The following is a 72,089-nucleotide window of genomic DNA, read 5'->3' as shown; positions in this document are numbered from 1 at the left end:
CTAAGAATGATATTGACTTAGTTTTCAAAGTATCTTTTCTTTCATATAGACTCTGATCAATACTTTGTTACAAGGAAATGTACTTAATCTAACTAAAGGATAGAACATCGTAATATAACAGACACAAGTTTTATAAAACATAATTGTGTTAAAATTCCATTTGTGCCATAATAATAGATGAGAGGAATTTCTTGTCTTATAAGTAGACTATAATATCTGACTAAATGATAGCTTTGGGTTATCACTACCATTAATACTAACAATTGCCGTGCGTTAAGGGGTTGCGTTTGGGTACATGCACCATTATAATGGTTCGCAACCCTGTCATACAATTGTTAGTATTGAATAATAGAATCGATAGTCTCTATGAACACGAGACAACAACCCTGTGATGTACAACGATATAACGCTCTGGAATATAAAACAAGCTTTTGATTCTCTAGGTTGTATAAACTAAGAACTGAGTGCGATATGAATATAAGTCAGCGATCAACATGATCATTATTATATTGCATGTCTTGAATAAATGATCCAGACCCACATAGGTTAAACAATACCATGTACACATATTATTGTAAAAAACGTAAACATCATGAACATTTGTCATTGAATGCCGATATAAAATCATCAAATTGTTGATAATATGCACAGAGTGTCTCACTCATAGAACAATAGTATTTTGTGGTCGTCAGTTGACATAATTTCTATAAGAATGATGATAATTTATATTTCTGTTTATGTTGACTCTTTTTCTTTTAACATCAGTAAACGTAAGAAACAGTTTTAAACTATATATATACGACTCTTGTGCTCACTTGTAGCAGGTTATAAGACCGATTTATAATATAACTTTTTTAACAAATCGAAATCAAAAACAATAATCCGTATCACTCACATGCTAATCAGATCACAAATTGGCTGCAACAAACGTCAGTAAGTCTTGGTCAAACAACAATATGAGAATAGGACTGGTTGATGTTTTTTCATCATTTCTGTCACGCAGAAAATAAACTAATCAACTTAACATAACAACATCCCACACAATCATACATCAGAAACTGCATTATTTGAAATACATTTCAATCAAATTTAAAAGGGGGCAAATATTTGAATGATGTCATTATGAAAACTCTTTGTGTTCCTTAAATGTAACCTAAAAAAATCAAGCAATCATATATAAAGAGACAGAGATACTAATCACCTATCTGCTCACAACTGAAGTACGCTTGCCATGTCTTGTCAACACAGCATCAATACCAAAGACTTGGATGATCCAAAGATGGGCTGTTCGGTCTGTCTGTTATATGGATCTTAATAAAAGTAGTTTATCTGACAAACTAAGAACACAGCGCATTGGACATGACAATCGATTGATTTAGCTCTGATAAGTACAAATATAGGTCTTTCCGCTTCTCTGTAAAAAATTGTTTTGGTTTTGTTCTGATTATTTTTTGTCTATCAACTTTTCTGTGTCGCAAGACCTATTGTCTTTAATCTGATTATCATTATAAGGTCTTTCCATTTTTCTGTGTTAAGACATTTTGTATTTCTTCTCATTATTATGTCTTTCCACCTCCACAGTTCATGTTATATAAACTTGAAATATATCGACCGGAAGTGACCGTGAGTTGACCTGAAACAGCCATTTTTTGCTCTTGTTTCATGTAAAAATATCTAGAAACTATATTTGTTTAAGGATACATACATAAACCTATCATTTGAAGTTACTTTCACTTAACCGGAAATACCGGAAATACCTAATATTTTCCTTATGACAGTCAAAAGTAACCATAAGCATTTGGAATAGGTGAGAATAAAGCTTTCATATGAGACTTGAAATGACATTATTAAACCGGAAGTATCAAATTATCTCCCTAATTTCAGTCAAAAACTAAAGATCCCACATATTTACTGAATGTGATGTACAACGATATAACGCTCTGGAATATAAAACAAGCTTTTGATTCTCTAGGTTGTATAAACTAAGAACTGAGTGCGATATGAATATAAGTCAGCGATCAACATGATCATTATTATATTGCATGTCTTGAATAAATGATCCAGACCCAAATAGGTTAAACAATACCATGTACACATATTATTGTAAAAAACGTAAACATCATGAACATTTGTCATTGAATGCCGATATAAAATCATCAAATTGTTGATAATATGCACAGAGTGTCTCACTCATAGAACAATAGTATTTTGTGGTCGTCAGTTGACATAATTTCTATAAGAATGATGATAATTTATATTTCTGTTTATGTTGACTCTTTTTCTTTTAACATCAGTAAACGTAAGAAACAGTTTTAAACTATATATATACGACTCTTGTGCTCACTTGTAGCAGGTTATAAGACCGATTTATAATATAACTTTTTTAACAAATCGAAATCAAAAACAATAATCCGTATCACTCACATGTTAATCAGATCACAAATTGGCTGCAACAAACGTCAGTAAGTCTTGGTCAAACAACAATATGAGAATAGGACTGGTTGATGTTTTTTCATCATTTCTGTCACGCAGAAAATAAACTAATCAACTTAACATAACAACATCCCACACAATCATACATCAGAAACTGCATTATTTGAAATACATTTCAATCAAATTTAAAAGGGGGCAAATATTTGAATGATGTCATTATGAAAACTCTTTGTGTTCCTTAAATGTAACCTAAAAAAATCAAGCAATCATATATAAAGAGACAGAGATACTAATCACCTATCTGCTCACAACTGAAGTACGCTTGCCATGTCTTGTCAACACAGCATCAATACCAAAGACTTGGATGATCCAAAGATGGGCTGTTCGGTCTGTCTGTTATATGGATCTTAATAAAAGTAGTTTATCTGACAAACTAAGAACACAGCGCATTGGACATGACAATCGATTGATTTAGCTCTGATAAGTACAAATATAGGTCTTTCCGCTTCTCTGTAAAAAATTGTTTTGGTTTTGTTCTGATTATTTTTTGTCTATCAACTTTTCTGTGTCGCAAGACCTATTGTCTTTAATCTGATTATCATTATAAGGTCTTTCCATTTTTCTGTGTTAAGACATTTTGTATTTCTTCTCATTATTATGTCTTTCCACCTCCACAGTTCATGTTATATAAACTTGAAATATATCGACCGGAAGTGACCGTGAGTTGACCTGAAACAGCCATTTTTTGCTCTTGTTTCATGTAAAAATATCTAGAAACTATATTTGTTTAAGGATACATACATAAACCTATCATTTGAAGTTACTTTCACTTAACCGGAAATACCGGAAATACCTAATATTTTCCTTATGACAGTCAAAAGTAACCATAAGCATTTGGAATAGGTGAGAATAAAGCTTTCATATGAGACTTGAAATGACATTATTAAACCGGAAGTATCAAATTATCTCCCTAATTTCAGTCAAAAACTAAAGATCCCACATATTTACTGAATGTGATGTACAACGATATAACGCTCTGGAATATAAAACAAGCTTTTGATTCTCTAGGTTGTATAAACTAAGAACTGAGTGCGATATGAATATAAGTCAGCGATCAACATGATCATTATTATATTGCATGTCTTGAATAAATGATCCAGACCCAAATAGGTTAAACAATACCATGTACACATATTATTGTAAAAAACGTAAACATCATGAACATTTGTCATTGAATGCCGATATAAAATCATCAAATTGTTGATAATATGCACAGAGTGTCTCACTCATAGAACAATAGTATTTTGTGGTCGTCAGTTGACATAATTTCTATAAGAATGATGATAATTTATATTTCTGTTTATGTTGACTCTTTTTCTTTTAACATCAGTAAACGTAAGAAACAGTTTTAAACTATATATATACGACTCTTGTGCTCACTTGTAGCAGGTTATAAGACCGATTTATAATATAACTTTTTTAACAAATCGAAATCAAAAACAATAATCCGTATCACTCACATGTTAATCAGATCACAAATTGGCTGCAACAAACGTCAGTAAGTCTTGGTCAAACAACAATATGAGAATAGGACTGGTTGATGTTTTTTCATCATTTCTGTCACGCAGAAAATAAACTAATCAACTTAACATAACAACATCCCACACAATCATACATCAGAAACTGCATTATTTGAAATACATTTCAATCAAATTTAAAAGGGGGCAAATATTTGAATGATGTCATTATGAAAACTCTTTGTGTTCCTTAAATGTAACCTAAAAAAATCAAGCAATCATATATAAAGAGACAGAGATACTAATCACCTATCTGCTCACAACTGAAGTACGCTTGCCATGTCTTGTCAACACAGCATCAATACCAAAGACTTGGATGATCCAAAGATGGGCTGTTCGGTCTGTCTGTTATATGGATCTTAATAAAAGTAGTTTATCTGACAAACTAAGAACACAGCGCATTGGACATGACAATCGATTGATTTAGCTCTGATAAGTACAAATATAGGTCTTTCCGCTTCTCTGTAAAAAATTGTTTTGGTTTTGTTCTGATTATTTTTTGTCTATCAACTTTTCTGTGTCGCAAGACCTATTGTCTTTAATCTGATTATCATTATAAGGTCTTTCCATTTTTCTGTGTTAAGACATTTTGTATTTCTTCTCATTATTATGTCTTTCCACCTCCACAGTTCATGTTATATAAACTTGAAATATATCGACCGGAAGTGACCGTGAGTTGACCTGAAACAGCCATTTTTTGCTCTTGTTTCATGTAAAAATATCTAGAAACTATATTTGTTTAAGGATACATACATAAACCTATCATTTGAAGTTACTTTCACTTAACCGGAAATACCGGAAATACCTAATATTTTCCTTATGACAGTCAAAAGTAACCATAAGCATTTGGAATAGGTGAGAATAAAGCTTTCATATGAGACTTGAAATGACATTATTAAACCGGAAGTATCAAATTATCTCCCTAATTTCAGTCAAAAACTAAAGATCCCACATATTTACTGAATGTGATGTACAACGATATAACGCTCTGGAATATAAAACAAGCTTTTGATTCTCTAGGTTGTATAAACTAAGAACTGAGTGCGATATGAATATAAGTCAGCGATCAACATGATCATTATTATATTGCATGTCTTGAATAAATGATCCAGACCCAAATAGGTTAAACAATACCATGTACACATATTATTGTAAAAAACGTAAACATCATGAACATTTGTCATTGAATGCCGATATAAAATCATCAAATTGTTGATAATATGCACAGAGTGTCTCACTCATAGAACAATAGTATTTTGTGGTCGTCAGTTGACATAATTTCTATAAGAATGATGATAATTTATATTTCTGTTTATGTTGACTCTTTTTCTTTTAACATCAGTAAACGTAAGAAACAGTTTTAAACTATATATATACGACTCTTGTGCTCACTTGTAGCAGGTTATAAGACCGATTTATAATATAACTTTTTTAACAAATCGAAATCAAAAACAATAATCCGTATCACTCACATGCTAATCAGATCACAAATTGGCTGCAACAAACGTCAGTAAGTCTTGGTCAAACAACAATATGAGAATAGGACTGGTTGATGTTTTTTCATCATTTCTGTCACGCAGAAAATAAACTAATCAACTTAACATAACAACATCCCACACAATCATACATCAGAAACTGCATTATTTGAAATACATTTCAATCAAATTTAAAAGGGGGCAAATATTTGAATGATGTCATTATGAAAACTCTTTGTGTTCCTTAAATGTAACCTAAAAAAATCAAGCAATCATATATAAAGAGACAGAGATACTAATCACCTATCTGCTCACAACTGAAGTACGCTTGCCATGTCTTGTCAACACAGCATCAATACCAAAGACTTGGATGATCCAAAGATGGGCTGTTCGGTCTGTCTGTTATATGGATCTTAATAAAAGTAGTTTATCTGACAAACTAAGAACACAGCGCATTGGACATGACAATCGATTGATTTAGCTCTGATAAGTACAAATATAGGTCTTTCCGCTTCTCTGTAAAAAATTGTTTTGGTTTTGTTCTGATTATTTTTTGTCTATCAACTTTTCTGTGTCGCAAGACCTATTGTCTTTAATCTGATTATCATTATAAGGTCTTTCCATTTTTCTGTGTTAAGACATTTTGTATTTCTTCTCATTATTATGTCTTTCCACTTCCGCTTTTCTGTGGAAGTACCTATTGAATTTCTTCTGATTATATTTTTTTTTCTTCCTTCACTTTTATTTTGTGCGCATAAAATTTGTTTCGCAACATGTCGATTAAAGATTTGGTTTATTCTATCGAACTACTATCCCCTTCCCTCTCATGAATGTGACCTACCGAATTAGACAATTTACCGGATTTGTAAGCAACAAGACGGGTGCCATATATAGAGCAGGATCTGCTGACCCTTCCGTATCACCTGTAATCCCCCCTAGTTTTTGATGGGGTTCGTGTTGTTTATTCTTCAGTTTTCTATGTTGTGTCATGTGTACTATTGTTTGTCTGTTTGTCTTTTTCATTTTTGCCATGGCGTTGTCAGTTTATTTTCGATTTATTAGTTTGACTGTCCCTTTGGTTTCTTAAATGCGCATTTGAAATTCTCCCTGCGTAACTGAATATTTTTATTTGTCAGAGTTATCTCCACGAACAATGTTTCCTTTTGAGTGCATCTCCTCCATAGCCGTAATAGAAGTCGACAAATTTGTGTTATCAAATTTATCGTTTCATCCACAGTATGTTTTTTTCAGATTTTCACCTAAGCGATATGAGTGTTGGGGTTACCGTTAACTCGATATGAGTGTTGGGGGTTAGGGTTAGGGATACCCTAAACTCGATGTGAAAGTTATTTCCCCTTCTGTAATTGAAATTAGGCATATATAATGTAAAGCACGAATGATATGTGATAGAGATCTTATGTATATTGATTTAAGGTGCTTGGTTCTATGAAATGCAATTGAAACTAATGTCAAAGGTCTAGCACATATTCTAAATTTTGACCTGTTCTTGTTTTAATATTTTCTTCGTCACCTTAAAAAATATATATATAAAAGAACAAGTGCAAAATGTTTGGTTGACTGTGATATGATCTATTGGTCTTAAACAACCCAATGACATCTTAAAGGAGTTATTGCCCCTGAAATAGTTAGATTAAGATTATTTATCATTACTTCTATTTGGTGCATTATAAAGCCATAGAGTATCTGGAAAAATGGTGGGTGTTATATGAACTTGAAATATATCGACCGGAAGTGACCGTGAGTTGACCTGAAACAGCCATTTTTTGCTCTTGTTTCATGTAAAAATATCTAGAAACTATATTTGTTTAAGGATACATACATAAACCTATCATTTAAAGTTACTTTCACTTAACCTGAAATACCGGAAATACCTAATATTTTCCTTATGACAGTCAAAAGTAACCATAAGCATTTGGAATAGGTGAGAATAAAGCTTTCATATGAGACTTGAAATGACATTATTAAACCGGAAGTATCAAATTATCTCCCTAATTTCAGTCAAAAACTAAAGATCCCACATATTTACTGAATAACTATGAAGAGACCTATGCTAGGGTGCGAATACTAATTTTGAGTAAACTGGAAGAAGTTTCTTATCATTCATTTAAAACAAGTTGATGTTGAAAACTTTAATTGTTCTCTGAACAATTGGTTTTAAATAATTATGTTTTTCTCCTTCTGCCACTTTTTTTCTAACGCTGCTTTGTCATTTCGCAAGATGTCGTTTCGATTTATTGCATATGATATCGAACAGTTATTACGATTTTGAAACTGACCCTTTTTAGTCAAAAACACTTTATGTTGCAAGAGTTATTTCCCCATGCACTGTTCTTGTGTGCGCATCTACTTCGCAATTGTTTGAGATTACGACAAAATTCTTTCACCAATTCGCTCGTTATATGCAGAGGATCTTAAAAATAGTTTTGACCGAAGCAGTCTGGAAACTCCATATGAGAGTAATTTGCCCTTCCGTATTGAAATAAGAAAATGTAATTATATCAGTCTGTTAAATCATAAGAGATAGAGACCTAGGGTCCTTTAATTTAAGGTTTTTGGTAAAAAAGAAAAAAAACATGTCAGTTGTTTCGCAAGATATCGCGTTGATATTTTGGATAGTATATCGAACAATTATTGAGCTTTTTAGACTTATCTTTTAGAGCCAAAGACTTTTTGCATTGTAAGACTATTCTCCCCAAATACTGTTTTTCTTGTAAGGATATCTCTTCCGTAACCATTTACATTATTTCATAATTATCTATCATATTTTACATCTTCTTTTTGATTTATACAGAGCGATTCTGTTTAACCTTATGTTTGTTTTCTACCTTAATCAAATACATTTGACGTTATATTTTTTTTGTAACTTATTAACCGTAAGCCTAAGTGCTTATCAACCAGGACTTATTTTATTTGAGGTTCCTTGGCCCTAAAGAGGAAAATGAAGTTAATTAAAGGTCAAGGTCATGTTTTCAATTTTGACATTTGCTTGTTTTTGCCTTTTCTCTGAAATTTTTTAAGACGTACAATGTATATGTAAGAAAACAGACGAAGATAATTATGATACATAGGTATGAATAAAATTATCAAAGGTACCAGGCTTATAATTTAAAACGCCAAACGCGCGTTTCGTCTACATAAGACATATCCTTGACGCTCAAATCAAAAATATTAAGAAAGCTAAACATGTACAAATTTGAAGAGCGTTTAAGACCCAAAATTTCCAAAAAGGTTGTAACAAATATAGCTAAGGTAATCCATGCCTTGGTTAAGAAAATCCTTAGATTTTTGAAAAATCATACTTTTGCAAAAAGTAAATTTATACAAATGAACATATAATTGATATTCATGTCACCTCCGAAGTGGACCTGAAGTAGAAATGTTTGCACTTATATTATTAAAAAGTTCATAAAAAACGTATATTTTTTAAATGGGCTTACAAACACAAATGGTTTGAGATCGGAGTTACAATTCTATAAACCCTGAGTAGTACATTTTTTCCTCATTATAACTAAGTTTAAACACAATTTATTTTGTTTGAATCAGTGTGAATACAGATATTATTTGAGACCAAAAGGGATGTTTTTAAACTGATAACTATTATCTCCCTTTTTAATAGACACAAGTATAAATGCAAATTGTATAGATAGATCATTAAAAAGAGACCTATGATTTTCCCGATAAAAGTAAATTCAAGTGTACTGGAAGAAGTATTTTAACGAACTATAAAGAAAATTTATGTGGAATTGATGCTTTTTAATTTTCTTTATTTTATCTCTTTGATGATTTTTTATACGTAAGCCACGCATGCATCAGTAAGTTATCAACAGACAGTTCATGATGCATGTTTATATTTTTTACATGAAAAAGAAGAATCTGCAAACACCAAAAAATTATGCAAAAAATCTGCTTGAAATCGAAACAAAATAAAAAGACTGGTACTTTTGAAGAGGTTAGTCAATGATTGAACACAAAATTTGGAGTAAATGATCAATATCTCATACAAATGTACAACGGATGGAAAAAATAGTTTGTATATTAAATTAAAAGCAGACATTTAGCTTTCGATTCTGAGAGAGGTATAAAACAGAATATAATGTTCTGTTAGCACCACAGAACAGATAATAAGAATCTCAATCATGCACTTAATGTATCCTAGTTGATTATGCAGTTTAATTTTGACATCAAAGTAACACGTGAATGTATGAAAATCATTTCTCAGCATAGATATATATATATATATATAAGTACGTCTGAGTCAGTGACAACTCTACAACAGATGTATTCATCGGATCGCCATCAATGATGGTGATACATGGCTGTATACATAATGTATATAAAACTCGTCTAAACATCAACCCAACAATGTTAGACGGCTGCAGTGCAGGCGATTTGGTGTCACGATATCACAGTAGCATGGGTTCGAATCCCGGCGAGGGAAGAACCAAAAATTAACAAAAGCAAATTTACAGATCTAACATTGTTGGTTGATGTTTAGACGAGTTGTATATATATATAAGATTCTGGATAAGAAAATTAACAACTTTGGCACCAAATGGGATAAATGAAAAGATGTAGTTCGACACCATGCAGTGCTTCACATCTGGGTTATATTACTTATTATTTCAGTCTCTGTTTCTATTTCTTTACCTTACTCATCTTTAAAATAAATCTGTTGAATATAACAATTTAGATTGCTTAATTTTTTGAGGGATGTATAAGTACCAAGCCACGTTCAACTAGTTTACTCTAGTCAAAATTTATTATTATATTTTAACGGCCGTTGGTTTTAAACATAGCAAACTCTAATGTAACTATACTACCGTTGTCAAATCTGAAATATATACATATTTAGACCGTTCAGTGCTGTTTATTTGGAATTCTTATTGACACAATCTGTCTTGTAACATCATAATTATCGATACCGTTAAAGCTTTGGAGTTGTGCTAGTTTATATCGCACATTATTATTTTTAATTTAAAGCATATATTTGAACTCTCTGATCTAATTAGTCATATAACCTATGTCGTGTTAACAAATTTTAAGTAGTTATCAAAAGTACCAGGATTATAATTTTATAAGAACTGTGCAAGCGTCTTACCTGATGTTCGGTTTGACCTTTTTTTATTGTATAAACTTCAAGATTGTAACAGCTTAATCTAAGTAGACTGATAATTGATTCATTCAACATCGCAATCATATATACTGATTAAGGATATCTGTTATCCGAAATATTTTTTATAAATAATTACATTTATAGTTCCTTTTTATGTTATTGGTGTTGTTATGTATACTTTTTAGGCGTTTATATATATATATGAACGAGTCTAAATTGAAAACTACGTTCAAACCTATGATTGCGTTGGATAAAAACCGCAATTTTTATACGTGTGCATGTCAAACAAATTTCGTTGTAGAAGGGTCTAAAAACAGCACAAACAACATTTTCCAAAAGACCAACAAAGTGAAAAAGTATATTTAAACAAAACGCATTTGACTAACAGGTCGAACAACTGATGTTCTTTAACCCTGCTGACTGCCATTGGCGACTGCCATATATATATATATAGTATATTATTATTTTATATGATAGTAGTTAGAAGATAATCCTAGTCCCTAGTTATTAAACAGTTCGCAGAGACGTCTTGACAATTATTGTATCGGAATGCCATTTAGTAGAGTTATATGTACTTTACTGATCATTATAACCTTTTCACCATTATCATTAGCTAATATTTTCGTCATTCCACTTTGATCACCTTCAACCAATTTCATCAATTAAAAGCATCTTCACAAATAACATTTGCACTAGGCATATTTTGTTTATATTTAACCGTAATTACGATGGGAATCAACTGTTATGCACGGATTTTCGCAGCAATTCCAAGTATAATTTAGTAGACTGCTGTGATATTTGGATTTGTTCTGGGCCGTTTAGCTGCTGTCTCATAAGCGAATCCTTTATTCATTATGTATGTAAAGTTACGGATAACCAAACGCTATAGTGCATGTTGTACACTAGACATATAAATGTTTTCACTAAAAAAGGAAGTTTTACGTCATCTTTTCTATAAACATGTAATTGATCTGGTTTATTTCACTCTTATTTTAAAACTAGTTAATATTAGAGTACTTGCTTACATTCAAATGACAGATTTATGGACTAGCGTTAACCATCTAGACTGTTTAATTTAAAAAAAATCTGTTATGTTTTTTTGTGTCCTGCTTTTCATCTTAGTTTATATATTGATTGTGGTTTTTTACATAATTGATTTTCAGTAACACAAGTAAACATTGCACAACAGTATTTTGTTGCTATGCTTCAAAAAGGCATAAGCTGTCAAAATCAAGTTTTCTAATTTGACTAAAACTCTCATATTTGCAAATTACAAAAAGTCGTAAATTAACAAAATATCAATGCATGTACACGATGAAACGTGTCACCATTTCGCGTGTCCTGTTATCTTAATGTCATCTAATAACTAACGAGATAACCTCGAAGGATTGCCGACGATCATATACTCAGGAATAAAATTAAACGTAAAAATAAATAGATAGCAAACACGTGAAATAGGATTTTAATAGGTCTGGTTGATTTCATTTTGGACGTTAAATTTGTGTTTATCTGCTATTTTCTACTAGAAAGAATGCTTGTTTTGTGGATCGAATGATTCTGCTGAATTTTTAATCCTTGTTTCACCTTCAATGTTGGTAGCTTGTTCCGTTAAATAGCTAAATATATGTGTAACCTAACTCCAGCAAAGGATTTAGATTGAAGCGCCCGTGAATACGGACTAAATGAGATCAAGTTATAAAAGAGAGAATGCTTATTCAAAATGTGTCAAAATAGAAAAGAACCAAACAAAAGAGAACAAACAAACAATGGGTCTCCATTACAGCGTAGAGATCCCGCCCTTGATCTAAGCCATAACCCATTATCATTACCTTATTTTGATATTTTTTTAAATTGTCTCAAAAATTTATAATCATTTACCTTTTCAATTTCGTTATGAATCATTTAAAAACACAAAAACTATTCGTAGATAATGCGCCTAAAATATGTTTATTCAAAGAGTTAATATGGGTCAAATTTATGTTTACGGGCTTTAGAATCAACAGAAACTGATAGAATAAGGATGTAATATCCCGTTGCTTATACAAGACTTATACAGATATAACGTACATTTTATATCAAATTGTCTCAATACAGTCCTTGGATGGTGTAAACTTCCCACTAACACCATACACCATAACACCATACACCATACACCATTACACCATACACCTTGTACCATTACACCATACACGTTACACCTTTGCACCATACACCTTACACATTACACCATACACCATTACCCATTCTATCTACACGATCCAAAATTACCCATAATGCAATTAAATTTCAAAGATTAAGATTATTATTATTGTATATGTTTACTATTTGAAAAAAACAAAATAAAAAGAACTTCGTTTTCAACTAATGAAATGTCGTAAACCATCATTCACACCATTCCCGATCACACGTTACACAATCACACCATACCTCATACACCATTACACCATTCCCCTTACACCATACACCATAGCACCATACACCTTACACCATTGCACCATACACCTTACACCATTACACCATACACGTTTTTTTGGGAAGTTTACACCATCCAAGGGCTGTATGTGTGACAGAATTTGATATTAGAAGGGAACAAACTAATTGACCTATAAAAGAATAGATGTGGTATGATTGTCATTTTGACAACTTTTCATCAGAGGTCAGATGACGTGAAATAAGTCTATTATAAGTCGCCATGCAGCTAACAATTATGAGAAAATTCCATAAGGTTTAATCATAGTATCATGAAGTTTATTTTCAACAACTGGGTCGATGCCACTGCTGTTGGTAGTCAGCACCTCTGTGTTGACATGCATTATCATTGATATGGTCATAACTATAAGTTACACTTTTTAAATACAACTGTTTCTCAAAAAACGCTTCTTTTGGGGAGATCTTGAATATTCATAGAAATTAATTTTGTTTATATTCTGGTTCCCAGTTATGCTCTCTGTGTTCCATCTCACAGAGACATAACTTTGGAATGTTACCGGTACATTTAAATGTGCATATTGTTTACATTGAGATCTGTGGTAACCTTTCATTCGAGGTAGGGGAAGTTAGGAAAATTAGTGTAAGTTAAAACTCTGAGAAGTTCCGGGCATATAAACGTTGAAAATATGCCGCACAGCCCTTTACTTTGACCATTTACAAAAATTGTGGTGCAAATGAACTTTTAATTCTAGGATTTTCTTCAAAACTTCATAGTAAAAGTGTTACAGTTTAACCGTAAAAGGAGTTCTTATTGGAAATTGCATTTTAAAAGTTTACAGAAATGCAACCTATAAATAGATTTGTTTTAAAAACTTTTTTGGAAATACGTGAACTTTTCTTATTCAGGAATATGTTACATTAGCTGTATTAGGCAAAATGTTTTAGAATTGTCCTCAATGTTCTTCAAATCTATACTTTATTTTGCATGTTTAATGTCATTTGTTTCTAGCGTCACTGATGAGTATTTAGAAGCCGAAAAGCGCGACTGGTGCAAATACAAAATTTTAATCCTGGTATCTATATGAAATGAGTTTATTTATAACATTTATGTGTTAAAATAGGATACGGATACAAAACAATTGAAATTTGTTGAAAATGGAAGTATCAAACTTGTAATTTCACAATATCATTCAAACTCATTTTAACTTTTCTTTAAACCAAAGCTTCACTATACTTAAAATATTTTTTAAACATGTTTTACTGTTGAACACGCTTGGTGTCTCGGTATCAACAGTTGTTACAGAAACACACATACAACATACACAGTAAGAGAGACACTTCTTACATAGCTATTGAAGACATAAACCTTTATAAAAACAAAATTAACTCTTATCATAGCAGTACCAATAAAATTAGTAAAATAAAATACATTCAAATATAACTTGCATTGTTTTTCAAATAGAAAAAGCAACAATGGAAATTACAAAAATACACAGACACCAATGTTATCTGGAAAATACACAGACTCCGTGTCAACAGTAGTTAGCAAGATGAAAAATGATCCTGCTTATTCCCAATACAGATATATACTGATGTAGTGAGACAAGTTCTCCCTCTAAATTTATACTAATGGGTTTTTAATATCATTTTGTTTCTTAATCACGAGAAATGATTGTAGGTGCTTCTTAGGCCTTTGTCCGTCTCTGGCTAACATTAATCTGGATGAAGACATTAGTTATCTATACTAAAACCGTTAGACTATGAATTGATTTCTTCTTCTTGTACGTAAATTATTCATGTATTTTAAGAGCAATTGCTTTTTAAAAATGTATCGCTACATTGAAGGTCACATTATGGCCTTTAACAATAAGAAAACATATTCAACAACTTTGTATAGGTCAAATGTCATTTTTGACAGTTACATTAACTGATCAAATTTTCTGCACAAGACTATAAGAATTTTGACAGTGATGTTCAAGTCCTAAATAATTGAAAAATCAAAAAAAAGAAAAGATTATAAAACAAAAGGGACAACTAGTTGAAACAAAGCGGGCAAGGAGTCAGAGATATGTTCTTTAATTTTAAATCATTTCTAAGATTTGTCACAATAACACTTAAAAAATATAAAACCAGGTCTAATCCACCATTGTCCACCTTAGAAATTGTCTGTTTAGGAATTTTCCATGGAGTTCGGTATTTTAAATAAGCTTTGCACATATTTAATATGCTTACTTGATTTCAGTAACTTTGTAAAAAAAACCGAGTCTGCTTCATTTTTATATATATATCAAATTGTTTGCTTGCTTACACTTTACATATTCTTTTTTTTGTTCGACTATTAGAATATCTGTCATTGTTAGACGCATTTTTAACTATTTAAAAAGATTGCCTTTTTTAATGATTTATTATAAAACGTATGGTACTAGCTAAATAGATGTAGTAGTAAAACGATATCTATTCGGCCCTGTCTTATTCCAGTAAGGGTCACAAATGCTGAAGTTATTCAACCAAACGACAAGTATTTCGGGAAGTTATCAAACCATGAATTCTAGATGATGAAGTTAATCATCCCATCGACGAGTTTTACAATGCCATTCCGAGTTGATTGACTGGTTTGGATAAACATGTTCAATTGTCCTCGTAGCCACAATCCCGTCATCTTTTACTCGAAGTTAATCTACTTCACAAGGTTTTAATTACACGAGCAGCAAAAAGGGTGCAAAACTGAAGCCGGATCTGCTCACCCTTCCGAAGTATCTTTGATAATTCACATTTTTTGTTGTTGTGAATCTCGTGCTACTCGGTTGTTAGTTTTTATGTGGCATTTCCTGTACTGAAGTTTGTCATTTTGTTGTTTAATCGTTTCTTGTCATTGCATTGTTAGTTATACATTTACTATTGTTTGTCTCACTTATGCAAGACTTACAGTACAATAACGTACTAGACTAACATTTTCTGCTAGATAACATTTATGTACGTTTCGGCGATAAAGTGTATCGTCAGGTAATTGGTGTTTGCCCCTTTAAAAACAGATTTATTCCTATATTAGTTGCTATGAATCTCAGACCAAACTCAGTAAAGACCAGTCATTATTTTATTTGGTTGATTTGGTTGATACATTCAACAATACCTACCGTTATCTAAATGATATGTTTTCGTTAAATAATCCAGAGTTCTCTAAGTATTCTTTTACCTTAAAAAACCTTACTATAATTCGAACATAAAGAGCAGCAGTTGCCCTTTTTCTAGATTTAGACATTTCATGTTCTGAAGGGAAACTCCATACTAAAATTTACGACAAAAGCGACGATGTTTCATTTCCTATTGTTAATTTTTCCTTTTTTAGACGGCGATGTGCCTTTGGCTCCATCATACGGGTTTATTTATCACAATTCGTTTGGCCCGTGTGTGTTCTGATGTCATAGATTTTAACGAAAATAATCAATGCAACTTTGGTAAAATATTTTGTGAGGGATTTCGATTCCATAGATTAATGAAAACTTTGACTAAATTCTTTCATAGATACAAAGATTTGATAAGTAAACTTGGCTGTACCTGTAGACAACTTATTAAAAATGGGTATGTCACATCCTTAATTTTACGGTTATATTGTACTTAAAGCGCGTAAATCACTATTAGATCCATGTTAACTCATCAAACCTTTAAACAAATTTATAAGTAAGGGTTATCGTACCAATAATGTAATAAGATCTCTGAATATAGTTTACATTTGGAAAAATAATATCGATTATGTCATTCGTAAATTAAAACATCACTAAATTATATTTTCTTTTGAGGCGGGGTGTTAAGAGACACCAACACGTTAATTCTATCTCTAAAGAAGTCGCTCTTCACTATCCTGTCAATACATTTATTGTTGGCAGTGCACAAATCATGTCTTCTTTGACTGTCATGATGTTAAAATTCTAAAACCCAGGGGGGTGTTTTAGTTGGTTTTAGTCTGTGATGTATGATTTTTTATTATTTATTATTTTGGCTTTTAACTAGCGGTCAGTAACTGCGAGTACTCTCAAATCGTACTTTCTTGATGATTTAACCTGATGATACTATTTTTAATGCTTTTTTTTTTTTGCAATTTTATATTAATATGGATCTTGTTTTATACCACTTTTGATTATTTTGAATATCTACTAAGTTTCACTTCTTCGTACTATGGACATCATAATTATTCTCCTTAAATCTGTACAGGAAGTTTATCTAGCTCTTGTATAGTTGTATTGTTGATATTCAACCCATATGTATCAAGTGTTAATAAAGGTTTATTTACATTACAGAACTTTATTGGTATTCCTCATTGGAAGATTTTCTATACACACAAGTAGTAAACCTAAAACAACAAAGTATTTTTTCAGTTACCTGTAGGTATTATAAAACTTTTTTTTTTTAAAGTGATGATTTTCTAAGGGTTGTTAGATATTTCGCGGTGGTGTCTTGCGATGGCTTTGTTCTGACTTGTTTTTTTTTTGCTTGTGGCCGTTGATGTGTGTCCCTAATAATTTTTATTAAGTATGTATTTGCATTCAGGTATCGCAGATCAATTGTATTCGTTCATAGTGTCTTAATTTACGTTTTGTGATTGAGTTAAGTCTTCCAATTGATATTTTATCGTGTGTTTTTCTATGTTGTTATGTTAAACTATTGTTTCAGAAAAAAAGGAAGAAGGTTTGGTACCAATTTCAACGTTAAATCCCACTATCAATGTGTGCATCTGTCCCAAGTCAGGAATCTCATGTACAGGATTTGTCGTTTGTTTATGTTATTTATACGTGTTTCTCGTTTCTCGTTTTTTTCTATAGATAAGACCGTTGGTTTTCCTGTTGTAATGTTTTACACTAGTACATTTGGGGCCCTTTATAGCTTGTTGTTCGGCGTGAGCCAAGACTCCGTGTTAAAGGCCGTACATTGACCTATAATGGTTTACTTTTATAAATAGTTATTTGGATAGAGAATTGTTTCATTGACACTCATATCACATATTCCTATATATAATTATTACGAAAACAGACGACAGAAACCTAATTTCAGGAACCTGATGTTCAGGGGTTGTTGTTTGTTAGTGTGTTTCTCGTCTCCATGTTTTTTTCGTTATAGACTAGACCATAAGTTTCTCGTTTGAAAAGTTCATACGTCATTTTGGGGCCCTGTTTTACATAACTCTTCGGTGTGTGCCAATACTTTGTGTTAAAGACTTACATTGACCTAATTTGACTTCGGTGAAGAGTTGTATCATTTGCACTCATACCACATCTTATTACATCTATTGACTACTTTTATATTATTCTTACCGTTTAATGTTATAAGCACATAGATACAAAAATTCGAAGAATACCACCAGGGCATTCGATTACATTTGACGAAATCAAATTAACAATACCATGCCAAACAATGGGCATTTGTCATGAAAGGCAGTAAATATGCATATGTATATGTAGTCGAGACACTAGACACTTCTTCCAAAAACTTCCAAAGACCAAACCTATTGCAAATAATTTTTGCAATTAAAAACACGTTTTGCAGGATCCCGCACGTGTTTTTTCATTGAAAAATTTAGTTGCAATAGGTTTGGTATAGGTAAAAGAAATGATTGGTACAGACTGGTCTTTGAAATAAGGAGGTATTTCGATTGAACTAATTTATGATGTAGGATATCGCCTAAGTTGACGCCATCGAGACCTTGTTGGCAAAGGAAAGATTAAGGAAAGATTAAGGAAAGATCTCATATTACACGGATTCTTGAGGTTTTAATCTTCTTGCAATTAATAAACCAACGCATGCACATATACATGTACATGTACTTAACTTAGTTTTAAATGCACCTATAATTGTAACACATCTAGAACGTGTTATCGTCAAATTAAATTTCATTCTTACAACTTACAACTCCCGTTAGCACCATGTGTCGCATAGGGCGCGAATGTCGTTCTTCCATTTCGCGTTTCTGTAACTTTAAAGTTTTTTACAAGGATAGGTTGTTGGCCTATCACTCAATCCCCAACCTGGAGAAACAGAGAATCTTTACTCAAGAAACCCTATAGATCCATTGCCGACGAAGGCTGACGAGTCAAATCTACCCGGTATTTTATATCAGAGTTTTCTTCTCCTATATGAATTCCCTTTGAAGGCTGACGACTATTATCTAACCCGCTTTTAAATCCATAGCTAGGGCAATGCTGATGAGTGCTTGGACGTATCCACACGCCAGTGTCGCGGGGAGGCACTGTAGAAGTCTTGTTAGTGTAGAGGCTATGTACTGGCAGGAAAGACTTACGCACTCGGGTTTCTTTTCACCTATGAATATAAGCTATCCAGCGGCAGTTTAAGAGTCTTTGACTCCCAACCACACTAGACGTATACACAAACCTGTGGTAACACCACCAGCACACAAAAATGTCATTCAGTGGTTTTCAATCACAATTATTACCTTTCGAGTATATTTCCGAAGTTAACCTGATAATGAAATTGATTAACAATAAACACATTTTTATATTAACGCCAGACGCCCGTTTTGTTTACAAGAATCATCAGTGATGCTCGAATAGAAAAAAGGTTAAAAAGGACAAATGAAGTACGACATCGAAGAGCATTGAGGACCAAAATTTCCCTTAAGTTTTGCCAAATACGGCTATGGTAATTTATTCCTGAGGTAGAAAGCCCTAGAATTTGAAAATATCAATGTTTTGTTACAGGTAAATTTATTATTGTGAACAGCCTCAGGAAACTTAAACTTCACCAGCAGTGCCATCGACCCAGTGGTTGTGAATAAACTCATCATAGATATCAATATTGAAATTTTATTTTATGCCAGACGCACGTTTCATCTACAAAAGACTCATCAGTAAAAAGCTTGACAGTAAGCGAACTGAAAGAGCCGTTACATTTATTTATATATTTTCAATGTGTTCCCATCTGTTCATTAAACTGTTCCTACACAGCAGCCCCAAACAACATCGTTTTTGTGTGTAAAACTCATTACATTAACTGCTTGATAAACGAATTCGGTATTGATAATTCACTTGGAAACTCAATATATGCCCTCACGACATCTACTAATGGGCAAATCCTAGATAATCATAGGTCTGTTCTATGTTCCGTGGCGTGCATCAGATGTGGATACTTAAAAATTACAAAGTTCTGTTAGAGTACATACAAATCTAAGCATTTGACTTTTCTACTCTTTATTCAAGTATTCCACATTCCGAAATAAAAAAAACTCTGATTCAAAGAAAAAATTCTCTGAAACTGATATTATCAAGATGCTTGATTTCTTCATTGACAACATATGAGTTTCGTTCGTATGACGTGGTTTTTAACAGACTGTCGGCATTCCAATGGGAACAAACTGTGTCCCTCTACTTGCCGACTTGTTTCTTTATTATTATGGGGCTGACCTCATGCAGGAACTTCTTAGGAAGAATATTAAGAAGTTAGCAATATCCTTTAACTCTCCTTTCCGCTATATAAACATGATAGATGATGTTCTTTCACTAAATAATTAAAAAAATGGTGACTTAGTGGAACGCATATATCCTATCGAACTAGAGATAAAGGATACTACAGATATATTTAAGTCAGCCTCATATCTTGACTTTCATCTAGAAATTGACAATGAGGGTCAATTGAAAACAAAACTTTACGACAAAAGAGATGATTTCATCTTTCCAATTGTGAACTTTCCATATCTGAGTAGCAATATTTCAGCAGCACCTGCATACGGGGTATATATCTCCCAATTGATACCTTATTCCCGTGCTTGTATTTCCTGTCATGATTTTCTTGATAGAGGGTTACTGCATACAAGGAAACTATGAAACCAAGAGTTCCAAATGGTGAAGTTAAAATCATCCCTTCGTAAATTTTACGGATGCCATCACGAGTTGGTTGAACGTTACGGAATAACCGTATCACAGATCATATCGGATATGTTCCTTACGTCGTTACTTCAATCCCCCTCCCTTTCAAGAATGTGACCTACCGAATAAGACTATTTATCGGATTTCTTATCACATCAGCAACACGACGGGTGCCACATGTGGAGAAGGATCTGCTTACCCTTCCGGAGCACCACACACAACACGAACCCCACCAAAAAGTAGGGGTGATCTCAGGTGCTCCGGAAGCGTAAGCAGATCCTGTTCCACATTTGGCACCCGTCGTGTGGCTTATGTGATAACAAATCCGGTAAATTGTCTAATTCGGTAGGTCACATTCATGAAAAATCTTCGATCTTTTGAAGATTATACTGACATAAAGAAATTGTTGTCGTGTTAACAAAAGAAATAATTACTGAACTTATATATTGCAGGCTTATATATCTTAGCTGTTAATCTTGAGTTGTTGACATGCTGTTGGTCATATCGTCATATTGTCCATGCTGTTGAATGTTTCATTGGACAAGAGTGAGATGTTTTACACTGGTCTATTACCCTTTTCTTATAAGTTTCCTTTATAGAATCAATCACCATGGTTAGATATATGTTTTAGATTCAAGTGATACTTTAGAGATAAAAGCTTGTATCAATCATCGAAAGCGGTTTCTTCCACTAAACCACTAAACACTCGTTCATTTTTTAAAGAAAGATGATGTAGAGAAATGAGATGATAATGAGGAACAAAATTATAAGCTGCAATCAATTACATACCATATCAATTAGTATGCTAACATCAATATCAATTCTTTATCAGGTAATGCTGTGCAAATGTGTAAAACTATAATTGACATTGATTATGAATGTTGTGTTAATATACAAATATCTTATCGTTAAACAAGATTATACAATATTTGTTTGTTTTTTCATTTCACTATTATGATCAAAAGACTAATTGTCAAAATACGTGCGTTTTCTATTGGGATTAGTTCTCCCCTCTTTTTATCAATCTGTTAGTACAATAGCTTATAACAGACGCAGTTTTAATGTGAAAAAGTGTGTAAAAAAACTTTGAACTATTGAAATACTTAAGATTTTCTACCATCATGACATTAGAAAGAGACATTGTTTTGACTTTAAATAAAATTGAGAAAGGAAATGGGAAATATATGAAAGAGCAGACAACAGCCGAAGGCCATTTATGGGTCTTCAGCGCCGTGAAAAAAAAATCCCACATCCGGTGGTGGTCTTGAGCTGGTCCCTTAATTTAATTGTGTACAAGTTTAGCAAAGATATCTATAAAGTCACACTGTCTTCCAGAATATATAAACAAATTTTAAAAATCATACACGACTAACAAAGGCTAAAAACTCCGGACTTGCGACATGTTCAAACATGCATTTTTTTTTAGATTTCAACCATCTTTTGAAATATGTTTTGGTTCTAGCGTCTCTGTAAAGTCTTTTGTAGACGAAGCGCTCGTCTGGCGAAAACATAACATGTCAATCCTGGTAGTTCTCCGATATAATAAACTATAATGGTTCTGTCCTTTAACAAAGTTATAAAGTTGTAAAATATAACATACTAACAGTTCCTCTTTACAATTTCTGAAAAACAACAGATCTTAAATATTTTATTCTTAAAACAGGTTTGTTACTATGAATTGTATTTAATAATGAATCAGTTTATATAATATATTAGCTATCAATGTATTTGTTGAGAATAGTTCGAAGTTATAACGTTACGTTTCCCGTATTTACGTTCACATGCTTGTGACGTTGCTTACACCTTGTATGGGCTTCGCCATTGTAAATATTATACGCAAAGTAAACACAACGCAAAGTACACATACGACTTTCTTAGTTTATTCCGCACAGTATTATTGACATGAGTTAGAAGGAACTCATAGTTTTTTCTACATATTTCTTTCGCTCCTTCACTATTTATCTGTCAATCTCTTTTCAAAATTTGTATCTATATTCTGATGTATACCATATTCGGATTTTATATGAAAAAAAGGTAAAATGACAAAAATACATAATTCGATGAAAGTTCAAAAAAGAAAGTCCTTAGTTAAATGGCAAAATCAAACGACAAAACACATCAAACGAATGGACAACTGTCATATTCCTGACTTGGTACAGGCATTTTCAAATGTATAACAGTTTAATTATGAATTTCGTTATCATAAATTGCTTAAAAATTTTACTAAATTTGTCCAAAGATATAGACAAAAAAATGATATGAAGTTCGGTTGTACCTAAAGAAATCTTATTTCAAACGAGATGAGACATCCTCATTTTTTCTAAATGTTGTTTTCCGTACCCTGCAATTTAAAAACGATCCTGGTAAATTTATTGATTCTTTAAAGAAACTCATTATAAAAAGTTACCAATTCAATTTTCTTTAGTACGTGGAAAACCTTTGGCTTCACTTCAAAATGTACAGTAATACTTATAAATGTAAAAATACTCATTTCTACGCATTTGCACGTGTAAACCTATAATGTCTCATTGTGTTTAATAGTGTTATGGTTTGAATAGGTTACTACACAAATGTATTTCATTTACCTTTATGTTTTTTTCTATTTAGCTAGCGCTTTTATTCATATTTATTTTTCATTTATTTAAACTAAAAAAATTAGATCATACAACATTAAGCCACATTATTAGTACTTTTCCTTTATATAAGGAGCACACATACTTTATATAAGGAGCACACATAATACAATTTGATAACTGACTATTCATTTGCTGGTTTAGTCTTTGCATCCTTCAAATAATTGTCTTTGTGTTCACTGTCATTTACATATTTATTTTCAAGTGTATGGCGCATTTTTGTTAATCACTCTGATGTAACTGATCATGATTCTGTCGTTAATATTGAGTGTGTTCTAGTTGTCTTACCTTGTGAAAATGCTTTGACCACATACTCCTCGAATAACATTTTCTGCATTTTATTGCAGTAGTATAATGCGTTTACGTTTACATAACCTTTACTCCGAACTTCTCAAATAATTATGTGCATATGTTAGGGTAGTCTCATAATTTCAAATTCACATTGCTTAAACATCAAACTCCTCGATTACATGTGTGTATTTTATCCTTGCAGTATAACCCTCGATTACGTTCACATAACTTTTGCTTTACGCTCATCGATGAACTTCGTGCGCTTTGATCTAGTAATACTGCATGTTCTCTATTTTGTATGTCATCATACATGTTCGCTCGAGTACTCAACGTCAAGTTCTGTTTCGAGAACAGTTTTGTTGGCAAGCTTCGACGAAATGTGTCTTTCGAAGAATAAATATAGTTATTAAGGCACCTCAGAATTATATATAACCGCATATATTGTGTATCACCATACCAAAAGTACGAATGTCAGGAAGAAACAAATCAATTCGAATTTTAGATGCGTACCAGTTATTTGAGCAGAATTGGATTCAAGAGTATCTGTTCTTGTGACATCTGAAAAATGGTTAACCATGTAACATATTTTATAAGAAGACAACATCAGTAAAGGAATAATATTCTGAAACGGTTTTTTTTTTTTTTTAACTCAATCGGATCTGAAAAGTCTGTACAACTAATATGCAGGTATGTTCAGGTTTTCAGACGACTAATGTGTTGTCGTTATAAGCTCAGCCGTTTAAGAGCTGTTTCGATGTTTCAGATCTGGACGAAGCCTCTAAAAGTATGAAATTGGACCAGTAACAATTCCAGACAATTGTGTAAGGTAGAGTTACATATATACTGTAAGGATATTATATAGGTTTGAATGTAATCGCTTTTATATATGAAGATTACTTTGTACTCTAATCAAAATGTATGGCAAATATGATTACCTCTCTTTGGATGACTTGATCCACCTGAAAATAAAAAAAAATGATTATTATAATAATAATTAGCAAAACGTATGACAACATGTAAACGTTATAACCTCCTTCTTAACACGGTTCAGCAAATTATCGCCCCCCCCTTTCCAATAGACTATCATCGTTTCTCAATACCAAAATAGCAACAGACGTCAAGGGAGAGCCGAAAATTCAGTCCCTGGAATGTTTTCCCCGGAGCGGGGATCGAACCAGGAACCTTTGTGTTAACAATAATGTTGTTTTAGAGATACATACCACGTTCCAGCTTTTATTTGTCCCCTATATTCTTTATTTTAGCTTTCAAATTTCTTATGTCGGATTTTTTTTTAGCTAGCTATACAGTATGCTCTTTGCTAGTAGAGGAAGGCTCAATATGACATGTAGTTGTTACACGGGGACTGTATTATTTGCATTCATTTCACATCTCCTTTTATTTACATTATAATAAATTCCAAATCTTGTATTTACATTTTATGCTATGAAAATATTGACTTTTGAAACAAATAGTATGCTATTAAAAACAAATTACCATTAAAACTCAACCAAACTTCTATGCATATCCATTAGAATATAATCATTGAGTTATACAATATGACTTGTTGTTTTTTAAAACAAACATAAACTTTCTTTCTCATCAAAATTAATACAAAATATATTGTATAATTTTAAAAGAGACTTTCCATAGAAATACCTATGTTTGAAGCAACTAAAAATCCCCGTTTGGTTATATTACAACAAACCAATATTGTTTGTTTAAAAATGCAACTAGCCACATGTTATCCTGTATTCTTTAAACCTCAATCACACCTTACCGGACAGCTCGAACGGACGCCTAACGGATAACTTTTTTTCAATCCGTTCATGTCCGTTAGACGTCCGTTAGACGTCTGTCCATATCCGTTGCATGTCTGTTAAGCGTACGTTTTATCCATCGACGTCCGTTTTGTACGGTACTCGTCCGTTTCGTTTCCGTTTGGTAACCGTTACGTATCCGTTATACATCCTTTGGAGGTCTTAAAGATAAATTCACCAACGGACAATGTTGAACGAATGAGAAACGGACTTCTACCGTACGTATAGCGGATAAAACGGATGATAAACGGATCTAAAACGCATAAATGCCAATTGAAAATTTCGCGTCAGAAATGCCAATTATTGGTATGTCAGATTTCTTAAGGTTCATGAATTCGTATTATTCATATCGATCTTAGAATATATGCACATCTTCACAATCGAACAGTTCTTATTCAGGCCAGACACTGTCCTTTGTTGGAATTTTAAAGAACAGGCCAAAACCAGTTATACAGAAACATTTTTAATATCTATGCGATTTACATGTATTATAATTATCGACTTTGATTTTTCCGTATAGAATATAATATAATAGAATAGAATAGAATATTTTCATTTCCCAAATTACAGGGCCCATAAAGGGCATAAAATCTTATACAATTGTTCTACATAATTGGTAACGTATATCTTGTTCATCCGTTTTATGCGGTACTCGTCCGTTGGATGTACGTTCGACATCCGTTCTGTCCGGTACGTGTCCGTTTCTCGTACGTTGCATATCCGGTGTGTGTCCGTTATGCATCCGTTACTAATCCGTTTTATTGGGTCAGTACATCAACGTACTCCCAACGGATAACATTTTTTTCAACAGACAACTTTTATTTTCATCCGCTAGGCGTCCGTTCGTGCTATCTGGTAAGGTGTGACCGAGGCTTTAGAAACAGTTACTGTTTTAATCATAAGACAATGGTTTGACTTGATTATACAAATGAGCGCCAAAAAACTACAAGGTATTGAAGCTATGTTTAAGTTAAAATATTTACAAGTTTGTTCGAAGTTTCATCTTAAGAAATTCAGAAAGCATTTTCTAGACAAAACTATGAACTTATCAACCTCCATAGTGTTGTAAGCTTTGCTATAATACAGAGTATACAATACAAAAAGCGTAAGTATCAAAGTTTAAAAACTAGATAATATTGGTTACATACCATATGAAACATTGACCTTCAAACTTGTTATGAGAGTTTCCTCTTCAAGACCTGTTGCCCTACAGACATATGTTCCGTTATCGTCAGGGTGTACATCTGTTATCACTAACGAGCTGGTCATGACACCGGCATTAATAGATATAGTCTTTTTAATGGACATCTTTTCTAATCGTTCAGAAAACAGTCTCTCTCCATTTTTAAACCAATCGATTCTGTTTGGAGCATGTTTCCTGCCTGTTGCGTTACAAAACAGAAACATGATACCTCCTTTTTCAGGAAACTGCGTTCCTGTTATCTTTATGTCTGCAAATAAATTATATCAGATATATAGAAATATGTCATACTACATATTTGCTTCGACAAAAGAACGTTACGTTTTAAAAAACAATAAGTGTCTGATAAAAGCGAAGACATGCACATACTTTTTACATAATGCAGCTGACAAAACGAGAATATTCGTTATCTGTATTTTGATTTTTTTTCTTTTTATTTTAAGATGCGCTTGGTTTTTAATAGTGTCGGTTGAACATTTAATGAATGGCTATTATCTATTTTGATTTTATTGAACCATAAAACTAATTTTTGACTCTTCACATTGAATAATCCGCGAAGCGGATTATGTAAAATGTGAAGAGTCAAAAATTAGTTTTATGGTTTAATAAAATCAAAATAAATTATTGCCATTCATTATAAATAAATTTTCATCAATAATAAAGCTCAAAGAACTTTTTATATTATTTATATTAACAATAACAACGTACACTCATGTTGGCGTATGAATACACAACGTCAGAGTGGGCGTGTCGCCATAAAAATTGACAACATTGAAAATAAAACTAATAATTTTAACCAATCAGAAGACAGTAAACACACCAAATTTATTTATTTAAGGATAAACCCAGTTATGTAAAATATAAAACTAAATTAGGCCGCCAAATCGATCAAACAACCTTAAACATTATTTAAATGAAATACAAACATATACATATTGGTTTAAATTACAGATCATTTTCAGTTTTATTATCTAAATGACTTTAATAAATTTACAACATACCAGCTTTCCTATATAAAACAGCATCTGTAATGTAAATATCAACATAAATATTGTATTTTCCTGTTAATAAGATGATGTATTATTTCTGATTGCTTCCGTTAAGAAACCTCCATAACAAGAAATAAAAAAAAACAGTCGAGGCTTTTCCGCCTAATTTTTAAAATTATACCCCCCATTTAACTAAAGACAGATATAAATACCTGGTTGATAAACATCATGATAAAATACTTTCTGGTCGTGAAGTATAGATTTTAAATACTGACGTTGTTTATCTTAACAAATACATGTATCAGCGTTTTTTTGTGAGTGTCGTAATATATTTTGTGTAGTCAATTGTTTTTGTGATATCCTTTTATCGTGATTTGGTATCTATAAATCTCGCCATTGTGTTGCGAAAAAACCAAAGGAACATTCAAACTCATAAGTTAAAAACAGACTGAAAACACCAGATCTTAAAATAATTAAAAAGTACCGACAGACAAAATACAGTACAAAAAATTCAACGTTTTTGTTGACATCCCTAGTTATAACACCCCCCTCTTTCACATGCAGCGGTTTTTTTGTCGTAATTGTTGACATCCCTAGTAGTTACACACTCCCCTTTTACATGCGGCGTTATTTTATGTCGTAATTGTTGACATCCCTAGTAGTTACACACTCCCCTTTTACATGCAGCGTTTTTGTTGTCGTTATTGTTGACATCCCTAGTAGTTACACACTCCCCTTTTACATGCGGCGTTATTTTATGTCGTAATTGTTGACATCCCTAGCAGTTACACACTCCCCTTTTACATGCGGCGTTATTTTATGTCGTAATTGTTGACATTCCTAGCAGATACACACTCCCCTTTTACATGCGGCGTTATTTTATGTCGTAATTGTTGACATCCCTAGCAGTTACACACTCCCCTTTTACATGCGGCGTTTTTGTTGTCGTTATTGTTGACATCCCTAGCAGTTACACACTCCCCTTGTACATACGGCGTTATTTTATGTCGTAATTGTTGACATCCCTAGTAGTTACACACTCCCCTTTTACATGCGGCGTTTTTGTTGTCGTTATTGTTGACATCCCTAGTAGTTACACACTCCCCTTTTGCATGCAGCGTTTTTGTTGTCGTTATTGTTGACATCCCTAGTAGTTACACACTCCCCTTTTACATGCGGCGTTATTTTATGTCGTAATTGTTGACATCCCTAGTAGTTACACACTCCCCTTTTACATGCAGCGTTATTTTTTGTCGTAATTGTTGACATCCCTAGTAGTTACATACTCCCCTTTTACATGCGGCGTTATCTTATGTCGTAATTGTTGACATCCCTAGTAGTTACACACTCCCCTTTTACATGCAGCGTTTTTTTTGTTCAAAGTGTTGACTTCCCTATAACAAGGCACTTACCTTTAACATGCAGCGTTATTTTTTGTCGTAATTTTTTTCGATGGGTTCCTACTTGACATTCATATACACCAGCATCATGTAACTGTACGCTTTTGATGCTTAAATTCCACTGTTTTTTCCATGGAACGTGAACTGCTTCATACCTGCTATCTTGTGCAAAACGTGTCACTCCTGTTGTTATTGGAGTAATGTATGGAAGCTTTCGCCAGGATACCTTAAACAATAGAATCAAAGTATAAAATCCCATTGTTAATTGTATATGTTAAAGTTGTCTTTAAGGGACAAAAATATCTGTTCTATTGGAATACATTTTCTACAATCATCATTGTGTTACAAATACTTTCTGCTATACTTTTTCTATGAAATTTACACTATAGAATATTAATTCCATTTAGGGTTGTCACTCTGCCTGTGTGACAAATATGTTAACAGATGGCAGTGATATTGAACAGTTCCTTTATATCATTCATTAAAGCTACAACTCTGACAGTATGCATTTTATGTTAACAATTAGCAGGGATATCAAACAGCAGCGTTTGTAAGTGTTTGGAGTTATAGCATATTTGGCACAACTTTTTGGAATTTTGGGTCTTCAATGCTCTTCAACTTTGTATTTGTTTGGCTTTTTTAACTATTTTGATCTGAGCGTCACTGATGAGTCTTATGTAGACCAAACGCGCGTCTGGCGTATAAAATTAGAATCCTGGTGTTTTTGATAACTATTTACACCACTGGGTCGATGCCACTGCTGGTGGACGTTTCGTCCCCGAGGGTATCACCAGCCCAGTAGTCAGCACTTCGGTGTTGACATGAATATCAATTTTGTGGTCATTTTTATAAATTTTCTGTATACAAAACTTTGAATTTTTCGAAAAACTAAGGATTTTTTTACCCCAGGAGTAGATTACCTTAGCCGTATTTGGCACAACTTTTTGGAATTTTGGGTCTTCAATGCTCTTCAACTTTGTATTTGTTTGGCTTTTTTAACTATTTTGATCTGAGCGTCACTGATGAGTCTTATGTAGACAAAACGCGCGTCTGGCGTATAAAATTAGAATCCTGGTGTTTTTGATAACTATTTACACCACTGGGTCGATGCCACTGCTGGTGGACGTTTCGTCCCCGAGGGTATCACCAGCCCAGTAGTCAGCACTTCGGTGTTGACATGAATATCAATTTTGTGGTCATTTTTATAAATTTTCTGTATACAAAACTTTGAATTTTTCGAAAAACTAAGGATTTTTTTACCCCAGGAGTAGATTACCTTAGCCGTATTTGGCACAACTTTTTGGAATTTTGGGTCTTCAATGCTCTTCAACTTTGTATTTGTTTGGCTTTTTTAACTATTTTGATCTGAGCGTCACTGATGAGTCTTATGTAGACAAAACGCGCGTCTGGCGTATAAAATTATAATCCTGGTATTTTTGATAACTATTTACACCACTGGGTCGATGCCACTGCTGGTGGACGTTTCGTCCCCGAGGGTATCACCAGCCCAGTAGTCAGCACTTCGGTGTTGACATGAATATCAATTTTGTGGTCAATTTTATAAATTTTCTGTGTACAAAACTTTGAATTTTTCGAAAAACTAAGGATGTTCTTACCCCAGGAGTAGATTACCTTAGCCGTATTTGGCACAACTTTTTGGAATTTTGGGTCTTCAATGCTCATCAACTTTGTATTTGTTTGGCTTTTTTAACTATTTTGATCTGAGCGTCACTGGTGAGTCTTATGTAGACGAAACGCGCGTCTGGCGTATAAAATTATAATCCTGGTATTTTTGATAACTATTAAAGAGATGATCAGGAAATTCAACAACTACTTTTGTAAGTGATTGGTGCTATCATGAAAAAATAACAGCTATTTTTGGAAGTCATTTGAGTTGTCACTCTAGTGGTATTAGATATGTGGTAACATATTATTAAAATATTGAACAGCTGCATTTTTAAATTGATTGGAGATGCTGCATTGACGGTAATAGAACAGAGTAGCACCTCCATTCACTTCCATGAAAGCAGCTGTTTTAAAATATGTGATAGGTACATTGAACATTTACCTTGCAAGTGATTAGTGCTGCCACTATATGGCGGTAATACTAATGTATTTGAAGATGCTATGAATATATACAGCTCATTTTAACGATTTTTGAACGCTCCAACCGATAACTCCGCCGTGATAGTTGAAAGCGTGTTATCATCATCTTTGAATCTTGTTTTATCAACAAGAATAGTGCAGCTTACTAAGATGGTTTCATGTTTGACCTCCTTTCAAATTTTGTTCATTTATCTAACCATTGATTCAAGTGTTTTTGCATTAACAATAAATAATTTTAAGTTTCAATAAAGGGTGTAAACAAAACCACTGCTACGATGGCATTGTTTGATGATTACTATAACAATAACAAGTGACTTCATGTTGATAAGTAGTTATCAATTTGTCTGATTTTAACATATCAATTCAGTAACATTGTTTTAATACATGATAACAAACTTTGAATAATTTGTTAACCTATTTGTATTAGAATATACAAGTGGGATCAACGGACATATGACAGATGCTGATGGTTAAAGATGTCCTTTTCGCTACAGCATCATCAAGACAGTATCATATAGTTGGGTTCTATCCATTTATGTTTTTTTTACTCTCTCTTTTTTCACCTGGTATCGGAATTTTTAATACTGTTCTTTTCTAATTTTATATACATTTATAAGTCGTTCAAGTTCTTGAGTTGCTCAGGTATTCTAATCAAAGCTTCAAATATTTGACTCACTGTTTTTCTCCCTAAGTGGTCTATTGCACACTTCAGTGTGGCAGTTTCCTCTCTATGAACAGTCACGGATGTATTCACAGGCAAAAGTCGAGGGTAATGTGAATGCAAAGAAAAGGCTAAAATAGAAAAAAAAAAGAATAAGATAAATAGGAAATAGGAAAAAATGTGATAAACATCATCAAGATGATATATCCAATGTGTGATGTCCTTAAAAAAAAACTGAAAAATACTCACAATGAAAATATTTGCTCTTTTTCAAAGTTTTACACATAGCTCAAGGCAAAAATGGAATAGTTAAAAAGGGACGAAAGATACCAGAGGGACAGTCAAATTGCAAATTGTAAATTACAAGAAACAATATAAACTCTTTTCATCTTGATTATACGTGTACCTAAGCCAAAATATTTCAAATACAAAAAGTATCGCATGATGCAAAGAACCGAAAACACAAAGTTCAGTTTTTTGCGGTCAACTGTTTACTTCTATGACCAAGCTATGTTTGATTAAGTGAAACACATTGCTTTATCAGATTTTGCAAGATAAGTCTATCATTAAATAGTATGGAATCTCAAATAAATTCTGTAGTTTGATACTGAATTGGTGATATATAAATGAGACATTTTATGAAGTAACATCTTTGATATCTCATGCAGTTGTCCAGCAGAATAACAAACCCACTTGAACGTAGTAAAACGTTAGCGTGTAATATGCTATCATTTAACTCAGTTGAAAAAAAGATTTACATTATCGACGCTAAGTCCGTTTTTAAAAGTTTGTTAATCTTTTCCAATATAAGAATGTCGGTGAAAATTGGGGACAATATTTACAAGTTGTACTGCAATATGATCACTGTATATGTACTCACAAACAAAAAATAAAAAGACACTTGTACCAGAGCTGTCAAAGCTTGTGCAAATAAATTCTGATGTAGGACTTCAGAACCTTTGCACCAGAGCTGTCAAAGCTTGTGCAAATAAATTCTGATGTAGGACTTCAGAACCTTTGCACCATATTAGTACAGTTTGAAAATACTAGATTTATATAGAAAATTTGAAATACCTCCGTAGTGTTGTACGTTTAATTTAAAATGTATATGTCTGTACCAAGTCAGGAATATAACAGTTGTTATACATTCGTTTGATGTGTCTGAGCGTTTAATTTTGTAATTTTATAAGGAACTTTCCTGTTTGAATTTTCTTAGGAGTTTCTAGGGTTAGGGTTATGGTTGTGATTTTACTTTTTTTATGTAGTACTTCTTTCAATTATCATTTAATAGATAATTAAGTGAACGCATACTAATTTGAAATACTAAACTGGTACCAAAACGTTATGTACTAACGACGTATAACACATCCAAAGTGTTTTTTTTAAGTTTCAACTTGCAGTATAAATTCAGTACTGAGATCATAATACTGAAACAATACTGCCATTTGAAAATGATCAAAACGTACAACAGTTGTCAAATGTTTTAAAAACTTCAAGCACTAAAGATTTTAGTAGAGCAAAAGTAGCTGCGTTTATGTCTCTCCTTAGAAGGATGACACGTGTGGAATACGGTATCAATATTTATGTAAATATTTAAATCTGTATTAATAAACTGCAAATATTGCAATATATTGTTATTCTAAAGATATTTTTCACAAAGATTAAAATTTGTTTACTACTGTCTTGCCAGATTTGATTAATTAAATTTTTTTTCTTGATACTAGTTTATTTTACAATACGCTAATAATCGATGAAAATGAAGAAACTTTCTGTCATTGAAATATTGACTAAATTAATAATGTGCTTATTCCTTGTGAATATGCTGCGCTACCATTTTTACATTTATGATTAGAGAGCATGCGTATAAGATATTCACTATTTGTCTGCGTTATCCTTTTTACATTTATGATTAGAGAGCATGCGTATGAGATATTCACTATTTGTCTAACGTGTAAAATTGCTTAGTCATTTACATCAACTTATTATCAATAACCCAAATATGTGATGACAATTGAAACAGTTCAAACTTCGGTCATTGATTGTCATTTATTTTATAGGTTTGTAAAAGTTTGGTTCCTATGTATTATTCGTGTAGTGTCAAATGGGAAATCATTCTTATACAATGGACTAATCATATAAAGACGATATAATGTATCTGTAAAGCCTGTATATTGATGGCTTCAACTCTAGTATTAAGAAAAAATGAAAAAGTAAAATCACAAAAAAAAACAACTAGAACTCCGAGTAAAATCTCTAATCAAACGGCAAAATCTAAATCTTAAAAACATTACACGAATGATAAAAACTGTCATATTACTGATTTGGTATAGTCATGTTGAAAATAGTGGATTTAACCTAGTTTAAAGCTAGCCAAAGCTCCAACTTGTATGGCAGTTGCATCAAATTCCACTATATTGACAACGATTTATGATTAAAACAAACAGACACAATAGGTAAAAATATCACACATAGAAGAACTACAGCAACACGAACCCCAACAAAAGCTGGAAGTGATCTCAGGTTTTTAAGAAGAGTATGCAGATCTTGCTCTTCATGTGGCACACATCATGTTTTTCATGTTATTACGAAGCCGATAAATAGTCTAATTTAGTATGTCATATTCGTGAAAAGGGAACAGCATTGTAAATACGATATAAGGAACAAATCCGATATCATGATCATTTGTGAAACGGTCAACCATTTCGTGATGTCCTCTGTAAAATTTATGAAGTGATGATTTCAACCTCAACATTTGGAACTCTGGCTTCAACAATTATTAGGTCATACTTTGGAAATTATCTCTTATGTGGTAAAACTTTGTTTTCAACCGACCCTCAATTTCTAGATATAAGTCCTAATCGAAGGCTAAATCAATAGCTGAAACAGATCAAACCAAGGGATAACAACTTTCATATTCCTGACTTAGGACAGGCATTTTATTATGTAGAACATTTTGGATTGAACCTGGCTTTATAGCTCTAAAGCTCTCATTTTTATGATATTTGCATCACATTCCATTATATTGACAACGATGCGTGCACAAAACAAACAGACCCAATAGCCAAACAAGTAAATAATACAAGAGTCAACATTATGCTATAATCATTGGACATACAAAACATACAAACATGTAACAAAGCAAATATTGGCATACAGACCAAGCATATTAGTAACAATTAAAGACAAGAATACACAAATATATAATAGTGCAAAAACGGCATGTAAAAATAATGAGTCACGCTATATATGTAATGAAGAAACATAAAAAGACATATAGACAGGCACACTGCAAAAATGAAAGACGAGGAACAGACAGGTTTTCGAAGTAGCACTTACAGGCATATAGACAAAGCATAATGAAAAACAAAAATTCGAGATTATTATAACCAATAATGACAGAATGTACAAGTACTACAAGTGTATATTAATACCATTAAAAATAAACAAATATTTAACAAAGATGAAAATGAAACAACCTTATTCATTGCTTTCTTAGTTTTAAATTTTATTTATGTATGTTAAATCCACCGATAAACGATTAAAAGGTTTTAAGTGTTCATGAACGCACGGCAAATATTGACACCAAGCATATTAACAAACGGACCAACCTAAACATATACCTATGAATGCACATACATTTCTGTTCTAATATTTGACTGAGTGTGTCACGTACACTTTTCGATGTCTTTTGTGATCATTCGTAAATAGAAGAAAGACATCGTTGTAAAGTATTATCATACTTAAAATGTGATGTCGACATCCTGTTTAAACAGATGTATATTGTTGTAAACTGTATGCTCCTCTTCTTGGGTGGCATAGTTGTTTCACAAACCAAACCTCTATGGTAGAAACATAATATTTTAGTTTACGTACTGGTATCAATATATGATCTCTATGTTTCATCTCGTAGAGACATAATCAGGAATGTTACCAGTAAATAAACATATGCATAGCGGTCAACTTGAAATCTTAGGAAAGTCTGAAATCTAGGTACATGTGGTATAGAATTTTAATGTAATTTTGAAATCTCAGAAGTAAGGGCACATACACGTTGAAATATGCTGTACAGCCCTATATTTGGACCATTAAAAATTGTCCATGTGAACCTTTCATTCTAGTACCTATTGTTTTTGAAAACTACATAATAAAAGAGGTATAGTTTTAGCCGAGAATAAATTCATCATAGATACTAGGACGTACGTTTTGTCTATTAAAGATTCATTCGTGACGCTCGAATCATGCAATGCTGAAAAGGCTAAATAAAGTACGAAGTTGAATAACATAGAGGACAAAAGATTCATATAAGTCTAAAAAAACAATCAGCTAAGGTAATCTATTCCTGAGATAGCCTTAATGTGTAAGAAAATAATTTATAATACAACGAGTTCCTATTTGAAATTGCATTGTCGATATTTACAGAAATGCAACCAACAGATATCTTCCGGTTGCATATGTCATGACTGTTGTGTGTGAGCTTTTGATTTTGTTATTAAATAATAGACTTTTAGGTTTTTGTGATTTTGAAATACTTTTGAAAAAGATGACGTTATATTGAACTTCGATTAGAAGAAACATTGATTAAAGGCCTCGATTTGCAACAGTTATGTAAGATTGAATGACGATCTGATACGTAAATAGATGCAGATAAACTTGATCCTAGGGCTTTAAATATTCAAATTGGGTTTTTTGCTGATCTGTAAATCACTGAGAAATTAACCTTAATTTGGTTAAACTTCTGTCGGGTGAAACAGCAGACAAATCAATTGTTTACATTAAAGAATTTATATTTTTTATTTTCAACAAAGCAGTTGGTAATGTTAACGAAATAAAAAAAATCATCACATGACTTATATTTAATTGAAATGATACCGGCAGTATTTTTATCGATTATAATTTTTAAATAATAAGTAGACGTTTCTATCATTAATACTGTGGTAGGGCAAAGATTACAAATCGAAAGAAGTTAAACACGCCACACACTCCATCCATAAACATGACAGCTAGCTTGCCAATTGTGCACCAGTGGTTTAATTCAATAGAATATTATTCAATACATACTTTTTTACTTAAACATATCATGATCTACATAAATGTTTAATCATAAATGCAACAACGATAAAATGCCGTTCAATAGTTATATTTCAATAAAACATCAATTGCTCCATAACAAAGCAGTATCATCCTTGAAAGTAGGACTTGATAAATAAACAATTACGGAATCAATCTACTCAACACAATGTGTGTATGATTAGATCAGTTATAGTACCAAGTACAAGTAACATGTAGATTTCCAATGTATAATATTGGATCAATAGTATCATGTATAAGTAACATATAGATTTCCAATGTATAATATTGGATCAATAGTATCAAGTACAAGTAACATGTAGATTTCCAATGTATAATATTGGATCAATAAAATCAAGTACAAGTAACATGTAGATTTCCAATGTATAATATTGGATCAATAGTATCAAGTACAAGTAACATGTAGATTTCCAATGTATAATATTGGATCAATAGTATTAAGTACAAGTAACATGTAGATTTCCAATGTATAATATTGGATCAATTGTATCAAGTACAAGTAATATGTAGATTTCCAATGTATAATATTGGATCAATAGTATCAAGTACAAGTAACATGTAGATTTCCAATGTATAATATTGGATCAATAGTATCAAGTACAAGTAACATGTAGATTTCCAATGTATAATATTGGATCAATAGTATCAAGTACAAGTAACATGTAGATTTCCAATGTATAATATTGGATCAATAAAATCAAGTATAAGACAGAAAGTATGTATAAAATCAACCGGCTATTGTGATAGAAAATGCGAATGTATAAATGAGTATAAGTACGCAAGCGATCAATCCAGTTAGAAATGTTATCATTATTGATTTTTTTCAAATATTATCACCTTATATTTTAATATGTGTAATAGTAGGTCACAGTAATCTTATTGACAAAACACACATAATGTTACAATAACATCATCTTCTTCTTAACATATTTCATAGCTAACTAGGAGACATCAAGTTGTTTTCGATTGTAGCAATTTAACTCTACTAACATTCTTGCAAAGATTACTTCCTTTGTCAGACTGATTGTAAAAATGATGAACCAGGTCTAGTGCGAAATCAATTGTCGCACTGCAAACATTTTAGACATTTTTCCCATTTGCTGCGGCAGCCGCATTATTTATGCCTTGTATAATAAGCAGGCACTGATCTTTGTTCGTTAAAAAGAATCAACCAATTTAAAAAGTGTTTCTGTTTTTAATCATCATATTATATGACGACACAATCATGGTCATATCTTACACTGTTTAGATAATTAATTATGTACATATCATTGGAGTATGAAAGTTTTACATCAAAATACATACACTCAATAGGTATTGTAAATTCTGGGTTTTTCTTTATATCCACAAATGGTTATCGACAAATTAATGCAATTACTATCATTATTTTAAGTGCAGACCGGGGTGGTGTAAACTAACCACTTATACCATTCATCACTACACCATGTGTTATGATACCATACAGGTTTTAACTTTGCACAATTCACCTTACACATTATATCTACACTATCCAAAATTCCCCAATATGCAATTTGAATTTAAAGAAAGCGTGTGACTACAAATTTATTTATTTATTTTAGAAGACGAGTTTTGATCACATTATTGTAAATGAGTGTATAAAATAGAACCAAAACATGTTCTATATTTTGCATAGTTTTAAACTTTAATAACCACACTATATATACACGTTACAAAATCACACCATTCATCATACACCATTACACCATTCTCTTTCAACTATGCACCATAGCACTATACACCTTCTATCATTACATCATATTCAATTACGCCATACATGTTTTTGGGAAGTTTAAACCATCCAAGTAGTGGTTAATTCTAACCAATGTAATAACTATCATGTTAAGTAATTGTTAATTCTAACTGAGAATCTATTAAAGGGAAATTCTTTTAATTTCTAACCAAATAATACTTTGAATCACCCATACGTACACATCAAACCTAAATTACGTTACGAAAATTTAAAAAAAAACCACCGACTGAGTTATGTGTAAAAGCGGCAGTATTTAATAATATTTAGTGCTAAATATTTGACAACGCCTAGAGGAATCTGCGAAAAGATGTAAATAATTCACTGGCCATTGGATTGATATAGTACAGTACTGATAAAGAATTTAATCAATGATCGTGAGTCAGAAACGCTTTCAATTGCCTGTTTATATTTATTAGACGTGTATGGACAGGTTCGTCCTAATCGAAACAGTAAAGAATTCTGTATGTATATGTTTACTCTTTACTGATAAAAAAAAAAGTTAAGGAATAGTCCATATATGTTAATTATAGACGGCCAAGTTGCATAGAGCGATGGACACACTGAAAAAGGGGTGTTGTTTTGATATCCCAAAAAATGGGTTTGAATACCGTCGAGGGTAGAACAAAACATTGAACTCTCAAGTTTGCAGGTATAACATTTTTCTGCAAGTATTTAGAATAGTTATGTGTCAATTTTTTCTTAACTAATTTTTTAGTTTTTGCTGAATTAAGGTCAAGTTACAGTAAATGGGCTATGTCAAGGATTTAAGTAACATTTGGCATACAACTCTGGGTCGATGATCTTCAACTGAAAATCGAAAAATATTGCATTTATCTCATTTATCATTTGAAATATTACTGATTGAATTCTTACAAACAGAAATTAATGTGTGAACAATATATATTTTTTTAAGAAAAATCTATTGAGTTGAATTAGAGATCTGGCGATTTTAAGACAAATTTTAGAAGTTTTTTCGCCAATTTTATGTGCTTTCTATACAAATATTCACCCATATCAAAAGAGTTCAATCTGCAATTTTTCAGATAATAAAAGAGATAAAGGTATTATTTTTTCGATTTTCAGTTGTAGTTAAACGAGCCAAGGTTGTATGCAAATTTTTAGCAAAATCTGCGACATAGCCCATTTACTGTTCCTTGACCTTAAATAGTTATCAAAGGTACCAGGATTATAATTTAATACGCCAGACGCGCGTTTCGTCTTCATAAGACTCATCAGTGACGCTCAGATCAAAACAGTTAAAAAGCCAAACAAACACAAAGTTGAAGAGCATTGAGGACCCAAAATTCAAAAACGTTGTGCCAAATACGGCTAAGATTATCTACTCCTTGGGGTAAAAAAATCCTTAGTTTTTCGAAAAATTCAAAGTTTTGTAAACAGAAAATTTATAAAAATGAACATATAATTGATATTCATGTCAACACCGAAGTGCTGACTACTAGGCTGGTGATACCCTCAGGGACGAAACGTCCACCAGCAGTGGCATCGACCCAGTGGGGTAAATAGTTATCAAAGGTACCAGGATTATAATTTAATACGCCAGACGCGCGTTTCGTCTACATAAAACATATATTTAGATAAAGAAAAAAATCTTGCATTTTTTAGGGGATTTGAATGAAGGAAAGTGGATGGATGTAACGTTTACTGTAAGTGGCGCGGCCTTGTAAAAACAGCCAACAAAAAATCAAAAAGAATTAGTTTTGAATTTAGGGTTACATTACTTTTTATTCTACGTTTTTTCGATAAAATCACAATTTTACATTACTACATACATGATATGAACATGATAATTGTTTCTGTGTAGCATTTCTTATTATTTTTATTTTTCAATGTTGGGTTAACGAATGAATTTACCGTCCCTGTTCTCCATAGCATCACAAAATATTTTATTGATTCTTGTACAACACAGCTAAACCTCCAAAACTATGTCTCAGATTTCCAAAAACATCAATAGAACAAATTTTATACTCAATTGAATTTAGTGGTCTCTTATCAACTGATGTTGCAAACTTAATTGAATATTTATGAGAGAATGAATTACAATAGGAAAAATCTGAGACATAGTTTTGGAGGTCAAACTGTGTTTTTTTTTTTGGATGTTACGAATAACAAAGAAGCTAAATTCATTCAAGTATGGGCATCACAATATGGCAACTAATTACATAACATTTAATTGATGTAATTATGTAATAATTATGTCAAAATAAAATTATAACAATTTGAAAAATTAATCTTTCTTCTTTCTTTTGGTGCCTCATTCATAAAATGTGAAAAAAGATGAGTGGAATTACATCAGTTTAAAGATGTCCGATTGGAGATGAACAATATTTGTATTGTGCTACCTTAAATAGATATATTGCAACAAATTCTTGAATAATAACAAAATTTGGGATAAGTTTTTCATTTGAATAAATAAGAGGCTTACTTGAATAGATTCCATTGAAATAAAGGAGGAAGGGTGGGTTCAATAAAAAAAGACAAAAAATGAAAACAATAGATTTCACAGTATCAAACTTATAATTGAACATTCCTAAAGATAGACAAGAATAAGATTTACAGAGCATTTGACAGTGGAAAAAGTGTCCAACCGAATATGAAGCCCTATTCAATCATCAAAATAGCAAGTAAACGAAGTTGAAACCCCACTGACAGGACCATTGCAGGCTTGGCATTGGACAATTTTCAAATGGCTTTTTACAATACAATGAGTAATTCTAACTTAGAATAAATAAAAAGAGCAACAATTCAGCTCGGTGTCTGTTCCTTCATGAAAATGGATGAATGAAATGTGTTCAAACACGGTCATGGTGAATGTTCCTCAATTGTTCAATGTTTATCCATGGATATCACTGCTACATCTTCTTATATCTACTTTTGTACAAAAAACAAAAACACCCAGATGGAGACAAGATTGTAATTGATATGTGCATATCAGTTGATTCCAAAGTTTTCTTTGTTTCAGAAAAGGGTACTCTTTCAATAATGGGAATATATTTGATGATATAACTAGATATTTCTTTAAAGGCATTTTTCATGTTCACATATGACAACGCAATGAAACAAAAACATTTAAGACATTTGATTACAGTTTAAGGTACCAGTCTTGTATAACAATTCCAGTTTCCGGTGCATGTCAAAATATGGAGTAAAATATAAGACAGGTATTTTTTTCTGATTTTTATCTGGACTTATTTCTTTCTGTTGGATTAAACGTTAGTGCTGAATAGATACATATATATATAAACTAAACAACAATCTATCGATATCGATCTAGGAATGAGAAGGATGTCGTGTTTACTGAAAGGGGTCTGCCCTGTGTAAAAACAGCAAATAGAAAGAAATTGTAGGAGAAAAATATTTTGACAACAGGGTTATATAACTTATTTTTTATTCGTGGCATGAACCACTTTTTTCAATTAAATCAAAATTTAACATTACATCATTATTGATACAAATACTATATAAGTTTTGTTTCAATGACCACATAATAAACCTTATAAACAACAGAGAAAATAGTTATGTATCATTTGTTTAGTTATGTGAGGGAATTATTGCATCAGGACTTCATCTTTTGCTTTTTACCTGTACATTGCGAAGTTCTGCTTTCCCTCTTTACATTAACATTAACCCCTTCCCATTCACACCGGTACAGCTTACCGGTGAAGCCAATTTCAAGATTTTTTAAGCTCTTTTTGCCAAGTTAACTTTTCTTATCTTCCGTCTTCGTCTTTTAACTTTTACAAACTTGTTCTCCTATGGAACTATAAGTTAAATTTTAACAAAACTTGGCCACAATCATCATTAGAGTATCTTGTTTAAAAAATCTGTCCCAATTATCCCTGATTGCCGAACAACATGGCCAACATGGCTATAAATGGAACAAAGGAAATAAAGACAGTTTTTGGCTTAATATATCTCTAAAACTAATGCATTTAGATCAAATCTGAAATGGGGGTAAAAAAAGTTTATTAGGTTGAGATCTATCACCCCTGACATTTTATTACGATCGGACAACCCGATGAGAAATCTACGGCTGTTCTGCAGGGGGATTTTCTGTTCCTGTTCAAAACAGCATCATTTCAAATGCAAGCTGCAGTCTAAATTTCTATCAATTATCAAGCATTGTCAAGATCAATCAACTGTAGAAATAGCCTATACAATTATAAACAAATTGTTCGCGTCTTGTGTGATATATTTGCAACTGAAAACAAAAAAACAGCAATCAGTCAATTTAAAACAAACTTTTCTCTATTTCATATGTTTCACTCTATTGCTTTGAATCTAGATTTTCTAAAAACTTGTTCTATTGACAGAACAATTTGTCTTTCTGACATTTGGACAAAATAGTCATAAATTCACTGTTGGTATCGGAAATACAGAATGAGTAAGTACTTCACGTAGTTTCACGTAGAAGAACATATCATAAAAAAAACATAAAAAACTTCGGATATGGTTATGGTTTTTAAAGAATGAATACGTTCTACCAAACCTTTATTTGCAATTTTTTTGTCAACTTTTGCAATATGCATCTCAATGATATCCTCCTTCTGCAAATTGCACGAAACTCAACAGGCAATTTGTGGAATTTTACCTTAAAATAAATTTCAGTCAATTTGCCAAATGACTAGGTTTTTTTTAGTCATTTTATATAATGCCTGTCAAGGTAAGGCTTTCATAATTGCTTGAAAATTTAGTCATTTTACATAATGTCTAAATTTAGAAAATGCCTTTAACATTTATCTATAATACTAAAATTACGAGGTCCAATTTGTCAACCGTCATCACGTAAAAACGACGAATCAAAGAATTCAACTTTGTATATAACTAATATAGTACAAAGGTGTAGATTAAAAATTAAACCACTCCAGGCCCTTTTGTTTTCCACGTATTAATATTGCCAATAATTAAGAAGTTCCGGGTCGAGTCCGATACCGATACCAATAGTATATTCACCTGTTACCTATATATAGCTATTACCTTATCTGTACGTTCCGCATCTGACAGGCGCCCCAACAAACGGTGTATTCAGGATAAATATGCTACATACACGGGTCATAATCACAGGGTTGACACTACTAAACTGTCAAATTGTTACCTATTGTAAATCTGGACTAAAAATAAGGCGTATAGGTACAGTTTTCAATTTGTTAGCGGGCATGACGTAAAACAGCGAATCAAATAATTCAACTTTATTTATAACTAATATAGGACAATGCTGTTGATTAAAAAAATACTCCATTCCAGGACCTTTTGTTTTCCAAATAATTAATATTACCAATATTTGATAAGTTCCAGTCGACGGGTTCAAACAGAAAAATTTGAAAGCAGAGAAAACTGTGTATTTTATAATCGGCATGACTTTATCAGATGACAATACTAATTTCTAAATTAAGGCTTGCGCATAGTTATATACGTTAATTCAGTCACGGACCCACGATATCACGGGTGTGTTCCGATGCAGACAGTAAAGAAATAATTATTTAATGTATGTATATATATCTTAGATTGTTTTGATACAGACACAGTAAAGGAATAATTATTCAATGTATGTATGTATATCTTAGATCGTCCTGATACAGAAGAAACATGTATGTGTATATATCTTAGTTTGTCCAGATACAGATAACGCATGTATATGTCTCAATTCGTCCTGATACACAGCAATTTTATAATTGTTCCGTCGGGACAGGTCCTGTGTGCTTCATTGACAAAACCATTTTTTCCGATTACAATAGTTCAGAATAACAAAATACCTCAGAGATCAAAGCATTATTACTGCAACAACTACAAAAATTAATTTGTACATCCATACAAGGTCATTCAGAGAAAGTTAATTGACGTAGTACTATGGTAGGCGCGTTAGCATTAGAGATACTTCGAAAATTAAAAAAAGATGTTTCCGAGTTTTATCTCTTGAAAACAAAAACAAACATTTTTAACTGCAAAATAAAACCGTAAACGGTGTAAGGACATGCAGTACTGATCAATGTATAAAACATTTATGTACCAACCTCTCTAGAAATCGATAAAAACATGATGAATTTTGGTGGAAAGAATATTCGACCGGCGTTTCAAAATTATAACAATGATTAAACTAAACTTATCTTGAAAAGAATATGGAACTTTAACTGTTTTTTTCCTTTCAGTAAAGTATTCTACATTTGTGTCTATAAAATCGTATTTATCCGCCGTAGACTTTCCTGTTGTCCAGTATATTTGAAAGTATTCTGTCTCAATGGAATACATACACTGGCACGGATAAATTGGAAAATATCATATAGCAACCAGACTCTTCATTGCGATTGGAGTCAAGTTCATTTACAACGTGATGAATTCAAACCATGAACATCAGTGATAACATGCTAATGAAGCAGAAGTACGACTACTTAGACCACTCGGAAAGAGGAGGCGAAACATATTCTTCAGAGATGGCACGATATAACCTGAATATATTCTGTAGCAGTCATGTAATTAAAAGAGGCACGGATAAACCTGACAATTTCTGTTAGCAGCAAAAGAATTACGAGAGGCAAGGGTAAACCTAAAAATATCCTATAGCAGCAAAAGACTTTAGAGAGGCATACATAACAGTGAATCGCGTCAACCAAATCAAGGATGATATGTAATGAATAGACACACATAACAGTGAATTATGTCAACCAAGGAAAGGATGACTTGTATTAAATAGACATACATAACAGAAAGTCGTGTCAAACAGGAAAGAATGACTTGTATTAAATAGACATACATAACAGTGAATCGTGTCAACTAAGGAAAGAATGACTTGTAATAAATAGACATACATAACAGAAAGTCGTGTCAAACAGATAAGAATGACTTGTATTAAATAGACATACATAACAGTGAATCGTGTCAACTAAGGAAAGAATGACTTGTATTAAATAGACATACATAACAGTAAGCCTTTTCAAACAGGAAAGGATGACTTATATTTAATCTAAATACACAACAGTCAGTTGTGTCAACCAAGGCAAGGATAACTTGTAAATAAATCGACATACATATTAGTGACTTGTGTCAACCAAGGATAAAAACAAAAAAACTAGCGTACCAGTCGGGATAACCTGATAACGATCATTTATAATAAGATAAACTTCGTAGACTGAATCAGTATTTTAAACCTGAACAATCCATCACTTGTTATACACAGAGAACGGTGATTTATTGGTTAGGATGTGTAAATCATAATTTTTGCATTGATGTGACAATAAGGACATGGTATTTTATATTACAAATACACTTGACAGCCAGTATTTGAGATAGAATAAATGGTGATTTATAATACAATGACACTTGTCAGTAAGTATTCGACATAAAGGATATGTTGATTTATAATACAATACACCTTGTCAGCCAGTATATAACATTAGAGACATAGATTCATGATACAATAAAACTTGACAGTCAGTATTTGACATAGGTTTCATGTTGATTTATAAAACAATGACAAATGTGGTTGTCAGTATATGACATAGGTGACTTGATGATTTATAATACAACTCAAAACTTGTCAGTTAGTATATGAATAAGGTGACTTGATGATTTATAATACAATTAAAAACTTGTCAGCCAGTATATGACATAGGTGAATTGGTGATTTATAATACAATTAAACACTTGTCAACCAGTATATGACATAGGTGGCTTGATGATTTATAATACAATTAAAAACTTGTCAGCCAGTATATGACATAGGTGACTTGGTGATGTATAATACATTAACGAACTAGTCAGTCAGTATATGACGTATGGCACTTGTTTATTCATAACAGAATAACAAACTTGCCAGTCAGTATATGACTTACGGGATTAGGTTATTTATAATGCATGACAAAACTTGTCAGTCAGTATATGACACGTGGAACTTGGTGATTTATAATACAATAAAAAAATTGTCAGTCAGTATGTGACATAAGGGACTTGATGATTTATAATACTATAACAAACTTGTCAGTTAGAAAATGACGTATGGGACTTGGTGATTAATAATGCAATACCGAACTTGATAGTCAGTATATGACGAATGGGACTTGGTGATTTTTAATACAATAACTTACTTGAAAGTCAGTATATAACAATAGGGACTTGGTGATTTATAATACAATAACAGACTTTTCAGTCTGTATATGACATGAGGGACTTGATGATTTATAATACAATAACAAACGTGTCAGTCAGTATATGAAATAGGGGACTTGGTGATTGATAATACAATAACAAACTTTTCTGTCAGTATATGACGTATGGGAATTGCCAATGTATAATACAATAACAACCTTGTCAGTCAGTATATGACATAGGGGACTTGGTGATGTATAATACAATTACAAACTTGTCAGTTAATATATGAATTAGGGGACTTGGAGATTTATAATGTGGGAACAAACTTGCCAGTCAGTAAATGACATTTGGGCATTAGTGATTTATAATACAATAACTGACGTGCTAGTCATTTCATTAAATATAGTACTTGGTGATTTATGATACAATAACAAACTTGTAAGTTAGTATATTACATAGGGGACTTGATGATTTTTTAAACAATTACAAACTTGTTAGTCAGTATATGACACAGGGTACTTTGTGATTTATAATACAATAACAAACTTGCTATTTTGAGATAGGAAGTATTTAACTCTCTTGCTCATCAATACTCTATAAAAAGTAAAATGACAAAACTACCGAACCTGGAGGCAAATTAAAAACGTTATATTCCGAAGCAAATTTCAAAATCAAAAGCTCAAACACATCAAAATAGTATTGTATTTAGTTATATTATCCTGATAAACAGGAGATGGTTATCCTTATGCATACTTACCACTATGTTGTGTTAACACGGTTATTATAATCCATAATACTATATATGCTGCCATTAGTAAATCCACAGGTGAATAAAAACTTCCAAATTACTCAGGTTTCCATTTAAAAATGAAAATAACACTTTATAATATTTTTTATAGTTTAGATTGGAACGACATTGTTACTTCCTTTACTTGTTTCTATTAGATAATATTTGCTATTGTTCACTTTACATGACTATACAAAAACATATCAGAAATTAATAAATATAGTCAAGAAAATATATAGATAGAATTTTTAATTAGTATATTCATCCTTCATTGTTCATAGCATAGAACAAAACAGAAAAACACAATTGCAACAGAGCGTAAGTCATACAATTCTTTAGGCTATGGAACGATAGGCTTTCATTGAACTGCTTAATCCCAATGAGACAAAATACATGAATTATCAATTACAAATTATAACCTTTAGCATACTTCTTGTAACGCTTCATTGACTCAATAATGAATACGTAAGTAGCAATAAAACGTACTCTCTTTTTACGCAGATATACGTTGCAGCTTTAATATTTAAACGACAAAAAACACGTGACTTTGAATATCAATATACATTTATCTAAAATGTTGTATATTTCTAAATTATCTTCCGATAATTCCTCTACAGCATCATGTCCAGATTAATTTCACTGGGTCAATAGTGATGTATCGTTTGATAGCATGACTAGGCATATTACTTTATTCTAAAGTTCGTTAGACTCATTATACGAATAGTTCTTTTTTATTACTACACTATCATGTAATGATTAGGTAGGAACATAATCAGTATACAGGGACACAAGAATTAGGCAGGGTTTAATAAAAAAAATATAGCAACAATAAATGGAATAAAGATTACTGTTTCTGCAGTATTAAATAATGAATTTATGCATCTCAATTGATTGTTTTTATCTTATAGGTATGTATACTTAATATGTTAAAGCATAGTGTATATGTATATGAGTGTTGCCCAAGACAACACAGACTGCAAAAACAAACGGTGACATATCTGCAATAAAATAAACAAAAAAATTGTTCAGAAACATAATATCTCTTTATATATTTTTTTCCATAAAATCAAAGACCAGTTCTTTTAAATAGTAAAAGCTAACTAAAGAATATCAACAAATTAAGGATCAAAAGATATGTGTAATATTTTACGAGAAACATTTTACAGAACATAAACATCCCAACGAAAAAACAATTTTGACATGGCCAACATATACTTGTACCCCTAGCTACTGATCCTGGAAAGAAATTTAAAAATTCCTATTATATTTGTATCCTACTAGCAAAGGTCAAACCTATCAATATAGTATGATATACATAAAAACAACAACAACAAGACATATTCCATACATAAAACCCATTATAAACACAAATTCATGTATTGAGAGACTAGCAAAGCCAGTTAAACGTAATTCAAACATTAACTCGACAAAACGAACTTACCTTTATGGAAATACTTACTTTACAAACAGTTATCAAAAGTACCAGGATCATAATTTAGAACGTCAGACGCGCGTTTCGTCTTCATAACTCTCATTAGTGATGCTCATATCAAAATAGTTATATAGCCAAACAAGTACAAAGTTGAAGAGCATTGGAATTCAAAATTCCAAAACGTTGTGCCAAATACGGCTAAGGTAATCTATCCCTTGTATAGGAAAATCCTTAGATTTGCGAAAAATTCAATGTTTGGATAACAGGAAATTTAGAAAGCTAGATTACATTTGTTTAAGCACTTACTTGATAAAGCAATATATATTAGGGAAAGGTAACGGGTCTTGTGTCAAAGTGAAATGGACTTCACATACTAATATTTCAATCAAATGTTGTAAATTTAGGGGAATAAACACACACACAAAACTAATATTGTCTATAAGCTCTTGATTTGTGGAAGACTAACTTTACAAAGCAATGGAACTTTCATTTAAAAACTACATAATAAACCTTGATATCTTCTATTGTAACTCTAATTTGTCAAACCAAGATAACCTGATTCAAACGCTAATTAAATAAAGCAAAAATATCTTTTTTCGCACTTTCATTTTAACATGTACGTTACTATACGGAAGCCGATAAGGGCCATTCAAAAAAATTATTTTATGTCGTTATTACGACATAGCATGTCGTAATTTCGACATAACATATCGTTATAACGACATCGCTATATAGTAATTTCGACATAACATGTCGTTATAACGACATCGCTATGTCGTTATTTCGACATATTATGTCGTAATAACGACACCACTATGTCGTTTTAACGACACCACTATGTCGCTTTAACGACACAGCTATGTCGTAATAACGACATCGCTATATTTAAAAGAATATGTATTATGATTGGCAAGATACTAAATGACAAAGAAATTAACAATTATACGTCATCATAATATTCCCGATAATTATAAAAGCCCCCGCATGATCAGCTATAAAAGAGGGAAGAAAGCTACCAGAGGGAGAGTCCCCAAAATTCTGTGTGGCAGACAGTGTTATTATTCAATTATTAGCTCCCTTGGTAAAACTTCAAATTTCATATTTAATGTATTCTATTGTTAAATAATTTACATGAAGCTTAATAAGTGTTTATTTGTTAATTGCATAGCTTTTATTATTTGAATCGGTCGTTGAAAAGTTATACAGTCACACATGTTGGAAGAATGAAATGTGGAATTATTAGAGGACTGAAATTGTACAACTAAGTCAAGCCAAGCTTTCCATCTCCCTTTAAATAAGCGCAAACTACATGGCTTCTTGGTATAAGGGTGTATTGAAGTATTGATAGCTCTATTTCTACTTTCAAACGTTGGGCACGCGCGATGTTCCTACAACCCCTAGGATTTAAAACAGAATCTTCGAAATTTCATCCGCAAAACAAAATAAAAATGTTAGAAAACACGAACCAATATTAAAACAAATTCAATATATGTTTTGAATTATGTTTTTACAGCTCTTGATCCTCCCTAAGTAATATCTAGTATATTTGAGGATTAAAAAAAGAAAGCTATGTGAAAAAAACCGGATGTCTCTATCCAACGTTACATTTATGAAAAACTGTTTTAACTCTTATGTATAGTGATCCTATTTCTTATTCTATGATCTTCTTGATTCTTGACAGGAACAACGACATGTGTCGGTTCTTTGTGGCGTTAAAGCCGTTATTTTACCTAATTTCATTTGACTCGACTGCATATTATAGTAGAAAATGAATAAAAATAGTAAGACAATAATAATATCTAACAAAAGTACAAATATTTGCCTCATGTGAGTTCAAATATTGCTGATTCATATTCAATAAAATCTTCTCTACACAGTCGTTTTTCAAACGGTAGCCATTTTGTCTACTTTTGAAAGTTGATATTTCATTTTTCAAAGCAGTTAAGGCGTATTTTTTTTTATAATTGATCAAAACAAAACTTAGATATACGAAGAGTAAAAAATGCCAAGATTCTTTCCTTATTAACAACATATTTGGGACTTAAAGGAATAAAATGCTTTCATACATTACAAAACGGTAGCCAATTTTTCCAAATGTCTGAAAACGTCTAAAATCCTAAAGACGCTAATTTCCGACGTTAAATATGCTAAAGTTTCAATTAAATGTTTATGATAATTAAAACAAATCGTGTTATAAAATTTGGAGAAAGATGTTAATGATTGCTGCCGAAAAAAAAATTAGTGCATGTTGCTAAAGACTCCGCCCGGGAAAATAGGTTCGACACAGGTTAAATTTTGCAATGTTTATTAATTGTATAGCTTTTAACGATTTATTTAAAAGAATTTGAAAATGGGGGGAAAATCCCATTTTATAAAATAAATTGAAATTTATGTTACGGAAGTACTCCGAAATAGATCATTTAAAGTCGTCACTTCAGTTAGGTGCAATCACCAATATCAAAACACTTAATACCAGTTCACGGAATGTTTTACTTCGCGATTTGTCCTGCTATTTCGTGATGAAAGTAATTCCTGTACTAGCGAAGCCGGAACTTTTCGTCAATATAAACTTGTGCATGAAATGGAGGTAATTGAAAGACAAATCCCAAACAGCAACGAAAACCGTTTCATCGAATTAAAAAAAAACCGGGATTATATTTTTATTTGCCGTTTTTCGCGGACGACCCAGGAGTAGATTACTATATTTTAAAATGTATATATCTGAAGATGACTTGGGAAATAATTCTCAAGCCAAGGTTCAAGTAATTGAAGGGGTGTGTTTCGACAACTTATGAATAAGGGAAAATACACTTCTATTCAAATTGAACCAAGGGTAAAAATGTTCGATTTACTTGCAGAGTGTCAGATATATTTGTATTGGGGATGAATTAAGATATAGAAATTTTACAATGACAGATGATATGCAACTTGAAAGTTAAACATCCTATGATAAAAAAAAAAATATGAAAACCGTATACATGTACTTCCGTCCCATCTTTCCTTCCTACATTACTTGCGACAGTACTGCATTTTAAGTTGAAATAACTTAAAGGGTAAACATTATTATATCGATTTCCACAACTCGAGGTAATTTTTTGATAAAATGACATCACAAAACGAACAGAACCAGAATCAACCAACAATATAAAAAATCGAATAAAACTTGCAAAATTAATCGGAGTCAAAGACCCTCTTCGACGTCGCATTTTAAGTGTAACGTGTTGTAGGAAGATCGTGCCCAACGTTTGAAAGTAGCATTAGAGCAATTGATACTTTATTTTACACTTATAACAAGAAGCCATGTAGTATGCGCTTATTTTGAGGGAGGGGGATGCTTAGCTGGCAAGTTAGGCTCGCATAATCGCATAGTATTATCTACCTAATCTGTCAGTACAGCCATTTGACAAACGTTATTTTAACTTGCAAAATTAATCGAAGTCAAAGACCCTCTTCGACGTCGCATTTTAAGTGTAACGTGTTGTAGGAAGATCGTGCCCAACGTTTGAAAGTAGCATTAGAGCAATTGATACTTTATTTTACCCTTATAACAAGAAGCCATGTAGTATGCGCTTATTTTGAGGGAGGGGGATGCTTAGCTGGCAAGTTCGGCTCGCATAATCGCATAGTATTATCTACCTAATCTGTCTGTACAGCCATTTGACACTGAAGGTATTCAAAGAAGGTATCCAAAGATTTTGCGACTATGCAAATATTAAACTTTACAATATAAATAAATATCTTTAACCAATGAATTCAAATAGCAAAAGCTATGCAATTAACAAATATATACTTATTAAATTTCATGTAAATTATTTAACAATAAAATGCATTAAATATGAAATTTAGAGTTTTACCAAGGGAGCTAATAATTGAATAAAAACACTGTCTGCAACACAGCATTTCGGGGACTCTCCCTCTGGTATCTTTCCTCCCTCTTTTATAGCTGACTATGCGGGGGCTTTTATAATTATTGGGCATTATGATGACGTATAGTTGTTAATATCTGTGTCCTTTAGTCTCTTGGCAATCATAATACATATTCTTTTATATACAGCGATGTCGTTATTACGACATAGCGATGTCGTTTTAACGACATCTCATGTCGAAATTACGACATAGCGATGTCGTAATAACGACATGTTATGTCGAAATTACGACATGCTATGTCGTAATTACACATAATTTTTTTTTTGAATGGCCCTTATCGGCTTCCGTAGTACGGACGTTACAGTAACTTTGTTATTTATATATTATTCAAAAATATGTATTGCGATATACTATAACCACGTACGGTCCTAAATTTCATTGGACACGATAATCTGGCATTGCTCAATGTCTTCATTCATAAGAAAGTTTTATTGTGTTCTTTGATATTATTTCGCTTTTTCAGTTAGTTAGTGCTTTGTAAAGAGTGTGTCAGTTTGTCTTAGCTTACGAGTTTGAAAACTATAATTTATCATATGCCAAAATAACCGTAACGCTCTTTTTCATTAATTTTGTACTCAAAATTTTGCAAGACACAAAAATACACTCGAGATGAAACAAGATAAAAAATATCTTTAGACGGGAAAACTTTTTTCTTTTCAACAATCACTTTACGTTCAGGATTCTGAACGATTTATGGTGAAGATAATCTAATTAAACATTATAAGCTATCCCATGATAAACATACATATTGCTCGGTAAATGTAGTTCCTACACATCATTCGTCTAATTACTATGGCACAAATCACACCACAGTCACGAACATTTCTTTCTATTCAATAATGAAATATGATTTGATCGATTTACCGATCGGCACAGTAATAAGGATAGAATAAACAAATGCGTATAAAATCAATACGGCAAAAATAAAAGTGCACCATGGTTGATAAACGTCAAAACTAGTAATAAATTAAAGTTATAAGAAAATTTCATATAATTTTATTATCAAATATGTTCGCTTAGTCTAATAAAATGTCAAATGTTTCTATTTTCATGGTTATGCAATATGTCATGCTACTAGTCAGAAGGAATAAGTATAAGATAATTAATCAAGTATATGCCAGCAACGCTTCAACACCCCCTCTCCTCAAACAAACAAATAAGTAAAGATAAAAAAAAACCAACAACAAAGCAAACAAAAAACAACAACAACAACATCAATAAATAGCATAAGACAAAAACTCATACAGAATTATAAATAGCATGAGACAAAAACTCATACAGAATTATAAATAGCATGAGACAAAAACTCATACAGAATTATAAATAGCATGTCTTTGAGACAAAAACGCATACAAATTATAAATAGCATGAGACAAAAACTCATACAGAATTGTAAATAGCATGAGACAAAAACTCATACAGAATTGTCAGACAAATAGTCAGTTCTTAAAAAAACGAGTTTTCATACTATTCAATTTCCTAAAAAACTTACTTGTAATATTGATTCCATGACTCAAGGCCATTCATTGCGTCGGTTTTTTTCTTGAAAAGCGATGCAGTGTTTTTACAAAATATTTTATGTTGTATATGTTGTATATGGTTTTAATAAAAGTTAAGGAGTGTTCGTTGGTAGATCAACTTATAGTTATTTTAAAAGATCTTTTGTTAACACCGAAAAGGAGTAGATCCGGTAAGGACCATATTTGGCCTGACATTTTGACTTTTTTTAAACACTTTTAAGTGTCTATTTCATTTTAATCAATTAGTTAATGTGAAAGATTTTAACTGATTTAGTCATTAAAAAAGATCCAATTCAAGCTCAAATATGAAAAATCTACCAAATATGTCGAAAATGTCACTTTTCAGATTGTTTTTTGTTAAAAATGAAAGTGGCCGCATCCGTGTTCATCCAAAACCTTTATATATGTTATGTATTATGATAAAATACAACTCACAATTCAATATCAAGTATGAACACGAATGCGGCCACTTTCGTTTTACACGAAAACCGTCTAAAGTTTAACTAAAATGATAGAATTGCGAAGATTTCAGTAATTTAGCGTGACGTTACGGTGCTAGTACTCAATATATGTGCATTGTATTGCCAGAAACAACCAATATTTATGTAGCAGAAGCATTCTACTATCCAATAAATAACTAAAAATTTACATTTTAACAATTTTGTAAAACTGCTATATTTTAAGGCCAAAAAGGGGCTTCACCGGACGTACTCCTTTATAGATACCTTTGACCTTGATCAGAAGAATATTATCTTACTTTTTTAATATAGACGACTGCATATATATAATCTACATATTTAGTTCTATTAATAAACAAGGAGATGTGGTATGCCTCCCAACTAACAACAACAGAACAAGGATACTATATAAATAACCATAATGTTCAACGTCAGACGTCGACAAAATCGGTTTAACCCGCTATATTTATATGCACCTCTGTCCCAAGTCGGACAAAATCATGTTATAGATATGTCTTTGTGTAGTTATACATTTAGTTTGATGAACGATATTCAGACATTGTGCTTTACATCTAGATTACATCTAATTTTTTTCTCGGAGCTATTCAGAACTTCTTGTATGGTGCTGACTGCTTAATATTGAAAAACTGTATTGGTGACCCCTGTCTGATAGTTTTGTATTCGTTGCTAATGTGATTGAATTTGACTGTTTTTATGACAGCTCCTTTTCCGCCTTTCACATAAATCAACAATGAAAACATCATTGCGCATGGAAAGCTGTAAAAGTTATCTTGATAACTAGCAAAACTAATCGTCAGGAAAAAAAACCCGCACTGGTTTACGACAAAAACATTGAATAACACCAATTATGACATACAACAAATAACGACAATAAAAAATGAGAAGTCGTGGCTTGAATCAGGCACATAAAGAATGTGGTCATAAAGTTCATCAAAAGAATCCTCTTTAATGTATTAATGTGTTGAAATGAAAGAATACATATAGCCATGGAGTTTTAAAATAAAATTCTTGTTTTTATCCCAAACCAACTTATGATATTTGTTGATGATTATTTTTTATTGATTGTTGATTGCTTTATGTCCAGTGGCAAATATTTCACGATGGTTCAGGACGAGAACAAGTAGGTCTTGTAATAATAGAGGCCCATCCCGATGATGATCAGGGGGAATTTCGACTTCCACTGGAAAATAAAGGTATATAAGTAAGGGACAGAAATTTGGCCATGCAACAAGAAGAGTTGTTGCAAGGGTTCTTAACGCGCAGAGATCTTGTCACTCTCTTTACTCGAGGCGTTGGATTAACCCTCGATATATGCATTCTGACAGGACGAAGCTGCAAACTTGATACATCTTTCACAGACAGACGGACGCCCCACTTTAACAAGCTTTTTACTGCCGGTCGGAACAGGACCAAGTGAGCATATTTCTATTCCCAACTCACCCTTGGGGCTTATGATATTTGTGATAGCATAACCGAGTTTTTTTTTATTAGGTCTTGAATTTGACTACAACTTTCTGTACTTAAAAATGATTGAATTTTCAGTACTGTAAAATATCTTAAATTATTTTCAGTACTGAAAATTTCAGTCATTTTTCAGTACTGAAAATAATTCAAGATACTGAAAAATGACTGAAATTTTCAGTACTGAAAAATGACTGAAATTTTCAGTACTGAAAAATGACTGAAAGTTTCAGTACTGAAAAATGGCTGAAATTTTCAGTACTGAAATGTGGCTGAAATTTTCAGTACTTAAAAATGACTGTAATTTTCAGTATTGAATCAACTTTTTCCCAACATTACTGAAAATGATATAAAAATTAATTTAATGAATAGTGATGTTTCCTAAAAGCACTGTTTATATAGCGGCATTTAATGTACTGTTTAGTAATGTTTCCTAAAAGTACTGTTTATATAGCGGCATTTAATGTACTGATTAGTAATGTTTCCTAAAAGTACTGTTTTATAGCGGCATTTAATGTACATGTAAACGCTAGTCAAATTGTTGGTAACTGTATAAGAAAAACAGACCAATTTTACACTAGTAATTTTGGGGCCCTTTATAGCTTGTTGTTCGGTGTGAGCCAAAGCTCCGTGTTGAAGGCTGTACTTTAACCTATAATGGTTTAATTTTAAATTGTTATTTGGATGGAGAGTTGTCTCATTGGCACTCACACCACATCTTCCTATATCTATCTACAAACCACAAACACTTAACTTCAACCACTGGACCATGAAAATGAGGCCAAGGTCAGATGACACCTACCACTTAGACATGTACACCTTAAAGTCCTTCTATACACCGAATACACTATACCTTTTGCATATAGTATCCGAGATAAGGACTTGACCACCAAAGCTTAACCTTGTTCACTGATCAATGGAATGAGGTGAAGGTGAAGTGAAAACTGTCTGAGGGGCGTGATGACCTTGGAAGGTACGCACATACCAAATATAGTTATCCTATTACTTATAATAACAGAGACTTTAACATTACAAACAATCTTAACTTTATTCAAGTAGTCACTAAACCATGAAAATGAGGTCAAGGACATTGGACATGTGACTGACGAAAACTTCGTAACATGAGTCATCCATATACAAAGCCGCTGCCGGATCACTATCCCTATGTCCAGCTTTCTACGACAAAAAACACAGGCTCGATAATAAAACGTATTTGTTCTTTTAAAACGTAATTGAAAGAAGCATTGCAAACGTCGGATAGATATAATTGAATATAGCTAAATTGCTTAATGAAAGCGTCAATAACGGAAAACTGAAAATCAGCATTCTATAATTTTTTCAAAGTAGGGAATGACTATTTTGCCGACGCCGTCAAAAAAGAAAATATGCTATTTTGTCGTCTTTGATTTAAAAAATATCTTAATTAAAAAGAGCAAAATATAAAAAAAAAAGAAGATGTAGTATGATTGCCAATGAGACAACTATCCACACAAGACCAAAATAACACAAACATTAACAACTATAGGTCACCGTACGGCATTTAACAATGAGCCAAGCCCATACTGCATAGTCAGCTATAAAAGGCCCCGTTAATACAATGTAAAACAATTCAAACGAGAAAACTTTCGATCTTAAATATGTAAATTAGCATATTTCGATAGCAATTATAAAAAAAGAAGATATGGTATGATTGCAAATGAGACAACTATCCACAAAAGACCAAAATAACACAAACATTAACAACTTTAGGTCACCGTACGGCCTTTAACAATGAGCCAAGCCCATACCGCATAGTCAGCTACATGTATAAAAGGCCCCGATAATAAAATGTAAAACAATTCAAACGAGAAAACTTTTGGCCTTAGTTATGTAAAATAGCATAATTCGATAGCAATTATAAAAAAAGAAGATATGGTATGATTGCAAATGAGACAACTATCCACAAAAGATCAAAATGACACAGACATTAACAACTATAGGTCACCGTATTCTTGTAAAATGGCTATTTTGCCAGCACCGGCAATATAGTTAACTCGATGTGTTGCCGGACCTGGGTACTCTGTAAAGAGTGAATGTTCACTTTTAAAAAATACTACGAAAATATGCATTGTCATTTAAAAGATTTAATTATTATTCGACATTTAGTTGAAGAAGATAAGTGTAACAATATTTGAGATACATATAATCGTGTAAAAACATTTATGATTTCCAAATGAAAGGACAAATTTGTAAAAAAAGGAGTAACAATAAAAACTATTGTGGATCTATTTGTAGCGATGAACTCATATAAAAAAAATGTATATGAAATTATTTCTCAAATCATTCTAATTTGATACATGTATATGTGCATGAGAATACAATCTCCGATTTTTAAAGTATGCTGTAAAAACAAATGAAAGATAAAAATCTTAGAGCATAAAGATCAGGAAAATAGCCACTGCCTTTAAATTATTACATTGCCTAGTAAAAAGGTTTTGGAAAATGTAAAAAAAAAACGGATTCATTCACGAACCATTTCAATGACATATATTTCGTTTTCAAAGGTGACTATATATTTCATGCACTTTAGGTACAAATGGAGAGTACTATATATAATGTCAGAAATGTATGAATGGCAGTATTTAAAGAAACTAGCGTTCATTCAAATGTTTAATTCTAAATATTGGTTTGAGAGTAAATACCAAAAACACAGAAATATTAACTACTTCAGATCACTGTACGGCCTTCAACAGTGAGCAAAGTCCATACCGCATAGCCGGCTTTCAAAAGTCACGAAATGGCAAATGCAAAACAATTCAAACGAGAAAACTAACGGTCTAACTTATGTTTAAAACAATAAACGAAAAACAAATACGTAACACGTACAGCAATCATGTATTCTTCCGGAATGAAAATGAAATTTATGAGTGCATGTTTGGTTCCTGTGTCTGATGACTTTAATACTAATATAATGTGTTCTATGATTATGAAGTACATGTAATGCTATGTACTGTCTATACACATTGTTTTATTTGCTTTGTGTTTATCCTTTACTTCTTTACTATAAGAGGAAGTTTTTTGTGTGTAAGTAAATCAGTTTTCCTTCCATATAAAAAAATGATGTAGTGTGACCAACTATCCTCCTACATCTTTACGACTGCACATTGCTCACCAATTTTACAGCTTTCAATCTAAATTCCCTCTGACCAAAAAAATATTTATAACTTTAATTTAACTTAGTCTTTGCTATAGAGTTATGTTTGTTTACGTAGTCTGCCGATTTATATTTTGTGAATACCAATGCAGAAAACGAGAATACGGGCCACTTATAAATGAACCGCTTACATGTATGTGCAGCTTAAACCTTAATATAAGTAGGTTTCTGTTAATAAAGTTTAAAAACAAAACAATAAATATGGACGAGATGCAAGGAATATTTTGTAAAAAAAAAATCTTGTGGTGAAATTATTTTTAAACTACTAGAACATTAACGTTATAGAAAACTTATACAAACACAGTTACAGGTCTAATGGTTATCATGTTATGAACTACACTAGTAAGGGATCATTCTACAGTAATTTCGTAAATTTCTGAGACTGGGTCGTTTTTAACGCTTCGTGGCCATACTCCAAATTTGGGTCAGGAATTTGAAATTCAAGTAGTGATTTGGTTCAGGTAAAAAAAGTGAATAATTATCATTTCCGAAGCTGTCAAAAGATTTCAAAATCCCCTTAATACAAGATGGTCTTGAAGGATAGATTTTGCGTACTGACGTTTGTTATCATCTTAATTACGTATTATAGGATTCTTTTATAAGTCTTTTTTAGATAATCATCTTAATTACGTATTATAGAATTCTTTTATAAGTCTTTTTTAGATAATCATTTGAAGTGACTCAGTGGTTATGTAAAACCACATACTTTGAACGGCAATATTATTTCAATGATTGATATTACTTTTACTTAAGGATCTTGAATACTATGAATGACAAAACTATTTTATTCAATAACACTACTTTTTCTGTTTAGTCTGTTTTTCATGATATACATTTGACGTGAAACTGTACTTATGTATCCCGTCATACTTTGAACCACACCATTATTTTATTTATTATTATTACTTTTACTGTTAAGTCTGGTTTTTGGTATATCTACTTTACGTGAGTCTGTATTTATGTATGCCGACATACGACAAAATTATTTTTATGTCTACCTGTGCGAATTTCAAACGCGCTATTTTACACCAGTAATGAAAACCTTCTATCATTTATGGGTAGACTTTACATAGATAAATTCAGCCGTATTTGACGTGAAACTGTTCTTATGTATCCCGTCATACTTTGAACCACACCATTATTTTATTTATTATTATTACTTTTACTGTTAAGTCTGTTTTTGTTATATCAACTTTACGTAAGTCTTCATTTATGTATGCCGTCATACGACAAAATTATTTTTATGTCTACCTGTGCGAATTTCAAACGCGCATTTTTAAACCAGCAATGAAACCTTCTATCATTATGGGTAGACTTTACATAGATAAATTCAGCCGTATAAGAAAAGCAAAATGAGAATGTTAAATTAATGTATGCCTTTTTTGTGCTTCTTTGTTACATTTGTTGTTTATGTAGAGATATTAAGATGATAACACAATATTGACTGTTGTACCCCTATTTTTGACATATTTACTCTTTGAGTATGTTTGTTTTGTTCATGCATCGTTGACAATTTAATGGAATTTGATGCGACTGTCATATAAGTGAGAGGTTTAGCTAGCTATAAAACCAGGTTCAATCCACCATTTTCTACATTAGAAAATGCCTGTACCAAGTCAGGAATATGACAGTTGTTACCCATTCGTTTGATGTGTTTGGACTTTTGATTTTGCCTTTTGATTTTTGATTTTCCTTTTTGAATTTTCCTCGGAGTTCGGTATTTTTGTGTTTTTACTTTTTTCTTAACATAACATTGTCCATATTTTGAGTTAGAGCCGATGAAGTTTTGGTTTTACATTATATATGCAATTATCTTTGAAATATGGTTGATTTAAGATAACATCTAAATGAATTATCCAAAAAATGGTGAAAGATATAATTTGTCCTAAAAGTAGTAAAACGCACTGTTAAAATGTGATTGAGAAAGCGCAGGTGGAATTTTTTTAATTTTCATTTATTGTCTGAAAGAAATGCACTACGAAATAACTGTTCATAGTCTTGGAACAGACAATTTTTTGATTGCATTGTAGACCTTATTTGTGTTTTTGCAATGACCATACTGTTGACCTTCAGATGTGTTGAATTGTTGGTGCCGTTCTTTGCTGTCTATTTGGCGTGTACCAAAAATATCCGCGAGTCAACGCTGAGTTTGAAGGTTCGAACCCCGCTCGTTCGGTTCCACTCTACTCCAATTGACTAGTATTATAAAAAAGAAGATGTGGTATGATTGCAAATGAGACAACTATCCACAAAAGACCAAAATGACACAAACATTAACAATTATAGGTCACCGTACGGCCTTCAACAATGAGCAAAGTATTGTCTTTTTTTCTAATCGAAGGTCGGTGGTTTTCTCCGAGCATGATGTTCCTATCAACTTTTAATGTAAACCAGCATAACATATTTCTAGATCTATGCATTTCTTTGGTATTCATTTAGGTATAGTAGACTAAGAGGCTCTGTCAGTGAACTAACATTTGCGTAAGAGTAGATGAATGCTATGCTATTGTTATGCGTTTACTTTTCTACATTGGTTAGAGGTATAGGGAGAGGGTTGATATCTCACAAACATGTTTAACCCCGCCGAATTTTTGCGCCTGTCCCAAGTCAAGAGCCTCTGGCCTTTGTTAGTCTTGTATTATTTTAATTTTAGTTTCTTGTCTACTATCTGGAAATTAGTATGGCGTTCATTATCACTGAACTAGTATATATTTGTTTAGGGGCCAGCTGAAGGACGCCTCCGGGTGCGGGAATTTCTCGCTACATTGAAGACCTGTTGGTGACCTTCTGCTGTTGTTTTTTTTTTTGGTCGGGTTGTTGTCTCTTTGACACATTCCCAATTTCCATTCTCAATTTTATGGACATTGAACCCTTTAGTTACGATAGATATAACGTTCAGTGTCAGACTAACATTGTTTATGATATGACACGATCACAAACAAATATATATAATATATTGGTAAATTTGATGCCGTCACATATACATATTCATGTACGTGTACATTTCCACAGGAAACTCGTCAGTAATTGCTTATATTAAATAATTCGTAATCCCAGATTTCGTAAAGACGATTTAGGGACATTCGTCTAAACTTGGCCGATTTCGTATCCTCATCTAAGGAGAGTAGCGAATTCTACCGAGGATAGCCGAATGAATTTAGGGATTGACAACTATTTATTGGAGATGACTGCATGTTGCCTTTAGGATTGACAAATTGTGTAGACAACTATTTATTGGTGATGACTGCATGTTGCCTTTAGGATTGACAAATTGTGTAGACAACTATTTATTGGTGATGACTGCATGTTGCCTTTAGGATTGACAAGTTGTGTAGACAACTATTTATTGGAGATGACTGCATGTTGCCTTTAGGGATTGACAAATTGTGTAGACAACTATTTATTGGAGATGACTGCATGTTGCCTTTAGGATTGACAAATTGTGTAAACAGCTATTTATTGGAGATGACTGCATGTTGCCTTTAGGATTGACAAATTGTGTAGACAGCTATGTATTGGAGATGACTGCATGTTGCCTTTAGGATTGACAAATTGTGTAGACAACTATTTATTGGAGATGACTGCATGTTGCCTTTAGGATTGACAAATTGTGTAGACAGCTATGTATTGGAGATGACTGCAAGTTGCCTTTAGGATTGACAAATTGTGTAGAGAGCTATTTATTGGAGATGACTGCATGTTGCCTTTAGGATTGACAAATTGTGTAGACAGCTATGTATTGGAGATGACTGCAAGTTGCCTTTATGATTGACAAATTGTGTAGACAGCTATTTATTGGAGATGACTGCATGTTGCCTTTAGGATTGACAAATTGTGTAGACAACTATTTATTGGAGATGACTGCATGTTGCCTTTAGGATTGACAAATTGTGTAGACAGCTATGTATTGGAGATGACTGCAAGTTGCCTTTAGGATTGACAAATTGTGTAGACAGCTATTTATTGGAGATGACTGCATGTTGCCTTTAGGATTGACAAATTGTGTAGACAACTATTGATTGGAGATGACTGCAAGTTGCCTTTAGGATTGACAAATTGTGTAGACAGCTATTTATTGGAGATGACTGCATGTTGCCTTTAGGATTGACAAATTGTGTAGACAACTATTTATTGGAGATGACTGCATGTTGCCTTTAGGATTGACAAATTGTGTAGACAGCTATTTATTGGAGATGACTGCATGTTGCCTTTAGGATTGACAAGTTGTGTAGACAGCTATCTATTGGAGATGACTGCATGTTGCCTTTAGGATTGACAAATTGTGTAGACAACTATTGATTGGAGATGACTGCATGTTGCCTTTAGGATTGACAAATTGTGTAGACAACTATTTATTGGAGATGACTGCATGTTGCCTTTAGGATTGACAAATTGTGTAGACAGCTATTTATTGGAGATGACTGCATGTTGCCTTTAGGGATTGACAAATTGTGTAGACAACTATTGATTGGAGATGACTGCATGTTGCCTTTAGGATTGACAAATTGTGTAGACAACTATTTATTGGAGATGACTGCATGTTGCCTTTAGGATTGACAAATTGTGTAGACAGCTATTTATTGGAGATGACTGCATGTTGCCTTTAGGGATTGACAAATTGTGTAGACAACTATTGATTGGAGATGACTGCATGTTGCCTTTAGGATTGACAAATTGTGTAGACAACTATTTATTGGAGATGACTGCATGTTGCCTTTAGGATTGACAAATTGTGTAGACAGCTATTTATTGGAGATGACTCACTGCAACAACGTATGATCTATTAACTTATCAGAAAATTATATACTATTATGCATGTTATTCAATCCATCTTGTATGGGAAAGGATTTGTATAGGCACTGCCTTTTGTCCGATCCCTTTGTTTAAATGTACATTTCATATTTGAACAATAAAATATTTTGAATTAAAAGAACTTAAGTACGCTTTTCTTTATAAACATATGACTCTGTTTCTTTATCGTTATATTAATTTGTCTGTATATTGTACAGCTATTCACAACTGGCTAATGATCGTGCAATTTGGGATCTTTAAGAGAGGAACACTTGGTATTTAACACTTGTCTTTTATAGTTTCAGGTAAGTTTTTTTATTGCATTTTTCTGATAGGTTACTTTTATTTCTACTGTACTGTAAAATATAAAAATGAAGATGTGGTATGATTGCCAATGAGACAACTCTCTACAAGAGACCAACAGGACACAGAAATAAACAACTATAGGTCACCGTACGGCCTTCAACAATGAGCAAAGTCCATACCGCATAGTTAGCTATAAAAGGCCCCGAAAGGACAATGCATAACAATTCAAACGAGAAAACCAACGGCCTAATTTATGTATAAACAAGAATGTTTCCCTAGTACACGAATGCCCCATCTGCACTATCATTTTCTATGTCCAATGGACTGTGAAAAATCTCTAATTGGCATTATAATTAGAAATATCATATCATAAGAAACATATGTACTAAGTTGCAAGTTGATTGGACATCAACTTCATCAAAAACTATCTCGACTGAAAACCTTAACCTAAGCGTGACAGACAGACGGACGACCAGACGGACGAACGGACGGACGCACAGACTAAAAAACTTAATGACTCTAGGTGGCACATAAAATTCTTTGTTGGATAAACAATTAGTATGAAAGATGTTATCAGAACGAGCAAAGAAACATACTTGGCAACTAAAGGCCTACAACAGGAGCAAAACACATAATGCATACACGCCACAACAGGTATCGACATGGAAATAGAATGGGCAATGAAAACGGGGAATTTACCTAAGAGATAACAACCCGGCTATAGAGAAAAAAACAGTCCAAAGCCACGAATGGGTCTTGAACGCATTTATAAAATCCTGCACCCGAAGTCGGGCGTTTGCTGACCACCAAACAATTACAACGTAAACTAGTTCAGAGCAATTGACGCCAAATACGGTCCGAAACATACAAATAAACAAAACACACACACACACACACACGCACACGAGACTTACAAGGACTAGAGGTTCATGACTTGGTACAGGCCTAAATTGTGGCGGGTTCTAACATCATAAGATGGTTTGTGAGGTCTTTTAACTCTAGTTACTAGTAGTAATATGGAATAAACAAACACAAAGCATATTTTAAATAAATTTAAAATACACGAACATTTAAAACTAAGATTTTTTTTTAAATTATTCTGATACCCAATTTGATGAAGAAAAAAAATTATGGTCAAGAAATGAGAAATAAAATATTTTGAGTGTTAAATATTGACAAAAATAAATTATATAGCGCGAGAGAGAAAAATGTGTATCGGACAAAAACAATAACATCTCCCTTGAAGTTAAATGGTTACTCCCTAACTATGATGAACGATTATCTAGGCTTTTTGGGATGGTCCCCACTTTAAACTATAGGTAGTATTGGTATTTAACATCAGCGCCAAAATCGTATTGACTCTCCTAACACGTCTAATATAATTGTAAGCTTACTTTTTTAATGGTTTATATTCCGGGCAAACTAAATAAATAATTACTACATGTACTTAATCACGAGGAAACGTATTTATTACCATTCAAACAAAGTAAGATAATTAAGGCGAGGAACTTTTTCGCCAGGACTTATGGTGGTGCTTCTTGTGAAAGGAGGCTTGTACGTAGTAGTATAAATACATACTTCGCCCCATGGCAAAACACCTAATTTTATAGTATATAACATTCACTAGCGTGTAAACTAACAATTAATCTATTGATCGTTAATTAAAATCTTATTATTGATCAATTCATCTTTAATCTATTTAGATTACATTAACCAAGTTTTGTGTTTTGTAAAATCTACTCACTTACATTATAATAGATTTAATACAGTCATTTACCTGCTATTGTGTTTACAAATGGAGAAAACACGGTTAGGAAACTTGATCGTTTATAGTAAGTAATTAATTAAGTAAGGAAGTAAGTAATAAAATAAGTGACAGGTGTATTATAACATATATTTATACAAGTACATTAAATTTTACATGTACATCAATTTGATATTTACAACCGACCCATTGTGTTACGGAATAGAAGTTCCTTCATATTATAAGTTTCGAAAGGAAGATATTCTTGAATATTATTTACACAAAAATAAATATAACAGTATATGTTCCTAACAGAATAAATGGTTTAGAATATTTGTTCCAACAGGAATGGATATTATGACAATATAAAAAAGAAGATGTGGTATGATTGCCAATGATACAACTATCCACAAAAGTCCAAAATGACTCAGACATTAACAACTATAGGTCACCGTACGGCCTTTAACAATGAGCAAAGCCCATACCGCATAGTCAGCTATAAAAGTCCCAGATAAGACAATGTAAAACAATTCCAACGAGAAAACTAACGCCCTCATTTATGTAAAAAAATGAACGAAAAACAAATATGTAACACATAAACAAACGACAACCACTGATTTACAGGCTGTTTATAACACAGTTTCCATTGGAACTTCTGTTAGGTGGAACAAGCATAGTACGTTGACAACTCTAGCAATATGATAGCATATTCGAAATACGTAAAACATTGCAAAATAGAAATACAGATCGAATTAGACGAAAAGTTTTTTTTTCTATGAATGAATGCTGAATTTACGAATTTTGCAGTTAAGAACTTGGTAATGTTTCAGTAAATGAATAAGTCTTTAGCTATCGTTAGTAAAATAGTCTTATGCGGCCATATGTATAAATATTTGTGTCTAAGTTTCTCATCTAGCATCAACTGTTTTTCATCATAAACCTCATGTTTTTCACAAAATACATATATTCGGTATTGTCAATCAATTTGAAACATAAAAAAATAAATGCGTTACTATATTTTAATTATATATCCCCTTCAAGATCTCTGTAGTTTTGAACGTACCCATCTCCTACTCTGTGATGCTATAAGTATCTATCCCCTTCCCTGTGGTACTGTAAGTATGTGTGCCCTTTTTCCTGTGATACTTTATGTATCCACCCCCTTCCTGTGGTACTGTAAGTATGTATCGCGTTCTTTTGATACTATAATTATCTACCCCCTTCCTTGTGCTACTGTAAGTATGTATCGCGTTCCATTTGATACTATACGTATCCATTCCCTTTCCTGTGGTAGTGTTAGTATGTGTCGCGTGCCCTTTGATACTATATGTATCTATCCACTTCCTTGTGCTAGTGTAAGTATGTATCGCGTTCCTTGTGCTAGTGTAAGTATGTATCGCGTTCCTTTTGATAATATATGTATCTATACCCTTCCCTGTGGTAGTGTAAGTATGTGTCGCGTTCCTTTTGATACTATAAGTATCTACCCCCTTCCCTGTGGTACTGTAAGTATGTATCGCGTTCCTTTTGATACTATATGTATCTATCCCCTTCCCTGTGGTACTGTAAGTATGTGTCGCATTCCCTTTGATACTATGTGTAACTCTACCCTTTCCTGTGGCAGTGTAAGTATGTGTCGCGTTCCTTTTGATACTTTATGTATCAATCCCCTTCCCTGTGGTACCGTAAGTATGTGTCGCGTTCCCTTTGCTACTATATATATCTATCCCCTTCCTTGTGATACTGTTAGTATGTGTGCCCTTTTTCCTGTGATACTTTATGTATCCATCCCCTTCCCGTGGTACTGTAAGTATGTATCGCGTTCTTTGATACTCTATGTATCTATCCCCTTCCCTGTGGTACTGTAAGTATGTGTCGCGTTCCCTTTGCTACTATATATATCTATCCCCTTCCCTGTGATACTGTAAGTATGTGTGCCCTTTTTCCTGTGATACTTTATGTATCCACCCTCTTCCTGTGGTACTGTAAGTATATATCGCGTTCTTTTGATACTATAAGTATCTACCCCCTTCCCTGTGGTACTGTAAGTATGTATCGCGTTCCTTTTGATACTATATGTATCTATCCCCTTCCCTGTGGTACTGTTAGTATGTGTCGCGTTCCCTTTGATACTATGTGTAACTATACCCTTCCCTGTGGTAGTGTAAATATGTGTCGCGTTCCTTATGATACTATATGTATCTATCCCCTTCCCTTAGGTACTGTAAGTATGTGTCGCGTTTCCTTTGATACTATATGTATCTATACCATTTCCTGTGGTACTGTAAGTATGTATCCCGTTCCTTTTGATACTATATGTATCTATCCCCTTCCCTGTGGTACTGTAAGTATGTGTCGCGTTCCCTTTGCTACTTTATGTATATATACCCTTCATTGTGGTAGTGTAAGTATGTGTCGCGTTCCCTTCGATACTATATGTATCTATACCCTTTCTGGTGGTACTGTAAGTATGTATCGCTTTCCCTTTGATACTATATGTATCTATCCCCTTCCCTTAGGTACTGTAAGTATGTGTCGCGTTTCCTTTGATACTATATGTATCTATACCCTTTCCTGTGGTACTGTAAGTATGTATCCCGTTCCTTTTGCTACTTTATGTATCTATACCCTTCATTGTGGTGGTGTAAGTATGTGTCGTGTTCCCTTTGATACTATATGTTTCTATCCCCTTACCTGTGGTAGTGTAAGTATGAGTCGCGTTCTTTTGATACTATAATTATCTACCCCCTTCCTTGTGCTACTGTAAGTATGTATCGCGTTCCATTTGATACTATACGTATCCATTCCCTTCCCTGTGGTAGTGTTAGTATGTGTCGCGTGCCCTTTGATACTATATGTATCTATCCACTTCCTTGTGCTAGTGTAAGTATGTATCGCGTTCCTTGTGCTAGTGTAAGTATGTATCGCGTTCCTTGTGCTAGTGTAAGTATGTATCGCGTTCCTTTTGATAATATATGTATCTATACCCTTCCCTGTGGTAGTGTAAGTATGTGTCGCGTTCCTTTTGATACAATAAGTATCTACCCCCTTCCCTGTGGTACTGTAAGTATGTATCGCGTTCCTTTTGATACTATATGTATCTATCCCCTTCCCTGTGGTACTGTAAGTATGTGTCGCATTCCCTTTGATACTATGTGTAACTCTACCCTTTCCTGTGGCAGTGTAAGTATGTGTCGCGTTCCTTTTGATACTATATGTATCTATCCCCTTCTCTTAGGTACTGTAAGTATGTGTCGCGTTTTCCTTTGATACTATATGTATCTATACCCTTTCCTGTGGTACTGTAAGTTTGTATCGCGTTCCTTTTGATACTATATGTACCTATCCCCTTTCTGGTGGTACTGTAAGTATGTATCGCTTTCCCTTTGATACTATATGCATCTATCCCCTTCATTGTGGTAGTGTAAGTATGTGTCGTGTTCCCTTTGATACTATATGTTTCTATCCCCTTAACTGTGGTAGTGTAAGTATGTGTCGCGTTCCTTTTGATACTTTATGTATCTATCCCCTTTCGTGTGGCATTGTTAGTATGTGTTGCGTTCCCTTTGACACTATATGTATCTACCCACTTCCCTCTGTTAGTGTATGTATGTGTCGCGTTCTTTTCGATACTATATGTATCCCCGCTTCCCTGTGATACTGTAAGTATGTGTCGCGTTCCCTTTGATACTATATGTATCTATACCCTTCCCTGTGGTAGTGTAAGTATGTGTCGTGTTCCCTTTGATACTATATGTTTCTAATTCTTACCTGTGGTAGTGTAAGTATGTGTCGCGTTCCTTTTGATACTTTATGTATCTATCCCCTTTCGTGTGGCATTGTTAGTATGTGTTGCGTTCCCTTTGACACTATATGTATCTACCTACTTCCCTCTGTTAGTGTATGTATGTGTCACGTTCCTTTCTATACTATATGTATCCCCGCTTCCCTGTGGTACTGTAAGTATGTCTCGCGTTCCCTTTGATGTTATATGTATTTTTACCCTTCCCTCTGGTGGTGTAAGTATGTGTCGGGTTCCTTTTGATACTATATGTATCTATTCCCTTCCCTGTGGTACTGTAAGTATATGTTGCGTTTTCTTTGATACTATATGTATCTATACCCTTCCCTATGGTAGTGTAAGTATGTGTCGCGTTCCTTTTGATACTATAAGTATCTACCCCCTTTCCTGTGGTACTGTAAGTATGTATAGCGTTCCTTTTGATACTATATGTATCTATCCCCTTCCCTGTGGTACTGTAAGTATGTGTCGCATTCCCTTTGATACTATGTGTAACTATACCCTTTCCTGTGTTACTATAAGTATGTATCCCGTTCCTTTTGATACTATATGTATCTATCCCCTTCCCTTAGGTACTGTAAGTATGTGTCGCTTTTCCTTTGATACAATATGTATCTATACCCTTTCCTGTGGTACTGTAAGTATGTATCCCGTTCTTTTGATACTATAATTATCTACTTCCTTCGCTGTGGTACTGTAAGTATGTGTCGCGTTCCTTTTGATACTATATGTATCTATCACCTTCCCTGTGGTACCGTAAGTATGTGTCGCGTTCGCTTTGCTACTATATATATCTATCCCCTTCCCTGTGATACTGTAAGTATGTGTGCCCTTTTTCCTGTGATACTTTATGTATCCATCCCCTTCCCGTGGTACTGTAAGTATGTATCGCGTTCTTTGATACTATATGTATCTATCCCCTTCCCTGTGGTACTGTAAGTATGTGTCGCGTTCCCATTGCTACTATATATATATATCCCCTTCCCTGTGATACTGTAAGTATGTGTGCCCTTTTCCTGTGATACTTTATGTATCCACCCTCTTCCTGTGGTACTGTAAGTATATATCGCGTTCTTTTGATACTATAAGTATCTACCCCCTTCCCTGTGGTACTGTAAGTATGTATCGCGTTCCTTTTGATACTATATGTATCTATCCCCTTCCCTGTGGTACTGTAAGTATGTGTCGCGTTCCCTTTGATACTATGTGTAACTATACCCTTTCCTGTGGTAGTGTAAGTATGTGTCGCGTTGCTTATGATACTATATGTATATATCCCCTTCCCTTAGGTACTGTAAGTATGTGTCGCGTTTCCTTTGATACTATATGTATCTATACCCTTTCCTGTGGTACTGTAAGTATGTATCCCGTTCCTTTTGATACTATGTGTATCTATCCCCTTCCCTGTGGTACTGTAAGTATGTGTCGCGTTCCCTTTGCTACTATATGTATTTATACCCTTCATTGTGGTAGTGTAAGTATGTGTCGCGTTCCCTTCAATACTATATGTATCTATACCCTTTCTGGTGGTACTGTAAGTATGTATCGCTTTCCCTTTGATACTATTTGTATCTATCCCCTTCCCTGTGGTAGTGTAAGTATGTGTCGTGTTCCCTTTGATACTATATGTTTCTATCCCCTTACCTGTGGTAGTGTAAGTATGTGTCGCG

General features: G+C 32.8%; 1 protein-coding gene across 1 annotated transcript; it reads right to left on the bottom strand.

The window, feature by feature from the left end:
* Window positions 1-23,643: 23,643 nt before the first annotated feature.
* Window positions 23,644-48,031, bottom strand: LOC134713669 (lachesin-like). Its single transcript, XM_063574959.1, has 7 exons — window positions 47,735-48,031; window positions 32,034-32,149; window positions 29,264-29,477; window positions 27,864-27,887; window positions 26,810-27,112; window positions 24,780-24,803; window positions 23,644-24,402 (listed from the first exon to the last, which is right to left on the bottom strand). The coding sequence occupies exons 1-7, from the start codon at window positions 47,787-47,789 to the stop codon at window positions 24,293-24,295; spliced, it is 846 nt and encodes a 281-aa protein (XP_063431029.1). The 5' UTR covers window positions 47,790-48,031; the 3' UTR covers window positions 23,644-24,292.
* Between the last annotated feature and the right edge of the window lie 24,058 nt (window positions 48,032-72,089).

The sequence above is a fragment of the Mytilus trossulus genome, chromosome 4, assembly GCF_036588685.1.
Source record: "Mytilus trossulus isolate FHL-02 chromosome 4, PNRI_Mtr1.1.1.hap1, whole genome shotgun sequence".
Classification (NCBI taxonomy): domain Eukaryota; kingdom Metazoa; phylum Mollusca; class Bivalvia; order Mytilida; family Mytilidae; genus Mytilus; species Mytilus trossulus.
This window is presented reverse-complemented; position numbering and strand designations above follow the sequence as displayed.

Excerpts from the sequence above, each read along its gene's own strand:
- LOC134713669 (XM_063574959.1), bottom strand. The coding sequence starts at position 47,789 with ATGGCAGCATATATAGTATTATGGATTATAATAACCGTGTTAACACAA. Across the intron at positions 32,150-47,734 it reads CGTGTTAACACAACATAGTG|CCTTTTCTTTGCATTCACAT; the intron begins GTAAGTATGCAT and ends TTTCTATTTTAG. Across the intron at positions 29,478-32,033 it reads ACCACTTAGGGAGAAAAACA|GTATCCTGGCGAAAGCTTCC; the intron begins GTGAGTCAAATA and ends CTATTGTTTAAG.